This window comes from Ambystoma mexicanum, chromosome 1p, assembly GCF_040938575.1.
Source record: "Ambystoma mexicanum isolate Mex_15411 chromosome 1p, UKY_AmexF1_1, whole genome shotgun sequence".
Lineage (NCBI taxonomy): Eukaryota > Metazoa > Chordata > Amphibia > Caudata > Ambystomatidae > Ambystoma > Ambystoma mexicanum.
The window spans coordinates 1058220613-1058292701 of record NC_090921.1 but is presented as its reverse complement, the minus strand read 5'-3'; the positions used below and the strand labels follow the sequence as shown (position 1 = coordinate 1058292701).

Genomic DNA, 72089 nt, shown 5'->3' with positions numbered 1-72089 from the left:
GCCCGTGACCCCAATAGATGGGTTGTTCCCCCGAGCACACACTGCTGCTTGTGAAAGATTTCTACCGCTTGTCCTCGGATAAGCCTGCTACCCACGTTTTTTCTAATTTTCAGTCTCTGTATGCATCAAGCAATTCTGAGATTGCACATTGATAGTGACAATATATACCCATTTATATTTTTTAGCATTATGTATATACAGACAGATGCCTTAGCGCGCTGATTTTTGGACGCTCTACTACCATTTATAGGTAAGATCCATCTAGTTGATATGTGGACCCTCCCCTCTCCCTTTTTTTTCCCCCTGTTCTTTATGATTGAATCGCACAATACCTGATGTACTCACCTGGTGCTGTACAATTTTCCCACTAGGTTACCCACGTTAACTTCCCCTGTGGTTAGACTATTGTCCCCACAGGTAAACCATGTCTTTTCTATTTTCTAGTCAGACATGTAATGATTTATGTCACGCCCTAAACCGAATTTATTTCGAGCCTCCCCTTATCCAATTCTCTCCTTTCCCATTACAGCACTCCGAGAACACCTTGACTACACAATATTCCATCCGTCCTGATGAAGGCCCTAGGAAGAAATGGCTCACCTAGCTCCATTATAGGGCTGAAACACCTGGTGTAGACGCTTTTCACCAAAACACAACAATATCACTGTCATTTGTTTTGTGTTTTTCTGAGATTTGTACGATTCACTTGTTCTAATTCATTTGATCACTCTGTGTTTGACGCCTGTCGTTCTACGTGCTGTAGCGGCAGTAGTAACTGCAATAACCACTTTGGTAAATGACTTTATCCTGTTAATACAGGCCTCTGCTTTGTTCTGATCATGCAATTCTTGTTTGCACATGTCTTTTGTCCTTAATATGATGTTCAATATGTATAAATAGAAATTCAAAAACTATTCCAAATATAAAAACGTTTTTGGAAGCTTTTGAGTGTGACTTTATACTCTTAGATGTGCGGTTTTGGGAAAGAGAAACAGAAGGGAGGAGGATACATAGTAAGCTTGTTCTTTCCAACCCTTTCACTTTTGTTTTAGTTACTTTAGCCTTCCTGGGCAGAATAGGGTTGCTTTCACCAGGAGCACTTTGACATTACTTCTGTGTTCTGGCCACTGATTGATCGTTGATGGCAGGCTAGTTATGTAACCCTCCTCAGTAGTCTTCCAAAAGTCTAACAAGATGTTGCAATCACTCTTTAGGAAAGAGTAAGCTTAGTATACTCACTATATCTATACCCAACTCACTGAATCACATAACCAAGATCAAGTTTACTAGACTTACTTGCCCACAGCTCAATAGGTATCCCAAACGCAACGCGGTGACGGTGAAACGGCTGCAACCACAGCCTCCCGTCCCGCGGTGCGTCTTAAATGGAGTATCAGTGAATCACGTGATCGTAATACCGATCACGTGACCCAACGTACGTTTCTTCACAAACAAACGTAAATAGTGTGTTATCTTCATAAACACACACATACTTATAATTCAAAACATATTTTAAACGCAACGTGGGAACGGCGCATTGGCTGCAATCACAGCCTCCCGTCCCGCGATGCATTAAGTTAAATCTTTTCGTATGTCACATAATCAATCCGATCACGTGACCTTGTGTAAACACGGTGCCTGTCCCTTCGTGCCGCCCCACATGATAACCAATTCATCACATGATAACCTGTCCATGGTAAGGCGCAGATCCAAAAATTTAGAAGTGTACGTACTTTACTCACTTTAGATTGTAAAAATAAAAAAGCCAGTCCTGGAATATACCGAAACTAAAAGACAATTACGAGTTCTTATTGTAAGGAAATCACATGCGGACCACTAGTTTACATATTGCGTGCATGAGAAAAAAATCTTCCTAGTCAATATGTAAGGTCAGTACAAATAAGCCCTACACTAATCTATTTTAAATGTAATGCTCGCTGTACAGCATTCCGTTCTCCAGAGGGGCAACTTGGTATGCTAAATATAAACATAGACATCTCTGCTCTACACTTAAATAGACTGGGACATACTCCCTGGGTGTTCATCCTCTGTTAACCCAACAGGGAATTGTCAATAACTCAAATACAATATTGAAGTAACCAGATTTTTACAATCTACTAAATGCCTAAATTCATTCAGGTACCACGGGCGCACACAATGCAACTAGAGACAATTACAGACATTTCCCTTGTTCATTTGACATACTCATATTCCTTCATTCTCATCATTAACATATCCTCAAAAATAAATCAACACTATAGTCACAGTTACCACAATTCTATATACACTTTGAGCCCAAAATAGGGCATTTCCAGAGATAAACAAAGAAAACAGTTTTACTCGCACTAGTCAACAAAAAATCATATCAGATAAAACAAGTCAAATCAAACTCATTATTCATACCCTTTGGTTCAAGTGTATCTAACCACTCAATCCACTCAACCTCTTTTTGTCTCAGTAACTTGTGTATGTCACCCCCTCTTTTAGAGCATCTGACTTGCTCCAAAATCACCAATTTCATCTGAGCCACCGAGTGTTTGTATTCTTTAAAGTGTTGTGCCACCGGTGAGTGGACTGAGCCCAATCGGATGTTAGATTTGTGCTCAGACCACCTCAGTTTGACTTTTTGCAACATTATATAGGTATAGGGGCTTGGGGTTAACTTGGTTCTCCCCTTTTGTGGTGTTTCCTAATTGATGCATATGGTGAATTGTGAGTCATTGGTTGGTTGTCGGAAGCGGCTGATTCTTTGTGCTCCTGAGTTTCAGTGTGGCTTGATGGGCGGGTGTACGTGGTGCGTGTTATCGTGTGAGGTTCTTTCCTCTAATTGAGCTGAGTTGAGCTGTAGCATCCGTTGAATCGCGGTCCATAGAATTGCAGTCTGCTGGGGGAAAGCCGTCGGAAGCCGTTGGAAAAGACGCCTAAAAAGAAAGCCTGTCAGCAGCCCGGGCCGGGCTGAGCGAGACGTGACAGAGGCTTATCCCCACTGAAAAGGTGCCCGCCTGCACGGTACGGTACGGAACAGAAATGTTGGTTTCAGTAAATGGCTCTTGATCGCATGTAAGCAAATAAGAAACTTAATTTGAGTCATTAAGCTTAAAGCTATTAAACGACTGTGTGTGTCTAATTCTGCTCCCGGGCTTTGTAACCAGGCTGTTGGGGTGGAACTCAACGTGTGACCAGACTTCACCGGATACATTGTGTGGAAACGGTCTGAATTAAAAGGAGTTCCACAGGTGGGTGTACCAAATAGAGCCCTCCTGTGAGCTCTACGCAGAGGTGAATATTGCCCATATTACGTTGTCACACGAGAACACCCTGCAAATCGCAGAGGAAGCGTCTGAGATGGTTCCTCTGCTGGAGGTCCTAGCCCTTTGTCACAGGGAGCTGCTTCCTCTGGCAGTACCAGCCCCCATATGAGTATGCCCACCTTGGGAGAGGCAGATATTGGGGTGGTCATAGCAAGGGGAGTGGAGGGACACCCTCTTCCAGACAACAATTGTGAGCCCAATTTTTCACCAAGTCAGAGGGGTTTACCATCTGTAGCATTAAAGGAGTTGGAAGCTAACCAAGGGGAGGAGATTGGCTCAATGTGAGAAGGAAGCCAATACACCCCCAGTGGATCCCTTTGTCTTTGGTCTGGGTCAACGCAAATAAGAAAAGGTGCCTTCCAACTACAGAGTACAGCAGGGTTGGAAGCCCTATGCATGTAGTTGAAAATAACCTGCAAAATGTCTTTCAGGACATACAACGAAAAAATGTAAACAAATTATTTAAGGATACAGGGTTACCCCGTGTTCACAAGTTCTCAGATCCCTCTTCTTTCCAGCCTTTACCAAAAGGGGGAACTGAGATAAATGACTGGACATTAAATGGTGGTAAGGCGCCTTGCTCGAAGTCAAAAATCTGTCAATTCACGGGGCCCTCACCTAGGGTTTCTCAAGGGGCACACCCACAGCAGGCACCCTTTTCAAGCAAATGCCAACGAAGGACACAATCACCGTCTGATGAGGATCTTTTGATGGACCTGGCCGCCACACAGGTGGAAGAACAGTCCAAAACGGAGTACGCCATTGATCCAAAATTGATATCAGCGTTTGTAATCACCATGGCTCCTTTTATGAAATTAATCGAGTCACAGACTGATCAACTGTGTGACCACACGACCACTATTTCTATACTGTACTCCAAAGTGATTTATGTGGAAGGATTCATTACTGCTCTGCAAACCAATTTAGATAAAAACACAGACCAGATAACTCAAATTTTAAAGAGCATTCTGGACCCGATCATTAGGGAAAAAGAAAAAAGGAGATCAGATAGGCTAAGCTGCCACTCCCAAACAGCAGGAGTAGGGGGGCTAATGTTAGGGGTAGAGGGTTTAGCAACTCCAACTACCCCCAGGCAAGCCCAATCAGATGCTGGTTTGGCAGACCATGCTAAAAATGTAACCCTAAAGGACAAATCAACCTCGACAGAGCGATCCATCCAGGAAGAAAAGTGTATGGGGTCTGTGGAGTTGGCTGTAACAAACACAAAGGACATAAGTTCTCAGGTCACAGAGGCAAAAAAACTAACGTGTTCAGTGCCCGTTAAGGTGACCGGGGCTGGACCCACTAACAATACAATTAAACTCTATGCCATGTTTATGAAGCTACAGGGTGGACAAGTAAAGTCCCCTAGTGAGAACTTAGTGGTGAGCAAAGTTGGACCCGAACATATGCTAACACCAGCAGGGTAATAAAAAAACACAAAACCAGTATAGACAAGTCATCTCTGAAGGATTCTTCTCGAGTTGCGAAAGTAACTAGAGCAGCCCTACCGCAGAACCTATCACATCCAGATAAACCAGTAATTTTTGAGAGAAGTACCACGAAACAACGTGCTGTTTCAACGCAACTTAGATTGGAGTCCCTTGGAGTGAGTGAAGAGGACTTGGAAGATGAGACGTCCTATGAAAGCGCAGAAAATTTGTTGATTAACTTATCTGTCTATTTGGAAGGAAGCGCCTCACACAATGGCGAAGAAGAAAGTGTACTCTCTGAGTCGGATGTAAGTTTCCAAGATGATGTCCCCTTAAATAAGGTGAGGCCCACAAGGGATGACCCAAAGCCTTTCGAGCTCGGGGTAAAACCGCTTTTTAAGAAGGTCTTGGATGAGGAAGGCTCGGTTCTACCTTGTGATGGAAAGTCAAAGTGCTTCACTTGGAAATCAAGAGTACATTCGACCACTGAAAGGCGGGCCTCAAATCCAGAGACTGAAGAACGTACTTTCTCCTCCACTGGATTCCAGGACTTTACGACCTTGGAATGCAAGAGAAGACAGTTGGTGTCCAAGAGAACTGTCAAAGCTGAAAGCCCTGATACAATCTACAGAGAGGTCTCAGAAAGGGACATTAGAAGAACGGTCTCATGGGTGGACAAACCCTCTCTGGACCTTAAACCTGGGGGTAAAAGGTCTTACAATGAAAAACGGCCAACTAGAGCCATTACCAAGGGTAAATTCAGACTGCTACTAGAAAGAACCCTTGTGCCATGAAGACAATCTCATTATGATCCGGGCCAACGTTATGAGATTGTTTTACTCTGTTGAATCACTTTCTCATCTAAGTTCTAAGGATATTGATCTGATTGAATTTCACAGCGAGGTATGACACGACAGTGTTATACTGCATATGGGGTCGTGGAAAACTAAGTGTCTACTCACAAAAGAGGAATCTAAACTAAATCCACATGGATTCTCCTTAAAGGAGCTGGACGTGGACCAGAACACACCACAAGCCTCGTCTATGGGAGAAGAGGCCAATGACAGACGAGAACAACCATTGGATCCTGTGAGAGAACAAGGCCACCAAGAGATTTGTAATAAAAAGGAGAAGGAAGCAAATTGGTGTGCACAGAGGAAAGAGATCGGTTCTCTGGCAAAAAACTGAAGTAGGAGCGGCGGAAAGCTTTGAGGAATGGAGCTGGTTGGCGGGTTCATTGGCAGCAAAATCATAATGCCAGCTGGAGAATTCGAGAAACCCTCCAAAAAGGAAGCTTATTGTAAGCTGGAACACGAGGGGTTTCTCGCACCTGTTAGGGAAAACTGCCTTTGATATGTCTAAGTACGATCTGATATGCCTCCAGGGAACATGGTTACGAGAGATTCCACTCCTGGAAGGCTATGAAATACACATAAACCCAGCCCTAAAAGGAGCAAAAGGGAGATCCATGTCAGGCCTTTTAACAGGAATTAAACGATCTAGTGGCCTGGAGGTGCTTTCCTCTGTTAACAAAAGCCCATGGATACAACTTATAAGAGTGACAACATCAACAAAGGAGTTGGGGGATCCTTCAGATTGGAGGTTGTTGATTTGCAATGTTTATTGGAGATCGTGAATTAGGCCTGATTTAAACATCGAAGACGATCTACTAAGGGCCATTGACGACGCTAGGATACTCTGTGCGAACCTAGAAGTCCTTCTCTGTGGGGACTTCAACATGGAGTGCTTCGACAAAAATGGTAACAAAATGGAGGATTTACCATTGTACCCCACGGAGAACACTAAAAGAGGATTCAACCTCAAAAAAGAGCTGCTTGCAAGAGAAATTTTCATGGTAAACGGCAGTTTATGTGGTGACGAACCTCCAGCCAAAACTTGGAAGCGAGAAATGCAAGATAGTAGGCTGCACTATATTTTTGTTACCGAAGGTTTGATGGGGAAACTCAGGTCCCTGGTAGTGGTATCCACGTACCTAAGCGACCACAACCTTCTTGAATTGGAAAGTGAGGAATGGGACAGAAACGTTAAAGTGCCGGACCACCACCAACACAATCATCATTATGAACTGACACCAGGGGGAAACCGTCTACGAATAACGAGAAGAGACACGTCAACTTTAATAAATTCACTTATGTCGTTAGACACAGAAGTACTAGACAAAAGAGCTGACATTTTGAAATATTCGGATATACTTATAGGCTTTCATGATAAGGCCAAAAAAGGAAAGGATTCTGCCATTAAACATAGGCACGCCTTTGATGATCAAATTGCAGACAAAAAAAAAATTGTTACTAGGGCAAGCAGGCGTGTTAAAAAATCAAATACGCTGGGCCATTTAGCCCTACTTAAAAAGACAAAGAACGCTTTCAAGAAATGGCTAAAACAGCATAAATATCAAATCAGTCAACAGGACAGTGAAAAGATGCTAATCCTGGTTACTAGTAAAAACATATCAGGATTCTGGAAGCTCATAAACAATCTGAGTACACCTGTTGACTCGAGAATTGTAAATCCAGTGTAATCTCGAGCATGGGAGGACCACTATCGGAAATTGTATCTGGCTATTAACATTGGCCCAACAAAAATCCATCTTAAGTCAAACGAAGCATGGGATCTTAAGTTCGACAAACAGGACATACTAGACCTTATAAGGAACTCTAATGCCTCTAGGGCAGCTGGGCCATCTGGCTTCACTAATGATATTCTCAACAAAGACCCGGACAAATGGGCATTGTTCATGGTAAAATTGTTCAATGTTATTAAGAAGGTAATGAAGATCCTGGACTAAATCTATAGTCATCCCCATATTCAATTGGAGCGATAGGTCAGAACCTGATAACTACAGGCCTATCGCCCTCCTTGATGTGGTGGGAAAAATATTCGCAGCTTTAATCTTGAGACAACTGAAGGCTTGGAGTTGGGCCTCGAATCACCAGGATCCATGGCAGGTGGGTTTTGCAAAGGTATCGGCACGGCTCTAAATGTTCTAATTATCAATGTACTAAAATGCATGGTAAAACACAAAAACTACAAAGCCATACACATTGCATCAATTGATCTAGAACAGGCGTACAATTCAGTGGATCGCAGAATACTGTGGAACAAACTGAGAAAATGGGGGTGCCCAAATGATCCGAGAGAGCCCTTGGAGGCTCTACACAATGATACCACACTGAAAATGAGATTAGATAGGAATGGAACCCTGTCAAACAGTAGTACATCACAAAATGGGCTGAAACAGGGGTGCCGTCTGGCACCGGTGGTTTTCTGTTTATTTATATCAGATATGTTCAAAGCTTTTGAAACAAAAAGAAGCTTCCCGCCTAAGATCGCGGGGACTTCAGTGGGTCGCCTGTTATTTGCAGACGATGTGCTTCTTTTGGACCAAACTGAAATTGGCCTGCAGAGGCAGTTTACGAGCACTAGAGTCATATGTTCAGTATAATGCCCTCAGGATCAATTCAACAAAATCCAAAATTTTAACTTTGGGAGGAACCCACAAGTAAACAAGAGTAAGAAATTTAAGTGGTTCCTAAATGGGGACCTAGTTCCAGTAGTCCCATCTATGGTATACCTAGGGATTACACTAAATGACAGTATCAACGATGGACCAGGAGTGTCCAGACTAAGAAGCAAAGTCAAAAACTTAGCGTCACAAGCTCTGCTAATCAACCATCACTACTGTTCATTTTCTTGCCCACCACTAATGGACTTCTTTAAATTGAAAGTCTCTCCGATCTTGACTTATGCTGCAGAGGCAAACTTTTTCATCAACCCAAAAGTTTGGCCCACCTTCGAGGGACTTTTTTGGAAGAGGGTCCTGAGGCTTCCAAAGTCCTTATCAATTGAATGTATAAGGAAAGAATTGGGTTTAACATCACTATACATTGCTACGGTATGGAAGTGATTGGCTCTGTATAGAAAATGCATTGACCCGCCAGACAGAAGTGGATTCACCATTATTAAAAAAGCAATAACAAGTAAAATGGTCCCTGCCCTGACTGGGTGGCAGGAAATGTGCCTGTGTATTTTGAAAAATATTGCACAATCAGAAAAACTGTTAATGGAAAACCCAACCAGGGTAAAGACAAAGCTCCTGGATTGGGATTGGATCTCGACCCAGGATAAATTGAAGACCTACAACATTGCAGCCCATGGGAAGGATGAATTCTACAGTAGAGGCACAGTTACACCATATCTGGAGAGGTCCCCTTCAAAGGTGGAAAGGCAAAACTTCTTAAGATTCCGATTGAACCTTTAGCCTACAAGGGAAGTTATTGAAAGAATGAAAAAGGCCCGGGTTGATCGAACTCTATCCTGTCGAATTTGTGGTAATGGGGTGGAGACCCTGAACCACTTAGTAATGAGGTGTGAGTCACTGGTAGAGATGAGAGCCAAATGGTTGGGAAAATTCCTTGAGGAATTTAAAACTAGATCATTGGAAGAGTGGTGGACAATTCTAAGATGGGGGAAGGAAATTATCTCTGACCTTGGCTCTATTTAACTTTTTGAGGGAAATGTTTGTCATTTGAATTAAGTGGGTTATTAACTGGACTTGTTTTGGGGTCACTACCCAGGCCTCAGAATATTGAGTTTAGGGATTTAAGTTTCACTTCATAGACATGGGGAAGACTATTTGTTTCATTGTGCTGTTCTTCTTTCTTGTGCATTTAAGGTTTTAATGTAAACCAATTGATGCTAATAAAAAAAAAATGTGAGTCAGCACATACTCCCATTCTCTTTGGTGTGCCTCAGAAATTGATCCTGTCAGCCATTTTGTTTAATGCATACATGGAGTCCCTGGAGGATGTAGTTGTGAAAATGGGCATCCCTATACACTAAAGGTGAATCATACACTCTTGTACCTGCGTTCCCACTCTCTTCCAGATATACATCTCGAAGTCCTTTGACTCTGAATTTCATCTATTCTCTCATATACCTCACAATTCCTCAGCTATCACTTTTTAGTATAGCAACATATCTCTGCAGCTTTCTTCTTGTACTTTGTGTTCCACTGCTAAATCTTTGGGGTTCACTTTGAAGCATACTCTTCCTTGCCTGCCACCTAATAATTCCAAAGTTAAATCTCCCAAAAGCTTCATTTGTTCTCCCTTAAATCAATCAGTTCTTATATTCCTACCTCTGATTTTATGTGTTATTTCACTCTTTCGTTTTCTATAATATTAGTATTAGGAAGGAGAGCTCCAGGTAACTTTTGTGAGAGGAAGTCATGAAACTCCAGGCCGAAAGTTGTTCCATTTTTTTGGAAGTCAAAATAATTGCATGCTCAAAACGTGTGGAGTAAATGACTTTTGAGCAAAAATATAATGGAAGTTAATAGGTAAGAACACATGTTGAATTCTCCTGCCTCCTGGGTTTGCCAGCCTGCGAATTGAATGGAAGGAAGTTAAGTAGCAAATGGATGAAAATCCACATATTGCCTGGGAAGAGGAGAACAGGACTCCATTAGACATTCCAGGCAAATAAAAATACCAACAGCGCATTTAGCAATACTTCTAAGCTCCACAGATGGACAAACAGCAGTTTTTACACGTCGCTGACTACATGGCTCCTCATTTTTTGAAACCTTTTGGCTTTTTATGGACATATAAACCTCTAAAAATGGCTTAACTGAGACACTGCTGGGAGCAAAATGTTCATTTGTCTATGGAAATCCACCATAGTTCTTGTAAAGGATGTTCCTCATGCTGCCTCCACTGTGGGTTTAGGGGGCAAAACCTTTAAGACAACTACAGTAGCTCTTTCTAAATTTCAGAGTTCGGTCACTTTAAGCTCTGCTGTCTTGTCCACTAAGCACTTCCCTCCAAGATTGCTAGCGGTTTTGCTGCTAACCTTGCAGTCTCCGGTGGGACTTGCGGACAAAGGGGTGGAGGGGTCAATGACAGCTAAGGGTCACTTCGTACTCCAGACCTTGCACACTCAAGTGGGCCTTTTTAGGAAGTGTTGCATTCTTGTTAAACCAGGTCTGCACATTTTCTTTCTTGCTTTTTTGCTCAACTTTATGAAATTATTAAAAATGTACTTTCTGTCAGCTTATTTTGGTTGGGTTGAAGTTGTGAGGTCTGTTTTCTTTAGGCTTTTAAATCAGGAAAACAGACTAACGGTATATCACAAATAACAGTTCTTTGTGAAGACATTGATATTAGGGAAGTGGCTGGCGAAACAAGGGGTCATTCTCCTGGGGGATTTTAATAGCCGACTGGAGTTGCCCAAAGAACTAGATGGCCTCTGGGATGACCAGGATGATGCCTGGAGAATACTGCAAGTGATTGCTAGCCTGCCAATGAGAACTCATGCTAGAGCAATTGAGATTCTGAGGAAGTTATATAACTCTGTATTGAGGGCTTGCAACGGTTGGCTTTCAGCCGATCAACCAGCAATTAACACATACTATGGGCCGAATGGCAGCTCCAGGATGGATTTCACTCTGGTGCTGGGATGCGATTGGCACTCAGTGGAAGGTTTTGAAGTGCTGAAGCATATGGAAAGTGATCACAGGCCAGTATTGCTCGCTAGTAAGAGCACTGCACCTCTAATTGACATGGCTGATAGTCGCTCTGTGGACATTGTGGTCTGGGGGCATGCCTGTTGAACAGTAAAAGGGGCATGTGTGATTCAGGCGGACGTTGTCCTGATCTTATATGGCAACATTCTGAAGCACATAGAAATAATGTTTGATGAGAAAAAGCAGGCTGAGGATTTATTTGGGAGCTTTGAAAGAATGACAAAACTGATTGATCCCATGGTAACCGCCTCAATATCTGGAATTAAGAAGATGGCAAGAAAAGCGGGAACCTGGTTTGACAGGGATTGCAGGGAAGCCTAGCATAGCCTGCTCATGCATTTGAGGGGAGTGGGCCAAATTGATAGGGAGCAGTTACTCTCCTTGAGGAAGAACTACAAGAAGATAATAGCCAAAAAGAAAATGTAAGTACATGACTGAGAAGTGGGCCACCTGAATGCATTATGTAAATGATGGTGACCATGTTAGATTTTGGAAGTCGATCACAGATACGAACTTGAAGGGGGATAGGAGTGCATTGCTCCGACTAGATGGTGTGACCACTTTGAAGCCTTGCATAGGCCTCTAGCTAGGGGAGGGAGACTTGGCAGGGCAGTTGACCTAGGTGTTGGCATGGAAGCTGAGAATGGGAGGGCCCCCCATCTGTTACTAACTCTGGGACAAGTAGAGGGGGACATTCAAGCACAGAAAAGGGGAAAAGCAGCAGGCCCGGATAGGGTACCAGTGGATATTTCTAAGAGCGAGACTGTTATTTGGGCCCCCGTTTTAACATCAGTTTTTAAAGGCATTTTACAGTTAAACCGAGTGCCCACTAGCTGGACCTCTGCTGCGATTGTCCTGATTTTCCAAAACGGGAGTAGGTTGGATGCAGCGGGAACATTTTTTGCTAACACACTGTTGCATCATTGAATATATGTGTGGAGGACACCAATCAGCTAAGCCCATTGCAGGCTGGGTTCCGGGGAAGAATGAGTATGGTTGATCAAAGCTTCAGATTCCACCTGATAATTCAAAAATACTTCACGATTACTGATACCAAACTATATAGGGTATTTATAGACTTAAAACAGCATTTGATAGCGTCCAGAGAGACAGGTTATGGGCTGCGTTGCATGCTAAAAATATCCTTGAGGAGTTATTACAGCCAATACAACACCTCTATAATAACAATACTGCAGTGGTACGCTGGGGCTGAGGAGGTGAAGTTGCAGACTCCTCCCCAGTCTAAAGAGGGGTTCGCAGGGGATGCGTCCTGGCCCCTGTTCTATTTTGAATATATATAAACTCAATTATCAACTGTTAATGGAATGGCATCCCACGGATGGCGGATGATCGATTGCTTGCACTTTTTTTTGCGGACGATGCAGTCCTCTTATCTACGACCCCAATGGGACTGCTTCTTGCTCTGTCTATTTTTGCTGGTAAGTAGTGAACTAGCTTTGGAGATTTACACTTCCAAAAGCAAGGCAATGGTTTTTTCCACCAAAATATTAGGGAATAAGGCTCTGAACCTTGAGGTGGGAGGTTGCAAACTGGAACAGTTGACATGGTACGGTTACCTGGCAATCCACTTCTCAACGGGAAGCTGGGATAGCCAGTTCCTCAAGGCAAATACCACACTGCAGAAAAACAGTGGGGCTTTGAAGAGTTTTCGTGGAAGACATGGCAGGGGAGCTATAATACCTGTTCTTGGACTATATCAAGTCCAGGCTAAGGCAGCTGCAATGTTTGGAGCCGAAATCTGGGGCTACACAGAAACCACATCCTTGACCATAATGGAAAACACATTTTTGAAAAGCACTCTGCTACTGCCTTAAAGTACACCTAGCGTGACAGTCTGCATGGAGTGTGATTTGTCCTTGATAGGGGTAGACTTTGGGATCAGACCGGTGTATTATTGGCTTTGGGTATGCGGAAGACAGAAGCTGGGGCAATATCGAGAGGCCTTAGCATATGCAATGACACTGGGGGGGGGGGGGTTGGCAACAGATGCACTGGCTTACTCATGTAAGAGAGTGGCTCACTTTTCTGGACCTGTCTGCTTACTGGGATAACCCAACCATCATGGATGGAGATGCGAAGGCTAAGGTGGAGGCTGCTTTTGTGAGATATAAGTGCACCAGGGCAACAAGCCAGTGTCTTGCTCTGGCCAGTGGACTGGACTATCGACATCTCAAGAATATCTTGAGCTGTAATAGCTCCAGCATATGCCCGTGATTTGTACATGAGGCTTCGATTGGGATGTTTACCTGTGCAGGAATACACCAGCCACTGGGGTGAGAATTGGAGCACTGAATGTTTGCTGTATGGTGCTAATGTGGAAACTACCATCCATTTGATGCTAATATGTGAGGGCCTTTAAGAGCCTAGGGCCAGATATTTGAAGCCCCTGTTTCGGCTTTTTAGCATTTCATCCATCAGAGATGCGATGACGTTTCGCAGAACTTCTGGCGACTTAAATTTAACTCAGTTTGTCTCTAAGTATATTCGGCTCCATGTGGTAAAATCGCAGCGAAAGGCTGTGGTTTTGGCACCACAATCCATGTAAAGGATGGGGGGACACCCCCGCAACCCCCAGACCCATTATACCATTTGAGGGGAGCAGGGGACATCCCCGCAACCCCGCTCCCCTTAAATGGCATAATGGGGTACACCTTTACCAGGTCAAACCACAGCCTTTTTGCCACGATTTTTTGTAAAGGCGACATTTTTGCCGCAATTTTATTACTGCATACCGTATATTCACAGGGTGTGGCGGAAAAGGATCAAAGTAATTCCAAGGGAGGGATCATAGCTACTTTTGAGGGTCTTTCATGCACTGGTACTTTGCAATAGAGGGGTACGCCGAGAACTGGCAACACTAACACACTGAGCCTGGGCCACTGATTGATTTTATGCAACGATTGCTATGTCATTTATTATTCATGTATGGTTTTATACAACTGTAATATTTATTCGGTGTTTGTACATTGTATGGTGCACCTACAGGCTTATGCCGAATAAAGGTTAATGAACGAAACACCACAAATCACACATTACATCTCATGTTCAGTTCACTGCAATAAACCTTTGTGGGTTTATATTGAATTCCTAAGTGCAAATTCCTCCCCAACCTGCAAAGAATTTTTAGATATTTTCACCTTTAAAGGCATGTTTCAGCAAGTTCATATTGTGGCTAGTTTTATGGTGCACTTCACAAACTAAGTCAACTTTGGTGCTTGAATAACAGATGTAATTACTGCCCAATTTACTGGCACCCATCGTATTAACCATTGACCCCAAAAGGATGAAAGTTCTATCACGCCATGCAGTAACCAGCACATGTGCCATGAACATCTCTACATGGGTGCATCACCCGCTTCTGCTGTTACATATACATGAAAAGGATTTGCTTCATAATGTAGCTATTATTTTACAAGGAACAATCAAAATGGTCACTTGAAAAAAATTAATTACTACTAACTGTAAACTTTAGTATGCACTGTTCAAGCACTCTGAAAATGTAAATATTGGGATTGCGTTGCAGTCCTTTGTCTCTCTATGCAAATTATCGTAGTTGTGGCCTTCCTCCATGTGCGAGCCCTCCTTCTAGGATTAAGCGTTTGATTGAGTGGTGAGCTGAGCTACGTTAAACTCACTCTGCGGACGCTGTCATGTGGGAGGTCTCCTGAGGCTGAGACCATTCCAGCTTGGCCGTAGACTTCCTATGTAGATCTCTCCCCATTGTCCTCAGACAAGTTCCGCTGCCCTCCTTCTGGGTTATCCTGCCTCCTGCATCCCGGGCTACAACCAGCGCAACATCGAGCAGTAAGGATGGCGATGCAGCGAGCCAGGTATTCATGCCGGGTGAAAGCAGCAACGAACCTCTTGGCAGTTTTGTCACCAGCCCACAGCATGCCATTTCTTGCGTTTGCAATTGGTACTTTCACCAGGGGCATCCTATATGCACAGAAAGGAGAAATTCCTAGAAATAGCCCAACAGCTAATGCATCTGCCAGGATTTTCCTCAGAATCCGCTTCTTGTGGATTCGTAGGAACAATTCCTGGCACGCATGCCCTGATGCTCAGGAAGGAGCCATGGAAAGGGCGCATTCCTGAGGTGCACTGCATCCGTATAGTGAATGTTTGCTTCTTCTCCACCAATGCAATGCCCGCAGCATGCAGAAAGAAACAAGGGCAGGTTTACTGGTGTCCCTAGCTCACCCGCTCTCACCCACAGTGGCACTACTTCTCGCTGGATCGCTTACTATAACCATTTATGAGGTCCATAATGGCCTCAGTGATGGTTATTTTATGGAGCATCGCCATATATGTGATGGCAATAACAATCCCGAGTCCACTTTCTGCAGAATCATCAGGTATCTGCGGGATGATGATCCACATGCCGAGTTCATGCATGTTCACTGCATGTCTTATGCCGTGGGAATGTCAGGATGTGTGTGAGAGAAACACAAAAAGCCATTCTCCATGATTTTTCTGTCCCTTGCGCATCCTCAATAAGGATGATGGTGGGAGAGCTTGCTTAATAATGAGAAAGCGAGGAGAGCTATATATTAAGTCGCGGGCCTCACCAAAATGTTTGCTGTTGGCAAAAATCGGACGACATTATGATACGGAATGTACTAACAGGAGCAGTCATTTTGAAACAATAAACATTGAGGTTTTTAAACGTATAAAATCGGTTCCTCATATTGACAGTGAAAAAAATGATTGTGTGCTCAAGAAATTTTTAAATGAAAACTTGATCTTTGAGACTGGAATAATAATTGTTTGCATTTAGCTGAACTACAGAATTATAAATATGTCTCTACTGTGGTGTATAAATACAAGAGGACAAAATTCAATGCCCAAACCCGGCAGTCCGTAAGCTAATTCTCTCATAACGTACCATCAGCTTCCTCGCCTTGCGGCTCTCAGTGAAAGCTCCCTCCTGAATCGCGGCACTGCCGGGTATATCACTAGCCCACAAGATGGAAACAGCTAAGCACCTTTTCACGGAATCCATACAGCTTGGGCCGGTATATATGTGCAATTTAGACCAGTTTGTGAATGAGTATAATACGATCAAGTCTATGGACTTTTGGTCTTACTGTCTTAACTCTAATTCTGCCTCTCTGCACATTGCACTTTTGCATGTCTGGCTGCAGGTTAAAAGACTGTTGAATCGATGGATTTAAATGATGCACTGAGGCTCGTAATGCATTTAAATGAGGAGTGTGATTTTTCTATTCTTACGCCCAATATGGAGGAAACTAATGTGTGTTATTAGTAGGCTCACTATTGTAATTATTTGTACTAATGTTTTAACGTAGGATGATTGAATTGATGTGCTTTGAGGAAATTGATTTTTAATGTTTTAAATGAATTATTTATTGTCTGTAGTAATGCATTTATATCATCAATGTTAATCTAAATTGTGAAAAGTTCTAGATGAACTAAACACAATAAATAAATAAATAAATACATATTAATAATGAGACTATTCACTCTCCATTTGCATTCAATAACAGAAGAATCTTCTCCTTTGCTAAACACACAATATCACCCAACTTGAAGACACTATCCCCGAGAATATAGAAACAAGATTGAAAGGCAAATAATCGCAAAGTCAAACTCAACATCTCATAACATATGGTCTTTAATAAAGCAGCAAGATCTGGCAGATCAGTTGCAATCATTGAAACCACCAGGAATTGTCAAGGGCAGCCAGTTATGGGCAGCTGCACATGAGAGCACACTCCTTAGGGAGGCTTCAGTTGGCCATAATAATCATGTCGATCCACGGGCGAAGTGCGGTTACACGTGAATAGACAGCTGGTGAGGAGGAAGTACAAGTGCTGCTACCCCAGGAAGCCACGCCAATCAGGTACCAGACACCATACCTCTCACAGGCCAGAGGGCCACCTGTGTCACCCTGCAAGCAAGGACAGAAAAAAAGGTTATTGAATAGTAGATAGGTGACATAAGAGAGTCAGAATATTATACGTATGTTTGTGCGTCCTCACTAAAGTCTTCCTTCTTTTTTTATATTGAGTTCTTCAAGATACAACAAACACATCTAACATCAAAACAGGTAAAAGTATCCGCTCCAGACAACAAAATGATCTTATGTCGCCTTCTGTCCTTATGTCCTTATGAAGGATTGGCTGTGGACACAGGTGTTGATGCAGAGCATTACACAACAAGGGACATACGCAGAACATCACTTACACACTATAATATCCTTTTTAAACATTCTGTATAATTTTCCTTCATACCATAGCCCAATGTTTTCTTAAATATGGTTGAAGCCTTGGCATGGCGTAGCAGCTCACAGATCTTAGGTCTTTAGCCAATTAAACCTTTAAAATATTTTACCTAAATTCCCAGTATATGGGTAAAGATTTGTTTACATATCAAGTAGGCATAAAATGCATTTTTGCTCCATGTGTAAATTTTGAATACAGGGTAAGAGCCACAAGCCATCTCTGTGTTGGAACAGGACCCCCATAGGTACAAATCTGTTCTTTCACATCCAATTTAAAAGCCTTCAACCAAAATGTGGCCTCTTTCTTTGGGATTTAACATGCTGTGTTTGTAATGTAAGGTGCACCTTGTGAGAATGAGATGCCCAGCATGTTATACTGGGACCCCTTAATGGACCTTAATGGACCGCAAGACGTCCTTTAAGCTGACATTCTATTCCTTTGAGGAATAAGACCTACCACTCATCACCAGCACTTTGAGATTGGTTAAGAGCCAGGTTCTCCTGACCGCTGGATCACTGCTGATGTGATAACTAAACTTAGTTTCAATAGTCAACACAAAAAATGCAAAGTCTTGTAATTTAATTTAAGGTAAAAATGCTCTCTCCCTTGATCTTGCACGCCGGCTGTCGTATTTTATGTATCATATCTGTATTGTACCCACTGTTCTACTCGTGTTTACGTTTGTTTATTTATTTATTTATTTATTTTTGAATGACCGATATGGTCAGTTGTTGAACTATTTGTCTTTCTGTGCTGGGTTCACACACGGCCTATGATTCTAAGTATGCTGACTACAAGAATGCACGGATCGGTATTTTATGATGCAAAGGGAAATACAGTTTATAGGTAACAAATTCGCTACGTGAATACTAATGCAGCTATTGGAGAAATTGATTTTAAAAGGATTCCGGTGACACGGATGTAGTATGCTTGTAGTTTGGGTGCATTGTTTTACCTGTGGGGGGGATCTCCATGCTTTTCTTTGTGCTCAGATTGGTGCCAACTGCAATCTTATAGATATGTTTTTTTTCCCCCCATGTTTTTCCTCAATCCGCGCTGTGCCATGCATACACACAAGGGGTAAGCGTATTTTCAGGCACTATATCGCGGACCGATGTGTAGGTGGAGTGTATGATAAGGAAAGTGAATGCATGAAGTATAACAGTCTCCTGTGTTGACGCCCCTTCGCATTAACAAGGGCAGTGGATTAGTCGCCGGTTGTGGGAATCGTTTTGAGTGCTCAGACGTGCTTATTTCTGCAGTTTTTCTCTTTGTTCTAGATGGATTACCATATTCCTGGTTTCTTGTGGACAGGGGGGTTTTGGTATTGTTTGTTAATACGATGGATGCATGTGTCGTGAGATTGGAAATGGGATCATTCATGTTTTGTTTTTGGTCAATGTGGTTCCTTTCACTGTGCGGATGGTTTTTTTTTTTGGATTGTTATGGGGTTTTATGCTGTGATGTTCGCTGGTGGGGGTGGATTGGCTCCTAAGGGGGGGTTGTGTTTGTGTTAGTTACCATTCAGAATTTGCCATAGACAGCATTAAGACATCTAGTATCCCTTATTACAATGTACGTGACTGCTCTCGTATGCGTGTTTATGATGCAGCATATATGGGCAACTGGGCAGTTACACCCAACATATTGAGAGTAGTTGCTGGGCGAACATTCCAGCTCTACTCTCCTGGAATTTAGGTTGTGGATCTAAGGGGTTATTCTGGTGGTATTACTGTCCAAGGTGATTGTTCCAGCTTTTTGGTTGTGAATGTGAATAGTTGGCCTTGTTATTTTTGGGTTTTGTATAGTTACGTTTTAGGGTGTGTTTTGGAAGTAAATTTAGGGTGGTTTGAGTTTGAGTTTGGTGTCTTCTTGGAAGTTTAGTGTTTGTAGAGAAGTTCTACCTGCTTGTTGCCTTGCCGCTGCATCATCTCTGCAGTGAGCCATCTACTTGTAACTGTTACTGATATATTTCTTGTAGTTTAATGCCCTATTGGGGTGTGTGCTCTATCTTCTATCCTTTCTCTCTTCTGTTCTTTCTACCTGTCCTATTTTTCGACTGTGATTACATATGTTGTATATTGAACCAAAGTAAGAACTGTACCACAGGCACGAATATGAACCATCTGAATGTCATCTGATTGAATGTTAATGGACTTAATAATGTAGTGAAAAGGATCAAAATATTGTCCCATCTACGTTCAAGCCCATGCAATGTTGCCTTCCTCCAAGAGACGCATTTGGAAGATCCTGAGGCTGAAAAATTAAAGAGGGGATGGGTAGGGGATACTTTCTTTTCTACTCACTCATCCAGCAGAAGAGGTGTTTCAATACTTATTAAAAAGAATCTGCCTTTATCAGTCATTGCAAGCAAAGGAGACAAAGAAGGAAGGGTCATTCATTTGTGTGTTGGTCAAGATTCAAGTTGTGGACATTCTCCTCTGTAATATATATGCACCAAATTTCCATGATCCTTTATTCTTTCATGAGGTGGCTCAGTTGATTCAGAGTTTCAAAATTGATTCAATTATATTTGGAGGAGATTTCAATCAGTTGATGGACTCAGCATTGGACCGATCAAATGGGGATTGTACTAGAACTCCAGCTAAATTTAAACGGTCTTTGGAGAGTTTAATAAAGGAATTTAACCTGGCTGACATATGGAGACTGGAGCACCCGCCAGACAGGGATTATAGCTTCCATTCTCAGTGTCATGATACATATTCTCGGATTGATTTCTTCTTGACATCTGGACGGGTGACTTCGAGCTGCTATGATACAGCTATTGGACTCATTGCCCTGTCAGACCACACGCCTGGTTCATTGCGGTTGTCCTTGCAGCCTTCTTTGGTTAAATCATCAAGATGGAGAATGAATTCTTATATACTGAAAAATGACCAAGTCAGGCAGGAAGTGGCAAGGAAATTGATAGCTTCATCCAAATTAATAAAACTGCCGATGTTTGAATGTCAAGTCTGGGAAGCACTGAAATGCTTTGCTTGGGGGTATTGATCTCAAAAACTGGCAAAGTGAGAAAATTGAGAATAAAGGAAATTCAGAAACTCTCTTCTGAGGCAAAGCGCCTAGATGTTTTATTTGCAGCAAGCAAAGATGAAAACACAAAAAATGAACTGCAAAAACCTAAGTATGTACTGAACAAACTCATCTCTAGCCAAGTTGACTATGCACTGTTCAGGCAAAAGGTTAATTATTTTGAGAATGGTGAGAAAGCAGGGAAGTTACTGGCGCATAGGCTGAAGGTGGCTGAAAGTGATCATTACCGCAATCAGAGGCCTTGATAATACATTGGAGTTGCAGCAAAGAGGTATTAACAATTTATTCTGTGGCTTCTATGAAAACTCTATAACTCTGAGCTATCCTGTTTAAATGTGGAAATTGAAAACTTCCTTGACTCGCACGTTCTCTCTCGTCTGACAGCGGATGAGGCGACAAGCCTGGAAGGGAAGGTGGAAGTGGATGATATTCAACATGCAATCTCAAAGCTGACTGTAGGTAAATCGCCTGGCATTGATGGACTACCTAATGAATTTTATAAAGCCCTCCCTGATTCTGCAATACAGCTTTTGTGTGACGTTTTTAATGAGGCCTTTGAGTCTGGTTCGCTACCTGATACAATGAGACATGCATTGATTACGGTGTTGAGAAAGAAGGACAGATCTGCGACCAGGTGCGAAAGTTATCGGCTGATCAGTCTGATAAATTGTGACTGCAAAATATTGGCCAAAATCCTGGCTATTCGACTCAGTAAGGTCATTCAAACTTTAATACATGAAAACCAAGTAGGTTTTGTCTCTGGCAGAGCGGTGGCGGACAACATGAGACACCTGCTGTTGACCATTGAGAAGAGGCATAATCAACCTATTGCCAGTGCGGTCATTTCCCTAGATGTTGAAAAGGCATTTGATCGTGTTGAATGGGACTTTTTGTTTGCATTCCTGGGAAAAATGAATTTTGGGCAACAATTCCAACGTTGGGTTAAGCTGTTGTACAACAACCCTTCTGCTAGTGTGCTGAAGAATGGTCTTATTTCTGATCCTTTTGAACTTCATTGTGGAACGAGGCAGGGCTGTCCGCTTTCACCTCTCCTGTTCATTTTGTCTATGGAACCACTTGCAGTAAGTTTACGGGCGGATGTACACCTTCAGCCTGTAATTGGAAATGGTCAGAATAACTTGATTTGGTTGTATGCAGACGATTTATTGATTGCCCTTCAAGACCCTCCTGTTGGTATCTCTTATTTGATGCAAGATATTCATTCCTTTTCCTTGATATCAGGATATAAGATTAATTGGAAATATCAATTCAGGTGGTGTGCTGAAAAGTTGAAGTACCTTGGCATATGGATTGGAGCGGACATAGTGAAGTTGCCAGCCATTAATTTTGCATGGATCCTTCCGAATCTCAAATCGGATTTGGTTAGGTGGAGTCTTTTGAAGTTGTCAACCTGGGGCAGAATCAACTGTTTGAAAATGAACCTGGCTCCTCGGATAAATTACTTCTTAAGCATGCTCCCTATTAAGATACCAGGAAGCATCTTTAAAGAGGTCATAGGATTATGTAAAACCTTATTTGGAATGTGAAACCTCCGAGGCTCGCAATTTAGAAACTTCAGCTCCCATGGAAATTAGGGGGAATGAACCTGCCTAATTTCTTAGACTACCATTTATTGTTTTCAAATGGCACTTATGCAGAATTGTTGACTCTGGCGATGTACAGTCTGAATATTCTGACCTCTTCTCTTGGGAATGCAGTGCGGTTTCCCAGTTGGACCCGAAGGTGTTGCTAACTACGCAGAGGAGTAAATCAAAAAAGATCAGCGTTCTCATTTTGTTCTTACAAGACTGCTGGTGCGAGCTTTCGAACCGCATGAGTGCTAATCCCGATCTACATCCAGACGCCTCCATATGGAATAATCCTGCCTTGAAGTATCAGGATAAGGCCCTGTTTTGGTCGGAATGGTTTGTTGCTGGCATCAAATACATTGGAGATTTGTTTGAGGGAGACAGTTGGTTAACATACACTCAGCTTGGCCAGATGTATGACATGGCAGAATGCTCCTTTGCTGAATATAGGAAATTGAAGATTATTATTTCAGCTTGTGTTGAGGTGCCGCAATTGATTGTTCAGAGTCCCGCCTGGGCAGCTCTAATGGTATGCTTGAGTGCATCACACCCTGCTTCTACCATGTATGGATTCTTAAAAGCTACTCGGAAAGGTGATCCGGGGTTACCGGCGACTTGGGCAGAGGAATTGGGAGAGGATGTGAACTTCAGATGTTGGCAGAGGTGCTGTGAGAACACTTGTCTGGTGAGTTTGGATTAGGGCCTCAGAGCCTCTCAAACAAAGTTGTTTTTTAGGGTTTATTGGACGCCGGAGAAGCTGTTCAGGAAGCAACTTTTGGACAACAATCTTTGTTGGAAGTGTAAGTGCTCGAGAGGATCTCTTAGTCACATGATTTGGTCCTGTCCCAAAACCAAGCAATTCTGGGAAAAGGTTTGTGAGAGGTTAGGTTTGGTCTTAAGCATCGCGATCCCCATGAATGCTTCATTACTGATATAAGGCGATGTCTCTTTGCTGGATGAAAAGTTTGGTTGCTGCGCGCATGCATGGTTGCTAAATAATTCATATTGAGGTCCTGGAAATCAAGCAATTCCTTTAATATTGATGATTGGGTTGAGGAGCTTCTTACTGTTTCAACATATGAAAAAGCCATTTTCAAAAATACAGATGAGATTGACAAATTCTGGGACATTTGGAGCTGTTTTCTTGATGTCTATGGATGAATTTGAACTTTAATTTAGGGGCGATGTATCCCTAGCTTTGAATATTACTGTTATGATTACTTGCTTATAATTTTATGCAATGGTTTTGTAATAATCTCATATCTGTTGCATTGTTTATTGCATATGTGATTTTTGGTATTTGGTTTCAATGTTTTCTTTCTTTTTCCTTTCTTCCTTTTCTTCTTCTTTTCTTCCTTTCATGCACCTCTAGTTTTTCTCGTATATGTGATATTTAGAACTGGTTTATGATGACCTGTTTAATATGTTTTGACGTTGGTTAGCTATATACATGATTAATAGATTAATGCCATATTGTGTTGTTATTTGTTATTATGAAAATAAAAAAATGTGAATCTAAAGAAAAATAATGATTTATCAGCACACTTGTATCCGACACGTGTTTCGACCCAACAGGACTGCCGTGACATCTCATCTTTCTGCAGGGGCCCCCCCTGGCCACTCAGGTTAAACAACCATAGACCTTATTCAAGAACTCCACTCAACAACAAGCTACCTCATTCATTCAAACACGCCTTGAAAAGTCCCCTGTTGGGTCGAAACATGTGTGAGCTCCAAGTGTGCTAATAAATAATTTCTTCACTTATGAAAAAACAAATGACAACACTTTTCATTCATCGTGTTGACTATTGAAACTAGATTTAGAGTTACCACACCCCCAGTGATCCAACGCCCAAGTGAACCTGGCTCTTAACCAATCCCACTGTAAATTCACAGAGACCTATGAGCACCGCCTCCTAGAAGCCTCTCGCCAGTTGCAGGATAATTCACAGACAACCATGATCAGTGCAGTGATCTACACATTCTAGTGCTCTATCACCTTTTTTCGTCTTCACCTGGCACTGTTCTGCTTACTTTCCAGACAAGAACCAGCACAAAAGTAAATGCTGTCAGATAGACGTTTCTGCCTGTTTTCTCTTATGACTATCAGACCATAACCCACTTTTATTCTGCAATATGGTTGAAGCTTTACTGTGGTGTTGCTGCCAACAGATCTTAAGTCTATTTCAATTCAATCTTTGAAATCCTCACTACAACCCAATTTAAGAACATTATTAAACTGGCTTAAAAGAAATGGGGTACAATCACAAACTTGAATTTATTTAAAATCTTTATTTGCATACTGTGAGAGCCTGAGAGAATCGTGGGGGCTGGGCCTCAAAAATATTTCATGGACCTTCAATCTGGGCCCAATAGGAGATTCAAGCAATTTCGATAAGGCCTGACTGAAGGGTCTCTTTAGAGAGTGGGCTGGTGCACTTCCTCCTCTGGTAAAGGGGATATGACTGCTGTTACGGACATACCAGATGAAGAGCTACTTGCATGTGGGCATGCAGCTGACATTTCATCTGCCCCACTAACTCCAACTTCAATGTTTAATCCATCCAACTTCCTGACGCTTTATTGAATGACGCCACTGTAAAATGTTTCACCATTCCAGCGGCTGCACCTCAGGCAGAATCTGTTTCTCCTTTGTAGCTTCTTCCTGATTCCTTGGAGCTCTCCCCGGTACTGGTGACTGGTACTGGTAAAGCTCAAAATCTTCAGGACTGTCTTCGTCGTCATCATTGATTTCCCCTCATCCACTGGACCCTAGTAAGCCGGGCTTCCCATTAGGGGCTACTATCATTTCTACATTAAACTTTGTTTTAACCTCTTTGGTCAGACTTTTACGAAAATATCAATGCTAATTCTAAAGCAGAAGCAGTACTACTAAATACATTGAATACAAAAATGTCCTTCATAGAGGGCTCTGTTAAAGCTTCGAAACCTCAGCTTTTATATTCTCAGAATAATCATCTCTCAGGAAATAGTTGTCTGTCAACTCCAAAGCGGAGGTCTCTGTTGGGCACACCGATTCTACACCAAGATAACACTGGAATTTGCCCGGGGGACGAGATAACATCAACTGTGTTTCTTTCGCAGCAACTCACTCAAGAGGACCACTCTCTATTAGTGTTGGATGAATTGACTTGAACTCGGGAGCAAGATGGCCTAGTTGAAAAACCTGAGCAAACAGCAAATTGCATCAGATCCCTTCAACTATTCGATATTATATCAGAGGTGCAAAAAACAGCAAGGTGGGTAAAAAGGGAAAACATTTTTAAAAAAAGCAAAAATATAAAATCTTCATGTGGTCCGAGAACAGTTCTTTGCTCCTTCACGTTGCCGCCTAGAAGTGTAGACAAGACTCGAGCCCTTTCTGGGAATATGAGGCAGTCAGTGAGGTTGTTAGCCAAAGCTAAATGCAAAGGTGCCATAAAGTTGTCTATTTTAGATCATAAGGCAGTCACAAGCTTACCACTTGAGGTTTGTGCTGACTTGATGGACATTTCTACCTATTCAACTGACAGTGCCCCGAGTCCCGGGGCAGCGTAGGAATCCTTTTGCATTTTTGCTGGAACGAGACTGAGTTGGTGCAAGCAGTTTCCCTTCAATCACAACCTGCATCTGGCTCCCTTAGGGAATCTGAAGCTAAGGAATATAATTCCCCTATGTCCCCACGTACTTGCCAGTCTTCAATTCTTACTTTATAACAAAAAAGGAATATTGTGAGACCTAAACCTATACTCATAAAATAGTTTTGAAGATCTCAAATTAATCCTGGAAAAAAGCTGCAGCAACGCTGTACGTTTTGACTGCTAGAACGTATTCCTATCTGTGCTGAGGTTTAGGTTATCAATCGTAGCAACGTTGTAGCCTTTTTTTGTTTGTTTATTTATTTATTGTGCAATTGGTTTTTACTAAACGTTAAACAAAACATTCTTTCACATCATCAGTTCCCATTTCGATAAACCACATAAAATCCACACATTTTAAATCTCATTTGATAATACAATCTACATCTTCTAAAACCAACTTAAAAATATACTTACTAAAAGCATATAATGCACTCATCAATATGTGCATGAATCCTTACCAATTTACAACTCATCGGATTTATCATCTAATTTACTAATTTTATAGAGTCAAGAATTGAAATAAGGCTTTACATAATGTAAATGACTTTGAGTCAAACAGTTGTTTCCATAGAAATTCCCATGGTTTATGTCTCAAATCCTTTATATACCACGCAAAGCAATTTAAACAGGGGCCTTCCAGAACTTCGCATTGTAAGACCAAATGTTTGATTTTCTCTTCTTCACTGCCACAGTAGCAGCATTTATCAGTGTCACAATTTCCTTTCTGCCATCTGAAGCAGTTTTCCTGTGTCATTAGCAAGTCCAATCTAAATCTCAAGATGGAATTCCCAAAGTGCCAGGTTGGGAAACGAATTGACTATGGTGCACACACCCCAAGCTTCTTATGTGTTTTTCTTAACTAGGGGAAACGTTTAAATCCTACTAGCCCATTCCGCGTATGGCACCAATCAAGAAACCAAAGACGAGTCTTAAAAGCTGCCAGATTTTCCAATATTCGGCTGCTGCTAAGGCCCCACAATTCCAATTTGGCTATACATTTCCCCAAATATGGGTTTACCATGTTCTGCTTTCTTGCCCCAAACAACTCAAACAATTAATTCTTTGATGGGTTCACAAATGTATGACACAACAGGATTCTTTTATCACTGCACGTGCATATTTAGAGACACAAACTCTAATTCAAACTGAATTAGGCCCATGGGAGTTGACTTGGGGAGCGACAAGGTGTTCTTCCAGAAGAGACACTCAAGATGGATAAAGTCTTCTTCCAGGAGCAAATGGTGGATTTCTAATCCATATGTAATGGACAGAACTAACTTAGCATTGTAGAATTTTCAAATAGGCAAAACAGAACATTTCCCATATCGATGGTGTTAGTGTTTCATTTGCCCAGTCAGGGGTTTGGCCCTATCATATAGATGATTTAATAAGGCAGTCATGCTGGAAGTCACAAGGATTTGGAACCCTATGTACTTCATGTCTTTATTAACTCAAACTACTTTCCCGCCAATCACCAAGTACCTCTGCTCCTCCTATATCCTGTCAAAAACATTAATATCTTTGTTTTCTTTACATTGATTAATAAATCATTAAGATGGCAGTACTCATTAAAAGTGTTTGATAGGCGCTGAAGACAGATTTGGGTACAATTTAGCAGGATAATGTTGGCAGCATAAAACATCCAGAAAAAGTTACCTCCTCTGACTGTTGTGGGAACAAAGGACGAGATGTACCCAGGTCTGGAAAATGTATATTTTTTAAAAGTGGTGCTAGGATGCACCCCTGGCGGCGACCTCTAAAAGTAGTTATTTCGCAGGTTAAATCACCTTCAATATTTAACTGCACCTTTAGTGTGCAGTCCGTATGTGAATGGATCAACACGGTCAGCAGCCCACGGGGAAGACCACAGCCTTCTAGTTTTGCCCAGAGATTTTCATGATTAACTTGGTCAAAGGCCAGGGATACATCTATATTTGCCACATAGACCTGTGACACTAGCTTACCCCGGGATAACTGTTGGACTGAGTCCATAACCCAGCCGGCAAGTGTGGTCCCCACCACTGCTCTAAAACCCATCTGGTTTGCCTTTAAAATGTCATTTTGACTAACCCCTAAATGCATGCAAAACTTTGGAGTCGACATCTAGGAGGGCAATAGATCTATAATTAGATGGATCCGACCTATCGCCCTTCTTGAAGATAGGAACTATGTGGGCAAGTTTCCAGGTATCAGGTGTTTGTCTCTTAGGAATAACAGACTCAAAATGTTCGCACACTCCTGAGGCTCACATTTCAGGGTTACTTTTCATTACTCGATTACTTAACCCGTTGGTGCCGGGGCCCTGGAATTACTACTTTCTAAATAAGAACAACAATGTCTCCAAAATTATACGTAAGGAACCAATAACCTTCATTTAGATTGGATTGTTTCTCATTTGTGTTAATAGGAGCCTTGTATAACTTTTGGAAATGTTATACCCAATCCTGCTCAGCAATAGGATTTGTCTAAGATTGTAATTGGAAGTTGTCTCTCTAGCTGACCACTTTCCAATAGTTAAGATCTGCTTTCTTTCTAATGTAGGTTAACATTATTTCCCACTCCTTTTGGTACATCAGTGAGTGGTGGGATTTAACCTTATTATTTTGTTTTTTCTTGGACTTCCTTATTTGCTCTTTCTAAACTCTGGAAGATTGCGTTGAGTCAGTCTGACACTATTTCATAACCATTGTTTTGATTCTTGGATTACCATGTTATTGTACCAGGGATGAGATAAATTCACATAAAATACAGGTTTTTCCAAAATAGTGAGTTTCTAGCCTTGTTTGATTCTGTACCATCTTTACACCCAATTGAATCAAGGGGAATCACCCAAGTTGAATTTATAAGTGATATGAAGTTAGATTGGTTATTACATATTGACTCCAGTATTATGATGAAGGTATTGCTTCATGCAGCTCCATTATTATTGCCTTTGGGATATGACTTAATTGAAGTGGATAGATTTAAAATGTTATATAAGCAGGAATTAATCCTTAATAACAAGAACTCTGGATTCAAATGTTTGTTATACCTCCCTTCTCTTCAAATTACTTGCTCCAGGTCGGAAGTGAACTCCAGAAAGGACTGTGAGGGTAATCTGCTTGGACTGGATGAAGTTCACTGGGGGAAATTGGGCCTGGCTAGCTAATGCTTTAGATTTCAATAAACAATAGCTGTCTTCAAACAATTGTCCATTGGGCATCCGGGTGGGATCATGGAATATCTGCGGTTTTACACATCTATTTCAACCGGGTGGTTTTAACTTGTTGCAATTTGATTTTTTTGCTTTAGAAGAAACCTGGTTCAAAGCACCGCCCCATATAGATTGTTATTTGGTGCTTCAAAATCCGCAGTCAACACCCATAAAGGTAGGCCGCCGACTGGCCATTTGGTAGGTGTGAGGAATGATCTGGGCCTTGTGATTTCCAATTGGAAATCACAATACCCTTTCAGACAATCATGTAAATTAGTCTGGGATCCTTTACGCTTTCCTAGTTTGGGCACCTTTTTATTAATTAATGTGTATTTGAACCCAGCCAGTGTATTCCAACAGGTGATTTTAGACACTTTTGAAGGTGTATTAGGTGAGTGGCTAATTGACTCTAAGTTGAATGCTTTTCTGCTTTGTGGAGATTTCCTCTCTTCCTAAATATCTTCCTTCTCGAGCTCTTCGCTCATCCGCCTCCAACTCCCTCAGGGTCAGCCGCTTCTCCAAACAACGAGTTGGGGGCAGATCTCTCTCCGCTGCAGGGGCCTCCCTCTGGAACAGCCTTCCTGCCTCCCTGAAACTTGAGGAGAACCATCTTCGGTTCCGGAAGCACCTCAAAACCTTCCTCTTTGCCTCCACTTTCTCTCCCCCTCTACCCTGCTAATACTACTGAAACTGCACTGAATCTGCAACTGGGCCACTCACCGTTCTCGGTCCTTGGCCCAGCCACTCTCCCCTGCACTGCCTCCATGGCAACCCCTGCACTACGGGACTGTGTCTGTATCCCTACAGCCCCCCTTCCCAGCACTTGATTGCACTTACTTCGCACTTGCCACCGGCTGGCCCTTGTTATTTATCCTGTTTGCTGTATGCTATTAACCCTGTACTGCACTTTCCCCTCTCCCTTTCCCCTTTGCACTTTTCCCTTTCCCTCTACCCTTTGCACTTGCGCGATCTGAATGACACCTGGCCTAGTAGGATCGTTGTCTGTCTCCCCTTGTTCCCCCACTGCCTCATCGCCTTGAAACACTTGTGTATAGGCGCGTTACAAATGCCATATCATATCATTGCCACTTGCCTTGACGGTAACAAAAAACCTTAAACCAATGGTATTCGTTTTTTAGCCTGCATGGTTATCCTTTATGGAAACCTGAGGTTTGCATTTGCTAAATGAAAGTGTAGTTGGCGATATCCCTGCACAGAACCAAAGCATAAAATGGGAATGGAGAAACCAATGTGCCCCTTTAGACTACATGTTCATCTCAGAAAATAATTTCTTGAAATCCAAATCCTTTGAAATTATACCATCGAGACAGAATGATCACTCAATTCTTCAAATGACTTGGAATTTTCAGGATGTGGGATCTTCCAATGGGAAATACGTTTAGGACCTAGAACTAAACCCAGGGAGATGTAGACTCCACTGGAAGGCTAAAAATGTAGGAATATTTGACACATTATTGAATTCTGCTTTATGTAGCCCCTTTGCATCCAATGTGGCCTCTCCATTGAATTTCACAGCCATTTTGGCAGATTTGTATGAATGTTCCTCCTGTGTAGCGAAGCCCCATTTTAAACAAAGACATAGCTTTGACCAGGAAATCAGACAAAGGAATAGATTACTCAGAGCAAGTATTAGAGCAATTGGTAAACCCACTGATGTTGGAAAGCTAACTATAGTAAAAAGTTGAAGTTAAGATAAAAAATGGTATGAAATGTTACAAGGCTTCCTTTGCTCTAAAAGACAGAGAAAAATGTTAGACGTCTTATCCTCTAAAAGACCGGCTGAACTTTGGAACCTTATTAAGAACCTTGGTAATCCCTAGTTAGCATTATTCCAGTTAAATCCGATTTCTGAAACTACTTGGGTTATTTATTTTCAGCTGACCTTCTCAGAGGGATCTCACAAGATTGAGACGATTCTTTTTAACGGTGCATTTGGGTGGAACTTCCCCTTCGATAAGGAGGACATTTTCCAACCTATTCAAAAAAAGTAAAAGATCATGTGCCCGGGACCCAGACAGACTATCTAATTCAATTCTTAAAAACTGTCCGGAGCTCTGGGCCACTCTTTGTTTACCATCTTTAAACAAATCAAATTGTGAGAGTTATGCATATCCCCCTATATAGAAAACCTATATAGTAGTACAGATTTTCAAAAAAGGAGACTACCTTAACCCTAATAATTACCGCCCCATCACGTTGCACAGTGCGCCTGGGAAAATGATCACCTCGTTAGTCCTAGCCCAACTGAATGAGTGGGCTAAGGCAAAGAACAAGTTTGCTATTCACCAGGCAAGCCTCGTTAAGGGAGCAGGTAAAGCCTTAAATGGTTTTATTTTAAATGTTCTTAAAAAAAGAGTCCTCTCAGAATGATCTGCTATATACAGTGTGTTCAAAGACTTTGCTGTGGCACTCGACAGTATGAATTGAACATTGATTTGGAATAAACATGTACGGTGGGACAACCCAGTTTATTTGGTTGAGATTCTCCATTGGAATTCTTCATTACATGGAAGACTGTACCAAGAGTGTCATTTGTCTAAACAGATCTGGACATTTAGAGGTCTAAAGCAGGGCTGCATATTAGCGTAAGTCCTGTTTATCCTTTTTTTGTCTGATTTGGGTGAAACCTTGGAAGCAGCTAGATCCTTCCCCTGTGCATAGATGGACAGGCTGATAGCTGCATACGCTGGACAAATGTGCAGTTGAAAATGATCTTTCTGTAAACGTGGTGAAATCAAAAGTGATGGTGCTGAGGTCGGCCAAGAAAAAAGAAAAAAAAGTTACAAATGGCATCTCAACTGCATCCATTTGGAAACAGTAACATCCTTCATGTAGTTGGGGTTTTATTTGATGGGCAGCTCCAATCCTATCCCTGGAATCTCCATGCTTAAACACAAGGTGGTGTTGTTGGCTGGCCAGGGAAACGTCCTTAATAATACATTTAGCTGTTTCTCAATGATCCTGTTGCTGCAATTCTATAAAATCAGGGCTATGCCCACGTTAATGTACAGAGTGGACATCTCCTTTACTATCATTGCTGCGTTGTGGAAGAAGTTAGAGGGTTTGTTCTGGAGGAATGTCTTGCACTTACCTAAGGGAATCCCTATACAGATGATTCGTTATGAATTGTGCTTATTAGGTGTGAATGCCATTGTACACTGGAACTGATTATCTTTATATAGGAAACACTTGATCCCGGAAAGGAAAACTTTATTAATATCTATTGTATAAAGCCTTGAAGAACAGAAAAAGAGAGGCTTCTGTCTTGTTGGGAGAAAGGGTGTTTAAAGATCTTTAATGACCTGGATAGTAGTAAGGACATGCTGATGGATTATCCTTTGGCTGTAAAACATACACTTTGGTTAAATGATTGGAATGTTAAGAGATTACAATATAAACATTGTACATTCTTTTTTCATTTTAACAACGAGACAAAACCCCCTAAATTTAATTCCCAATTATTTAAAAGAATTCCCCAACGCTTTGTGGAGAGGCCAGTTTCTAAGATCTAAGGACGATCGAAGGCTAAATCTGTATCCTACTAAGGACATTTTAGGTGCTCGTTTTAAGCTTGACAAAAGTGCTGCTAACTGCAGATTCTTTAAAGATGCTACGGTGACTGAGACTTTACAACATTTAGTGATATTCTGGCCTTGTTTAAATGAAATGAGAAACTTGCATTTGAATGCTTTTTGGCGCAATACAGAATGCTCACGGCAGAAGAATGGTGGCCCATTGTGTGTAGTGGGTCACAAACAAATTTAGTATTAGCTACTATTAGGTTTTTAAAAGAGCTTCCTTTATAAGACTGTTTCAGTGCTGGCCAACTGTACCCTAATATTAATGCTTGCTTGCTGAGGTCGCCTAGGAAGTTTGTGTTTTCATGAATTTTTCTTAGTTTCTTTTATGCAAGTCTCGGCTTTTTTATAATGATGATTATGTAAGCGAATGCCTTTTATCGATTTTTATCTATGTCTTTTTGCAGGTTTATCTTAATCAATGGGGTTTCATTATGAAACAAGTTGTAAAAGGTTTATTTCAACCCAATAACATTTAAAATAAATTAGATAGACATTTGCCATGCACTGCTGTCATTTGCACACATAATCACACCATTTTCCAGCAATAGCCATCTTACAACCAGGAAGTACCCTCAAGGCAGTGCCTGGCAAATGCATCTTCCATTCCTACGCAGAAGCCAAAACTGTTGGCTTTGCTTGTACTTGTTTAAGTAAGATAGTCAAGCCCTTCCTCCCTCTGGACAGCTTTAGATCCACTGTTCAAGCACTGGTCCTATCCCACATGAATGGGGGTAATGCACTCCTTAAAGGCCTCCCGTCATGCTCCGTTGTGCGTCCGCACACCTCATCAAGGGTCTACACAGAGACAACAACATCACTCTGGCCCTCATCGACCTTCAGTGGCTCCCGTTGCATGCATGAATCACCTTCAAGTCTTGCTGCATCATCCTTAAGTCTGTCAAGTCACCCAGCTACCTCGCAGAGAACCTCAGAATCTCTGGTGGAACCAGAAGCCAGGACACGTGCAGACTTGAAATCTGCTACTGCAAAAAGGAAAGAACCAGAAAACAAGCCTTTTCTGCCTACATCCCAGGACTATGGAACCTCCTCCCTCTCAGCATAAGACTCGCCACCACGCTCCCACAAAATCAGAAATGAAGCCAATCTAGACTGAGACTCACCATACATTGGAGCCAATGTAGACTGAGACACTCGCCAAACAGTGGAGCAAATGTTTAGACTGAGGTACTGCCCATACATTGTAGCAAACATGACTGAGACTCTATCCATACCTTGGAGCCGACGTAGACTGAGGTACTCACCGTGCATGCAGATGCGCCGGCACCACCAGCGCATACCATAGCGTCAGAGAGGGCGCTGCCAAAGAACGCCTCGCAATCAACGTTCAACAGGAGGGGCACTACTGCTTGCTGCAGTTTATTCGGAGAGAAAAAAGCTGCGGAAAGAGGAACAAAAGATCAATCGAAATCCAATGGCATCTTTGCTTTGCAATGGGGTTCATAGTTCAATTCAAAACCAGGAACTTTAAGCATGTTTTGTGTGGGTTTCAAATAATTTCAGCAATTTGGTTGTGTGCCAAGAATTGCTTACAATCATGCAGTGAATAGTCTGGGGTAGGGGAGATATAGTCTGTATTTTCCATGGTGAACCCCACCAAAAAGTATTAAGAGAGAACATACTCCGATGTTGGTTGTCCCACTATAATTGCGATCACTCCCCTCTTTGTCCCTTTCTGGAAACACTGTCCTCTGTCTCTCTCTCTCTCTCTCTCTCTCTCTTTCTTCCCACGTGTTCACCTGATATCCTTTTCTAATTGTCATGCTTCTGATCGCGCCTTTCCCCCTTGCTCTCTTTCTGCCTCTGTCTCTAGCATGCCATTATCACCACTCACCTCTCTTGCTACTTCTCTCTCTCTAGCCCTGCCTGGAATCACCACCCTCTTTCTTCCTCACTATCTCATCTCCCTACGCACTGCAATCTCTCTCTCTCTCTCTCTCTCTCTCTCTTTCTCTCTCTCTCTCTCTCTCTCTCTCTCTCTCTATCTCTGCACTCTCTTTCTTCTCATATGTATACCTGATATCCCTTTTAAGTCTTGATGCCCCTGACCCCTCTGCATGCTCCTTATCTGCCTATGTCTTAGCACCCCATTATCACTCATTGCCCCTTTTGCCCCTTTTCTCTCTCTGACCTTATCCTCTTTGCATTGCCTCTTCCCCAAACTCATAATTCTGATTGTAATCTGCCTTTTCTTTTCACACACTACATCATGCTGTCTGAGTGAATGAAACCAACAGAAACGCCTGCCTCTGCTAAACTTGCATTTCCCTTTTACACAACATAAAATGTGAAGTAGCCACGTGGGTAATGAAGATGCTGACGCCCGGGTAAGTTTATTGTACGCTCCAAGCTAGCAGGTAAGTTATGACAGGTAAGTTGGTTCCTGACAATGCACTGGCACATCCACCCACACCATCATCCAGTTCTAACTAATGTAGAACACTCTCGACACTCAAACCCCAACACTCCAACATGACCTCACAACATTCCACTCACCATGACCTACACTCCAGAACAAGCCTACAGCACACACAAGCTTAGAAACACTTGTGTACGGGCGCGTTATAAATGCCACATCATATCATATCACAACTCCTCCCGTTACCCAACAACACCACAGAGAAAAGGGCCAATGGAAAACCATACGACCCACCTCAACCAGAAGACCATACATTCCACTGCCAATCACACCAGTGGCCAGCATGCAAACTTAATAGAGGAACCCAACTCCAAGCTAAACAAAATTACGAGCCCATGACTTATGGGTAACACTGCACCACAACCAGTTAGCAAGCCGACTTCAAACAGATGCACCACTACATGACTGAAGATCACCCAACTCCCCAACCTCAAAGAGAAACTCCATACCATGAAGGAAACGCACTTCTCCTCACTGCAAACAGAAATGTCAATGACAAAATGTAGCAACATCAATGTCGACAGCATTCATGATGAACCATACCACAAATGAGAGCTGGAAACAAAACATGATGCCACAAAATGGAAACGCAGCATGACACACCAAACACCCTTCCCACATGCTGTGCTACGCTTCACTCCATTCCTCACCGCCAAAAACTGAAACCAAAACACATGTTCCAACTGAAGCACTCATTCTCCTCTCCCAAACAAACCAGAGGAAAAAGAGCACTCACACAACTTCAACAACGAAAAAGTAGACGACACAAAAAAAAACTGGCAAATGCAGGCATACACACTGGGAGCCATACAAGTCCAAGCCCAACGCCTGACTTCAAAAAGTTGATAATCGCCCACATGGAAGAAATTTAGAATGTGCCAAATCCTGGCTTCACAACAGCCCCAAAAATCCAGACAGAAGTCCAACCTGGCCGTAACTGACAGCCTCACAACCCAGACAACAGTCCAAACCTGGCTGAAACAGACAATAGCCCAGAACCTGGCTGAATAACAGCCCCAAACACCAAAAAAAAAAATCTTGCTACAAAGCACCAGCCCCAGGCACTACAGACTCACAACCCCACCACACCACAAGCGGTGCTACTCCAAAATTCCCCAAACACAAGACAAATTGCACGACACAAAGGAAATGCAAACATACACCCAGAAAAACCACCACAGCACCCGGCCCACCATACTTCAAAAACATCCCACAACAACCAGGGAGAAAAACATCCTCCTATGGACAAGACCAACAAACAACACCAAAGCAAAACAATTACACAGGAACACCCCTAAATAATAAGATGCAAATGACTGGGCCCACATGTCCACCAAACCCAGAGGGCACCCCGTCCCCGCACCTGCAAACAAAAACATTAAACCAAAACATCAGAACAAATGTAAACATGGGTGTCCAAAATGCATAGCCCACACCCACATGACCCAATTGTCCCAAAACATGTGTCCAAAATCCATAGTCTGCATCTACATGCTTCACATCTCCCAAGCCATGTGTCCAAAATGCATATGGGGACCCACATGACCCCATGAGGATATAAGGTGCTGTGCACCCCTGCACCCACAAAAACAAATGCTAAATATCCTGTGCACCCCCCTAAACCTAAACAGGAAAGGCAGCAACATGAACACAACAGCAACGACATAGGAACAGGCCTTGATCGCTAACATTGCCCCCTAGCCAACCTATGCAAATTACCTATACCCCGAACAGCGGCAGGAAGCAGACCTTCCAAACCACCGTGTTCATGAGGTGATGGGCTCCTCTCATCATGACCTAGACGCTCTAACTGAACCCTGACACCGCTCCCCTGTCACCCAGCCATGGATTTGCACACCGCAACTCCTGACACGGCTCACACCGTTTCAGCAGTGCCTGCTACGTCTCCTGCCTGCTTCCAGCTGACCGTTGCCATACTGTGCCCTCGATAAAGGCCACCAGCCCCCAGGGATCAGCTGTCCCCACCGCCAGCTGGCTCCTGCACCACCCGGCGCTGTCGGCTCTCAGTCAGGCCCAGGGACCAGACATATAATGTCCCTGCCACCGGCGGGATGATGCTCCTGGGCCTCAACACGGCCCCGGCGGACACCACCCAGCCCGTCAGCCTGCAGGAACCTCAGCTGCTGCGTGATGCCTCTTGCACCTTCTGCCGGCTTCCTTGCCAGCCTGCTCGGACGCTGGCACCCTCATTGTGGATTCAAACTTGGAGAGCATTGCCTGTCCCAAAGCTGCTCCCTCTGACGCAGCACCAGTCTCTGGTACCCTTGCAGAACCAGCTTGTCACCAAAATAAAATAGCCACATGGGCAATGAAGATGCTGACGTCCAATGCTTCGTCAGGTAAGTTTATTGCACGCTCCAATGTACCAGGTAAGTTGGCACAGGTCAATTGGTTCCTGGCTTTTCACTGGCACATCCACACACACCAGCAACCAGTTCTATCATAGAACACGCACAACACTCAAACCCCAAGCCAGGCCCTACAGAATATCCTAGTAAATGAGCAATCTGATTGACTATTTCTACCCTGGTGCAGATGTACTTCATGCATGTATTGACAATAAAGAAAAGCCTCAGGTGGCCAAATTCTTCGAACAGACTCACTCCTCCTATTTCACAGACTCATTGTTTACAAAGAGTGGTAAATTCTGGCTGTCCCTTGTGCCTGAACATCTGAGAACACAAGTTGATGTGCTGCATTGAGGTGGCTTTATTTCCAGATATTTGAAACAGCTGGAGCATCTGGAGGCTGCCAGAGCAATGCAGAGAGCAAGGACAGACCCTGGTATGAAATAAAATCCTACCCTTAGAGAGAGCGAATCCAGGATGGACTTGTCCATGGACAGCATGATTAAAGGGCCACCAGGGAGCAGTGCAGAGGTGGGACAACGGCTTGCATGACTAAAAGGCTACCAGAATTCAGCCCAGAGGTAGGACAATGGCTTGCATGACTAAAAGGCTACCAAAAGGAAGGGCAGAGGTGGGACAATGGCATGCATGACTAAAGGGCTACTATGAGGAAGCCCACAGGTGGGCCTGCAGCCAGCGTGAACAAAACATCACCAGGAGGAAGTGTGAATTCAGGACTTTCACTGACATGGACAAACTGCTACCAGGATGAAGTGTGGAGATGGACACTTCACCAGCATTAACAAAGTGCTGCGAGGAGAAGGTACAGTCGTGGGCCGCATCACTGGTATGGCCAAAAAGGTATAATTAGGGAGTGCAGAATTGGCCAACTACCACAATATTCAACATGATGTCAAGAAGGAAGCAAAGAGGAGCGGCCACCGCTGACATGAGCACAGTTTTATTCAAAGCATTTCCAAGTGAGGTATAATCAGACTGAGACCTATCACCAGTTTGTTTTCACAATGAAAATTGTTTGGTAGCAAGAATTTTACGAATTGACTCTTGTACCCGTTGCTTCATAGTAAATGCATGTTTTCAAATAGTTCCTTTTGTAAAAATGTGCATCTACCATTCTAAAACAACACAATTCTTGCAAAAGCTGGCAAAAATAACTGAAATTGCCACAATACTTCATTTTACTATTTAAGTAGAATGACAACTAAAAATGTAAGTTTGGCATTCTATTATGAGGGAAATAAAAACAGATTGAAAAAGAAAATGCTTATTATGTGCTTACGCCCTTGGCCAACAGGTGTTTCACTATACCTAGAGGTTCTTCAGAGCCTAAGTGGGCTATCTATACAAGATATATAATTGGTAATTCAGAATTCAAACAATTAGTCAATTGTTCATTTGTAAGCATAGAGTTTAGAAATGTTAATACAATTCTCAGTGAAATAAAATGTAAACATTAGTGTTAGTTTTCATGCAAAGAAGTACTCGCCTATAGAGTAGTTATCGAATGCTGCAGTGTCCTTAAGCGTTCATGCATGTTGAACTGGCCCAAACGAAAGTGGCATGTTATATGTGCTTCTAAATTGTTGCATACTGAAAAATGTATTTTTATATTGCAAGTTTATCCTTGATTTGATCATATTGAAGCAGTGTGCTGGTTTGTAGGCAGTGTTAAAGTTGGCAATCAGAAGATCCTCATTCAGCGGTAGCTCTGGATGCGGAAAAGGCATTTGACAGAGTATAATGGGACTATATGTTCGAAGACCTTAGGTGGCACGGTATAGGTATCCCATTTCTCTCTATGATCACAGTTTTTTATTCCAACCCCAAGACAGCTAGCTTTGTTAATGGACAAATGTCCCCTTACTTCCCCTTATTTAGAGGTACACATGCCAGGGCTGCCCTCTTTCCCCAATTCTTTTCATTTTAGCTACCTTTCTTAGAAGCAATAAGACAGAATTCCAATATTTTAGGAATTCAATGTGGGTATATACATGTCAAAACTGTGGCATATGCAGATGATCTATTACTGCTCCTAATAAATCCTGATATTAGTGTTCAACACCTATAAGATAATATCTCAAAATTCTCACTAGTTTCTGGCTATAAGTTAAACCATGACAAATCAGAAATCCTACCCCTCAAGATACATTGCACTAAAGATCACACTCAAACTTTAGGTATAAAATGGTGTCCCAAAGGCTTTACATATTTGGCCATTCGTGTATCTGCATCCAGTAAAGATATCTTCAAACAAAATACTGAAGCCCTACTTACAAGAATCACAGAATGAACAACCTCTTGGCCCCTCTGTATCTTTCCTGGTGGGGCCATTTGGAATCAGTTAAAATGATGATTTCCCCCATCGTTCTATATCTTCCTGAAATCTTGCCGACTCCTCTTTGCCCTTCCTTTTTCAAATCCATAGATTCCTGCTTAGCAAAATTCTTATGGGGAAAAAAGAGACTTAGAGCCCGATTACAACTCTGGTGGAAGCCGTGCCAGTAAAACCGGCATGGGGGCCGCCGGAGTTGCATTTTTTCCAGCGCCCTGTAATAGGCAATTACCGGGGTATTACAACCCCGGCAGATCTGGTAATTGGCCATTCTAGGGCACCGGAAAATATTCTGGATGATGGAATGGTTCTGGTGCATCCGACATGCTCTGCTCGCGGGTGCCGGTACGGCCGCCAGGTACTGGCAAGCTTACCAGGACCATAGATCCCGGACCGGCAAACTTGTAATGAGGCCCATATAATCTCTCTCAGTAAATTAAAGAAATCTTGTGCACATGGTGGAGTAGGATTTCAAGATTTTGAAAAATACCATATGGCTTTTGCCCTCAGGCAGATGCAGTTATGGTTTACCCATGAGGAATCAATCAACGTACCGAATTGGGTACTCAGAGAGAGCTATGGTTTCCGCTATAACCCTTGCTGATTTTTACCTCATCAAGGGGAAAAACAGATTCACAAAATACACGTTTGTATTCGCCAATCTGCCTATTTTCGTAGATTACATATGTTCCCTTGTAACTCAAAATCCTCCATGTTCAACTCTCCATATATTTGGTTTAATCCTTTAGTAAAAGTTACTGGAACATCTATGTGTTGGAAACCATGGCATTACGTTTATCAATCCGTTTTTTTACAAGGTGCTCCAATCACTTTTAATGAATTTGCCACTATTTTTCATATTTCTGTCTCTTTTATACAGCAATATTTGAATATTACCTATGCAATTGTAGAAAACAATGAGGTTTTAATGTGCAATTCCAACATTCCTAATGCGCAGAGATTGCTACACATGCTAATCTCTGACATTACTGCCTCCATGTTTTACAAAGACCTGTCTGAAAGAACCGCTTCTCAAATTGCAGAAGATCTCCATATTGATTGGCATCAGGAGTGTGAGCTACTAGATATGATATGATATGATAGGTTATTTATAACGCGCTTAATACCTAGAGGTTTCTAAGCGCAGACCCGGGGATCGAACCTGTGTTACTTCCAAGGCGAGCACGTTGCCCCTGAGCTATCCTCCCGAGATAATCAATTACATTGGCCCCTACAGTGGGGGAATATCTTCAAGGGTACCACTTCAGCCAGCTTGTTCCAAACCTTCTTCTTTTTAATCACAGAACTTGTATTACTCCCCTATCACTCTTCAAATGTAAAGTAGCGCTCAATGACAGATGCTGGAGCTGCCTACATGCTCAGGGCTCTTTCAAACATATGCTTGTGGAATGCGAACATGTTAAACCGTTTTGGAATTGCATGTGGAATACTGTCAAAGGTATTTTTAACCTACAACAAGATTTTTGTTTTAAATTTCTCATTTTTGGCAGCTCATCATTACAAAATACTATTGAATAAGAATACTTGTTATCTATTTGACCTTTTCATTGTGGTTGCAATCCAAACTGTCATTGCCAACTGGAAACATTGTATTCATTATTAACTGTGGTGGGACTCCATTTGTAATATCCGTTGGTTGGAAAGATGTATCAATTCCTCTCTTTTTCTACTACTTAAGCATCAGTTGAAATGGCCGTCTTTTCTATGTTCTCTATCTAACATGAACCTCCAGTCTTTTCTATGTTCTCTATCTAACATGAACCTCCAGTCTTTTCTATGTTCTCTATCTAACATGAACCTCCAGTCTTTTCTATGTTCTCTATCTAACATGAACCTCCAGTCTTTTCTATGTTTTCTATCTAACATGAACCTCCAGTCTTTTCTATGTTCTCTATCTAACATGAACCTCCAGTCTTTTCTATGTTCTCTATCTAACATGAACCTCCAGTCTTTTCTATGTTTTCTATCTAACATGAACCTCCAGTCTTTTCTATGTTCTCTATCTAACATGAACCTCCAGTCTTTTCTATGTTCTCTATCTAACATGAACCTCCAGTCTTTTCTATGTTTTCTATCTAACATGAACCTCCAATAATATTTTCTTGTATATGCTCTGTATCCTCTTATCATGTTTTATTTTGTATGTCTTTTTGATCTGTTATACTTATCCAAAATGTTGGAATTCCTTGATACAATAACGTCATATATATATTTGGCTCACATTTACCTTATTTATACTCTCTAATACACACATTGTTCACAATTTCTGTACTTTAAAGCCTTTGCTGTATTTATTACATGTCGTGTATACTAGTTGTTACGAATAAAACTATTTCCCTAAATAGTTGGCAATTACAAGAGATGTTACTGCCGTTTTTTTTTGCGCCTAGACACGCGGCCTCCATAAAAGGACCAACAACTTCTGGAAATATAACCGGACAAACTGGAAAGCTGAGTGATAGTGATTCACAACATTAACAAGGCCTACGAGCCAATGCTCTGTAGCAATAAGGTCAAATCGAGGAATATTCATTTATTTATGTACTCTGCCTGCTTATTCAGAGGTTATGGGTTGAGCAGTTTAGTCATGTTTGCCAGCCTTTTTCATATAACTTACATACCGCTTGCATGACTTCCATTTGTCAATTTGCTGGAATGTCTTTACACTACATTTTTCAATAGACATCTTCACACTCTTGTTTTTTCTTTCCTTTATGGCCTTGTGAATTGTTGTCATCACTTCTTGCACTTTGTACCTTTTCAATATTTGATCTTAAAGCGCTTTGGGGTAAGGCGCCACAGAAGCCCCTCTTAATAAAAATAAACGTGTTGACCATTCCTTGTTTTATGTATGTTGGTTGGAAGGTTACAGCAGTCAGATGTTTGTTATCAGTTGGGAGGGCTATTTGGCTGCTTTGTGGGAGTGGGTTCGTTGGTATGGGTGTGCTTGCACATAGTGGTTGAGAATAGTAGTGCAGGCAGAAGTTAGAGGATATCCTGATGGGTGATTTGGTGCACCGGTGTGTTCATGGTGCCGTCTTGGTTTGGGGGCGTCTTGGGTGATGTCTTGGTAGTGGTGTCTTTCTGTTGAGGTAATTTTAAGAGGACATTTTAAGGCCTCTTAGTGTGGGCTGATATCAACTGACAGTGTGCAGTGACTGATCCCGGATTAGAGTGGGAAGCCCAGGTGAAAAAGGAAGTATAAGGAACAGGCAGCTGTAGGCACTAAGTAAACAGTGAGTCAAAATACTTCTGAGGAGTGCTCCCAGTAGACACACCCAGGGGCAAGTCACGGTCCTAGTGGGGTCCCTAGGAGAAACTAAATCTCCCCATGGTCAAAGTCATTTTTGTCCCTAATTTGACGAAATGTAAGTATGTTCTGGTTCCTTTGAAGAACCTGAAGACCATGCGAAGGTACCCCATGGTCTTGCAGTGTAGTGTCGTGTGTGTTAGGCACAGTGTCTTAAATTGACTTATTTTCTTGCTACAGATCCAGTGAACATTTTCAGGCAGGTGTAATGTCAGGACATCGCACGGAACCCTGTGTGAGCTGTGCAATGAGATTTTGAGAGTGGCCATGAGGGTTGGCTTCTGGAGTCTGTCAGAATTGGGTACCCATAGCAAAATCAGTGTCATGGGTGTCAGGGGTGACCACCAACCACAGACAGGTCATCATACAGAGATGTGCATTGAATACAAATGCACGTTTATAGGGTTTTAGGGACATTTCATGGGCCGCACCTATATCAACTTGGACCTGCTGAATATAGTGTAGTGCCCTGTAAGAGTCGGGGGTGGGGGAATGATGCAGCACATTTTTCAGGCAGAGGAAGAGCAAGAGGGGAGAGCCACAGAGTAAACAGTTCCGCAGAATCTACCCCAAAGAATTGGGTCGTGAAGCCACCAGAAAATGTATGGAAAGGGTGAGTTGGGCCGCAGAGTAGCCAAAGAGGAGCCTGAAATAAAGAGGCTCTATGACTTGCGTGAACCTGCCTAGTGTGGTCTCTCTCACTCTTTGTTTGATGCAGGCAGGGACGGCGTCAGGACCTTTTAACTTTTTCAAATGAAAGGGGCCTCACGCCTCAGGGGCACCCCAAGCAACTGCCCCGAAGTTTCCAGTTAGCAGTCTTGTAACACAGCAATATATTAATTTCTCTATTTTCATTCTGGGGATAACATTGTACACTTTGCAGCGCTCGCCTTAAAGGCTGTGTTTTCTCGTCCCGCAGGATATACAGAAGTGTTATCACCGGATTGTCTTCTCACACTGATTCCTCCACATCAGGCACTTGCTGACAAAGAAGGGTTTAGAGCTCTTCAGTGGGCATTTAGTGTTTAAGCTGCCTTCTGGCTGGCCGTCTCCTGATAATCAGCGGCAACTAACCATATCTTTGTTTCCATTGTAATGTATGTAGCCATCGGGTGCCTCAGACTGTTTCCACTCTAAGCAGCGGGCGCCCAACCATCATGTTGAAATGAACCCCCACACATCTTCAGGCATTCCTGGATGCAGGGAACTGTATTGCACTGTCTCTGCCATGTGGTATTGCCTGCAGCTCATTTTATGGTGTGACGTACTGCGGATATGTAAGCCACTTGCTGCCTTGGGAGAGTGTGAAAACAGAGCGGAGCCTACCCTTGTGTGTCACGAAATACATTTTGCTATGTTGTCGCTGGCATTGTTTACAGTGATAATCTCTCAGCACTGCTTCCACCTGCTCTTTAAAACTACACCAAAGTGCCTCAGACCCCTCTGACCCTGTGCTCCATGTAAATACTTTTCTTTATGAGGTCAATAAACATCTCAACCTAAACCCTACAAGAAACCCCATCATTCTTGAAATATACCCCTTACCCTTCAGAGTGAGGTATGGCTGTTAAAGTGGAAAGATGACACTTGTTCTCACCTGTGCTATGGATACAGTTTTAACGACTTCTGTGTTATTTCCCCTGTCATGTTCTCCAAGCACCACTAGATGGGCTGTTCTGTAAGAAAAGAGAGGTGCAATTAGTTTCATTCTGATTTCCAGCAAACACACACACAGCTACATTTCTCTGACATAATAACCATGAGAGTTTGAGATGGCGTGTGCTTCCTGGAGTGATATGGAAAGCGTCTTTGGGTATGGAAATAACTGCTGCCCAAAGAAGCTGAGAGAGGGAGGGGGACAGAGAGAGGGAAGCAACGAGGGAGAGAAGCAGAGAGGGAGGGGGACAGAGAGAAGGAAGCAGAGAGGGAGGGAAGCAGAGATGGAGGGAAGCAGAGAGGGAAGGAGGGAGGAAGGGAAGCATAGAGGGAGGGAAGCATAGAGGGAAGGAAGGAAGGAAGGAAGGAAGGAAGGAAGGAAGGAAGGAAGGAAGGAAGGAAGGAAGGAAGGAAGGAAGGAAGGAAGGAAGGAAGGAAGGAAGGAAGGAAGGAAGGAAGGAAGGAAGGAAGGAAGGAAGGAAGGAAGGAAGGAAGGAAGGAAGGAAGGAAGGAAGGAAGGAAGGAAGGAAGGAAGGAAGGAAGGAAGGAAGGAAGGAAGGGAGGGAGGGAGGGAGGGAGGGAGGGAGGGAGGGAGGGAGGGAGGGAGGGAGGGAGGGAGGGAGGGAGGGAGGGAGGGAGGGAGGGAGGGAGATTGGGAGGGAGGGACCAACCATGATATCAGAAAAGTGTTTTACTGAAAGGGAGTGTTCCACGGGAGGCCTCCAGGTTGCCTTGTTTGATGAGCAGGACATAAAAGTAGAGATTCGTAGTGTCCTCGGGCAGACCTCTTCAGAGTTCATGGTGCCCACTTTGATGCACAAGTCGTGGATCACTTGGCTATTGGGCATTCACAATGATTTTGTGGTGTAGGATGAGAAAGCCACCAACCGCATAGCCAGAACCGCACATTTGTTGCTGTTATTAATCGTGTTGTAATACCTAATTAATAACTTTACACACTCCAAACATGGATCAGTTTAGACAATACATGCATCCCAATTCCAAAATGGCAATCCACGGGGTTACCTAAAAACATTCCATGAATCTCAATGATATATAAATATTATTGAAACAGTTTAAATTACTACTATACTAAAAACAAGGCATGTTTCCCAATAACCCTAATCATTTGTTAACAGTCGCATTAATCACACTCCAAAAGTGCCTAAGATCAATAGAGCGAGGCAGGCCCACCAGAGACAGTAAACACCCCACGTGTATCTGTAGTAAACCAATGAAAGGTGTCTCCACAGTTACCCAACTCTCTACAAAGTATTGCATAAAAGGGGGTGCAATCCGTCAATGCGTGTCTAGTACTTGGGGGTGTGGACATATTCTACAAGTCCCGTGTTCCCAGCTCGCTCCTTTCTAGACTCCAGTTACCAGCAAGGAAAGGAGCAAATTAAGCCTGAGCATCGTGAGAAATCAGTGTAATTTAGGTAAAGGGAAAAGCCTTCGCTAGTTCTGCCGAGACAGAAAAGGGAACGTCTGGGAAGCAAATCCCACATTCACATTTTAGTAATAAACTCGTATTTCATACCTTCATAATTCTTAGACAAATCTGGTTGCCAATTAATCTTCATGAATGTTTTCTGGCAAATCTCGGAAACATCTCTTCTGGTGGAGCAACTGCGATTGGGCCACACATGATCTAGCAAACCAAATCGAGAGTCCTCATGAGACATATGGGTGCGCAAACATAGCGGGCCTCTCTGCATCTCCATTGATGTACCCAGGGATGTAAATCCAAGATCTAATCTGAGACTTTGAATATAAGTGCACTGGGAAACACCCAAACTTGGTCTCCAATATTTTCCTTCTCATGTATCTCGGCAGTAATAAGGGTCTTCTAGAAAACTAGTTTCTATCCTGTACATTGCAATAGGGGCATATATATATATAACTTGATAAGCCCATCCATATAATAAACGAGATGCCTGATTCATACACTGGTTATTGCTAACCTGGAGTGTCATTTGTTGAGACACCTGGTGGGTTATTGCTGTCAGCAGGACTTTGAAACCTGTGTCTGTTCTGCTTCTGATGGCCCAGGTAGTTTACGTGTCTGTTACAGGGTCTCAGCAAAGCCAGAGACCTGATAAGCCTTGAGGAGCAGTACAGTCTCCGGCATCCAGCAGACGCAGCCTGTCAACCCCAGCCTGTCAACCCCAAAGTACCTGGATGCCCCGTGTTACCGATGCTGACATCTTGTAACCAGTCTCTCTGATGGAGGATGAAAAAGGAGTCATCAGCTTCACCAGCGGGGTTGCCGGGAGAGACCATCAGCATTGACCCCCTGCCACCAAGAGCCGCGATGTCAAGGCACCATGTTGAGATACAGTGGGAACAAGGACAGGAACACCATGATGTTGGTCCTCGGAAAGGATAGCAACCTGGCTCCATCATCAGGTGGAGGAGGCTGAAGAATCCCCTGCAAATAGCACCACCTTCCTTCTTGCGAAAGATGAGACGGAGAGGAAATTGGGGAAAAGCATTTCCCCGTTTTCTTCAGCATCTGCATATTGTCTTCGATTGAAGGGGTCTGCATGACCCAGGAAACTCTGCCGAATTACACAGCGGTAGCACATAGAACTGCATGTGGGAATTCTCTGAACATTTTTTAGACAGTCATGAAAGTGCCGCATGCACAGAGAAAATGGGTGACACCACCTGCCAGGCACAGCTTCCTAGAACAACCATTTGTAAGGCGTTATTAGATTGAATGGGGTTCATTCAATATACATCACCACATGCCTGAGGAGGTTTTCCATGGCAGATTCTCAGGGAGTGGATATTAGGCACAGTCCCTGGAGAGTACCCAACCGGGGTTTGTGGTGGCGGCCAGGTTCATCGAGATCCTCAGTGTCTGTGAAGTCTATGCTCTGAAACCCCATGCTGGAGACCCTAAATGGCTGTGCTGCTGTAAAGCTGGAGCACTAGTGGGGGCCTAGACAGGCTGTGGCCCAGAGCAAGGCCCACCCTCTGTTCCTAGGGGCCCAACTCATGACATAACGTGCAGGGGAGGGGTTGAGCATGGCTTGGGAAGCCGTTGCTGTCCATGAGTTTACAGCAATCATGCCGACAGTGGGTTGATAAATAAACACGGCTAAAAGGGGCAGAAGGGAAACAGACCACCAGAGCCCCACCATCACTTGGGCTCTGTCTGCAGCTCAGTTCACTTCATTAGATATACATGTTTTATTGATTTCAGTGCCTTCGATGCATGGGGCCTCATTACAAGGTTGGAGGTAGCCATGGAGCTATTAGCTCCATGGCTGCCTCCAAAACCCTTCCGACTCCGCCCTGGTGAATAGAGCAATTACCGGTCCATTCCGAGGTCGGAGGGACCGGTGATGGGGCCTCATTACAAGGTTGGAGGTAGCCATGGAGCTATTAGCTCCATGGCTGCCTCCAAAACCCTTCCGACTCCGCCCTGGTGAATAGAGCAATTACCGGTCCATTCCGAGGTCGGAGGGACCGGTGATGGGGCCTCATTACAAGGTTGGAGGTAGCCATGGAGCTATTAGCTCCATGGCTGCCTCCAAAACCCTTCCGACTCCGCCCTGGTGAATAGAGCAATTACCGGTCCATTCCGAGGTCGGAGGGACCGGTGATGGGGCCTCATTACAAGGTTGGAGGCAGCCATGGAGCTATTAGCTCCATGGCTGCCTCCAAAACCCTTCCGACTCCGCCCTGGTGAATAGAGCAATTACCGGTCCATTCCGAGGTCAGAGGGACCGGTGATGGGGCCTCATTACAAGGTTGGAGGTAGCCATGGAGCTATTAGCTCCATGGCTGCCTCCAAAACCCTTCCGACTCCGCCCTGGTGAATAGAGCAATTACCGGTCCATTCCGAGGTCGGAGGGACCGGTAATTCCCCATTCACCAGGGCCATTCCCCATTCCCATTTGAGCCCCAATAGGGCTCAATGGGAATGGGGGAGGCACTAATAACAGTACCGCAAATTATGGTACCGTTATTAGCTCTAGAGTCCCTTTGCGGGTCCCGTCCTTAACTCCTGCAAAAATCACGCCTTAAGGAAGTACCAGCAAAGGGAACTCGTAGTAGGGAGGTAAGGGATTACCGGCACCGGTGCCCTTACTGGTGCCGGTAATCCCTTACCTCCCACCTCGTAATGAGTCCCATGCAATTGGAGTAAACACATATCTTGTTGGGGGGTATTTCCATTCTCTGGCTGCAAGATGGTGGATGTTCACTCTACAAGGTGCACGTGTGCACGGGAGCTGCACCTCGACATTGGGAGCCCTTTCCAACCTGGAGCCCTCTGCTTAACTGGGAGCCTCCCCAGAATGACCGACAAGTTAAAGCAAGCACTATTAGATCCCAGTACCAACTGCGGTATTCCCAAAAGGAGGCTTTGGGCCTCAATACACGGAAGGCGGTGAGCCATGGCGCTATTAGCGCCATGGCTCATGCCGGTATAATACCGGCACCGCCTTGGCGGAAAGGGGATTTACCGCCCCATTCCAAGGTTGATGGGGCGGTAAATCCCCCTTCCGCCATTGCCCTTCCCCATTCCCATTTCTGCCCCATAGGGCTCTATGGGAATGGGGAAGGCGCTAATTACGGCACCGCAATTTTGCGGTGCCGTAATTAGCTCTGAGGTCCCTCAGCGGGTTGGTTTTTAACGCCTGCAAAAAGCAGGCGTTAAAGCACCAACCCGCTAAGGGACCTCGTAGTAAGGCGGTAATGGTTAACGGTCACCGTTACCATTAACGGTGGCCGTTAACCATTACCGCCTTCCGTGTAATGAGGCCCTTTGACTGTGCATCGCATCTGTTCTAAGCAGGTTAGCACCTTTATTTGTGGATTGACGCATCTTATGCAAATTAGGGACACTATCAAGATGATTTTATCACAGAGGCTCTTCTAGGTTCGATGTAAATCTGAAATAAGTACAGCCATGGATAGGGTAGTTTGAAAAGATCTTGAGTTGTGCCACCTCAGGTGTGAAGTAATAAACCCGCCCTGCCTTGTAGGTGTGCAACATATTGCATTCTGGTACATGGAGCCCTGCATTCACATGATGTACAGTAATACAAAACGGCATGCGATACAAACGCCCGGACAGACAGAGCATGAGTTGCGAGATCTGTTTTAGGATATTTCTAGGGAACAGAACTGAGAATGAAGTTGCAATGTTAAGCAGGAAAAGTGCCCATGTAAATAGCTCGAGGGCCATGTGCTGGTTTTGAAAACAAAGCAGGGACAAGCGGATTGGGTTTGATACCTAGCCCCGTGCTTAAAGGCTGGGTTCCGGCATAAAGCGTGATGTAAACCATTTTTTTTAAAGTGGATTGTGTTTTTTTCTGCATTACTGCATTTAGCAAGCTTTACTCAGCAATTAATTTGCATGCATTTTACTGTTGTGGTACTGAAGTTAGACAAATATCCATACTCTCGAAAGCAGGGCTGGCTCTTTCATCTTTTTACACAGATAATAAAATGATTTCATTTTAATTTGGATTATTCCCATGTATTATTTAAAATGTTGTTAAGGTACTGGTACCTATTGTGATGCAATGATGTGCACTGCTTTGCTTGGGATACGTCTTTCTAGTAAGTGTGAATGTCTGCGTTATTCACTCTTCAATGGTCTCTAAGCTCCCACACACCCCAGTTAGCAATCGAATCCCCCAAGGCAACATATTGAATCACAAAGTGCCATCCTTTTATTGTTTAAGCTGCCCTTTTTATTTCTATACTGTCTTGTTTCTTTGGTTGTGTGTGTCTTTAAAGTAGAATGTTGCAACTCAAAGACTTTGTTTGGACTCGCATCACTTGATGTTCTGGTGTAATTCAAGTGGACGTTTGGTTCTACAGTGTCTGTCTTTTTACTAGTTCAAATTATATAATAGCCTTGAATAGTTTAAACGTTGGCATGGTCTGTGGGAGCATGCTAATGAAATCACTCTGATAAAGGTTGAATCACTCAGGATTCTGTATGTCTACATAATAGCGCCCATCAGGCCATAACTACTGTACTCTGTATCTGTACGTGACTATGCCTGCTCCACTATACTGTGTCTAGTATGTTGGTACCTGCAACTCCGCCACAATGCCTATCGGTTGTATGTGTGCTTTACAATTGAAAAAAATAAAATAAAATCAGTATGTCTACTTTAGTTGTGGCAGCTCAACCTTGGGCACGCTTGCATAATGTGCAGGCCCTCCCTGGCATGGCATTCTGACTACACCACAGGGCACCAGTAGTCCCTCACACCACCCCACCCCTTGAGAGACCATGCTGTGTGATTGTGATGGATCCTGTTGTAGCTTCGGCCTCCATGGACAAGGGTCGACGATGCAGCAATCTAAAGACCCGAGAGGGATTCCTATATCTGCGCCTGAAAGCCCAAGGAGCTCAGTTGAATCAGGACAACCAACGATGCAAGAATCCAAAGGCCTTAGAGGAACACCTCTATCTGTGTGACGTGCCACAAGAGTGGTGAGTTGGGCGATCAGACCGAGTTACATCTGTACCCACTGCCACTCCAGGGGGGGTGCCCATTGAATGGTTTTAGACAGATGTAGACCAGTGCATCTTCTCAATAAAATGCCTCAGCGAGTTAAGAACTCTCCTCAAATACTGGCAGGACCAATTCCACCCTCCAGCTCGGATTGTGATGAAGTAAGTACTATTGAATTGGTCGATAATAGTCCCAATTATTACTCGTTATTTATGGTATTTTACAGTTCCTTTACATGAAAGTGCTGATATCATATTCCTCATAGATTCAGCATTGACTTAAAGTCTCAGTATTTAGATTTTCAAAAAACAACACTTCCTTATATACGTCAATAAATCCAAGCAATTGATTAGAAATATCTCATGATCACAAGGCAGCATCACTTTCAACATGTCATTGCCCAACAAGTATTGTCATTTCTCAAAGAAATGCTGTATTGGAAATTATGTTAATAACTCGACCATATCCCCGGATCGGAGACAATCCACTCCCCACTGCACCGGAGTCATCAACACACAGCAAGTCATTCAATGTTAAATATTGAAGTTGATGGACACTTACGACACTGAACAGGTGATGGAGGTGATGACCCAACGGGAACTGATGAGTGACCCACCACAGACATGCCAGCCGTCCTTCTCCTGCACAAAAACAGCACATCGGACAGATTGAATGCAGCCAACCTGTAGCCATAGACGTTTGGACTAGAGCGCCATACAAGGTGCCTGGCTTGCATCATTTCATCGGCCTAAGTTCTTATTTGGTCATTCATTTTAAATATGTAGAATCTCCCCCTCCAATATCTCCAACTTCCAATCAATGGTAGTTGAGACAATGTGCAACGGTCAGGGCCACACCAGGGTTATGCAGTCCGCGTGCGTGCCGCGCAGATTCAAGGTGTCCACATTGTATGAAATGCTGCTGCGCCCTGGGCGTGCAACTGAGACTTAAGTTTATTTTGGTTTGAAAGACCATCAAAAATCCATAATGTAAAAAGTTTTCCACGTGCACAAAAACACATTTCAGATTAGAGCATTTTTCTAAACTTCTTTAAAAAAAAAAAAAAAACATGAACTAATTCACAGACTAAGTTGAATGGGTTTTTCACTCATTAAATTTCAAAAGGCACCCCTTTCCTCATTTACTTTATGCTGATCCGGAAGACAGATAATAATAGTAATATGAATAATAATAATAATAATAATAATAATAACAATAACCTGTGTATGAATGAAGGTATCTGTAATTCTAGAATGATGGCCCTCCAGTTTAGTGCTTTGCGCTTTCAACCTTTTTAACAATGGCACTAAGCATCAGAAAAGGTTGTTTATCAGATTGGGATAAAACATCAGGAATTATTAGTCCTCATGAACTTCTTAATAGCTGGTTAGTTTGCGTCTGTGCTATTTTATTTAACACATATTTGAATCTGTGTGCTTGGAATTGTTTCATTATTGCAACTGTTATAATATTTATTATTTAAGTGTATATATGCAGTGGGATCTAATGCAGAATTATGACTGAATAAATCAAGTTTATCCAGAACATAACATTTCCATACAACAAATGACAATGTAAAATCATATATTGCACCTGCAAGTCGATATATATCTAAAAGATGTTCCCAGTTACAGAAAATTAATTTAGTGGCTTTTAAATAGTTTCCGCTTCCTCCAGACATGATCAGCATATAGTAAAAGAGCCCATGCAGTTAACTGCGTATCCGCCTTAAGTAAATAATGCAAAGCAGGACGATATTGTGTAAACCGTTCCCTCTTAAAACACATAGGAAAGTTCTAGATCTAACCTGGGAGTATGCCTGGACAAAACCAAAGGACATGAGCTAAATCTTCATCGCCCCTTTGGCTGCTTGGGACAGCCCCCAGCTATAGACACTGAAAGAGGACTCTCGTGATCGTGCTTCTTTCAGTTATTTTATCACTTCAGAGTAGATATTCTTGTGGTATTCCTTGAGTAATGATCATGTGCCTTGCGTTGCAAGGTTTAGATCATTTCAGGAATGTTCTATTATGAAAGGCAGAGTGCTTGGAACGCTGAGTTCAGGGACATCAGGTCAGTGCAGTACACACCAGCGTTCATATTGTGAAATAGAACTTTGACAGGACGAGTATGCTCGCCCTTCTTGCATAGGCTTGCATAATACCCTGGCACTTAAGGGGTTTTAAACCATGGTATTTCACCAGCCCCGCTCTTAGGAATAATGTGACGTATTAAAAATGGTGCTAAAACTGCCATGGGATTTGCCCAGTTGTGTAACCAATGGAACCCTTGTCCCTTCCTTATTTCATCTTGCAGATACATCACTCCCAGTTCTATGTGTACTGAAAAATGAGGTGCTGATTTAGGTGAGCTCAATAGTCTCTTAAAAAAGAGATGTTCCACTGTTTGTAACTCTTGTGCGTTCGAGTACCCCCCTTAGACAAGCACTGTAGCTTACAGCTCCTTTACATTTTACCACATAAAGCTGGGATGTGATTTTGATAAAGTTGTATTTTGCTTTTCTTTTGTAAACTGGAAGATTACTCCTCTCGTCTGTCTCAGCTTTATCACTTGCTTGTCCCAATGGGCTGCCCGGGATAAAGAGCTTGAAAAACGTACACCCAAATGGTCGAAGTGATATATCCTTGCTCTCGGACTGCCATTACTGGACATAATTGGAGCTGATTTCTTTATTTGTGCTCTTTTATGGGATTATACTCCGAAGTAAACATTGATGATGAGATGATGATGACTTGCCCTGGAGTTTCAGACTAGTTCTGGCATAAGATGGCAGAACCATGCCACATGCAGCTTTACTGACATTTAAAGGCAGTCCCTCTGGCCTGTGTAGGACCAGCTGGGTGCACACAAGGCACATCTCGGGCCTCATTACGACCCAGGCGGTAAGTTACCGCCTGGGTCATACCCTTACCACCATGGTGTAAACTATGTTTACACCATGGTAGATGGCAGATTTACTGCCCCATTCCAAGGTGAGTGGGGCGGTAAATCCCCATTTCCCATTTTACCCTTCCCCATTCCCATTTTTGCCCCATAGGGCATAATGGGAGTGGGGAAGGCGCTAATTACGCCACCGTAAATTACGGTGGCGTAATTAGCACCATGGTCCCTTAGCGCCATGGATTTTAACGCCTGCAAAAAGCAGGCGTTAAACTCACCATGGCGCAAAGGGACTTCGGAATCAGGTGTTAAGGGTCGGCGCCGTTTACGGCGCCGTTAACTCCTTAACGCCTGATTCGTAATGAGGCCCCTTGACTGCTAACGGCACATCTTGACTGCTAACCAAGGCAGATAGAATACCCTAGATAAAATATGTTGGTAGCTAAAATAATATTTGGTTTGATTTAGTAGGTATTTCATTTCATCGGGATTAAACTTTGCATACTTTACATCTGCAATGTCACTTCTTGTAAGGCCATCAGTGTCAAAGATCGTGTAACCTCACTCCCTGTGATGTCACTTCCGCTACTCTTGCCATTTTTGCGAATTGACGCTGCTGGGCCTGCTGATGTGTAATCATTGTTAACCTTAGATACATCTCAACATTTTCTGCTTCCTTAGTCTACAAATAGTGTTTTTATGAATGTGTTTGTTATCTGCATTGTACAGCCAAACGAAATTTAGCACTCGGATACAGATAACCAGGCTTACTGCTTTTGGCTGCAGACCTTCGTTAGTGCTTGTGTTTACCACACAGATACTCCACACATACCTGCAGCCTTCAGTGTCGAGGTGTGTGTGTGTGGTACATACATAGCAGAATTCTGTGCACTCTAAGTGTTATACACTGTATACCAGGGTGCATATTGGCAGGTGGCTGAAAGGTCATAGGGCGTCGGGGCACTGGGGACTGTGGGGAATCGAAGGAACAAATGGGAGGAGAATCCACTGGGGATTTTGATGTGGGTGGGAGGGTAGTGTGGTTCAAAGCTAATGAGGAACCCTCTAACCTCAAATGTGCCAGTCTCCACCTAGCACAGGTTTATATTAGGATTTTCTATTTCCTTAAAGCCATCTCCATCTACTTGGTTTGCCCCACTTTGTAGCCGCCCAAATATCTAAACTACACATGCAAGTGTCACTGCTGGAGGGACCTGTGACCGCTTGCATGGAGAGGCGGCGTAGAAGGAGCACGGGGGGCTTATAGTAGAGTAGACGAGAGCTTATCTGAGAAAGATTAACACATTCAAATACATGTGGTCCCATAGCCACCACTTTAGTCATTGCATCTGGCACTGGACCTGCCTGCTTGCCCGTGCTCCATGCTGTCTTAGAATCTAGTCCAATTCTCCCCCTACATTTGGGAGATACGGACAGAAGGTAACTAGAGACATAGCTCATACACTTTTAACTAACAGAGGTGCGCTGCGCGCAACTGATAGGCAGGCAAGGCCATTATTAATTACAAGGGCCCATCTTGCAAAGTGATAACTGTGGATTACTCCCCCAGGTTGTGGACAGCAGTTCCAACATTGGTCTGTTCATATGATGCATTGCCTGCAGGAAGCCCCCATTTCATGGAAAATATTGTTACCATCCACAAGCAGGGCCCCAGAGATAATGACGATAGTCTGTTTTTATATGGCACTGTCATTAACACACGCCCATTTAATAATGATCCCCGTTGTCGAGATCCTACATGGATGAATAAAGGCTGAGACAACCTTGCTGGGATTGCAACGCAGATGATAGCATTTGAGTCCACATGATTGTGGTGCTGCACACTAAGACTGTGTTTGGCTTGAAGTCCACCGAGAGCTTAACTCAATGAGCTATCTGACTGTCCATAAGTACTGCTATCTTCTGATAACACTCTTGAACATATACTTTCAACTATTGAAATCATCTCATTGGGGCTGCATGAATGACACATGTTCAGGCCAGTTGCAGAGCTTGGCAATGGACAATAGACCACTCTATTATTTTGAAAAACCTCTATGATACAGGGAAGCTTTTTAAATGCGCGGCTGCGCTTCTGTCCGTTGCTTATATATGACCGCTCATTGGCATTTGATGCCATCATTTACAAGATCGTCATTTCGATTTTGGAGGACAGGGTGGATTTTGGTTTGATGGTTAGACATGTTCCCCTGACTAATATATCATGACTGGCCAGACTTGGGAATAATGAGTGCCTGACTGCCCACACCCGTGACATGTATGGTGATACAAGGCTGTTACCCATAAGTTTTAATTTGAATATGTAGGTAATAGAGATCTAGAGGGTGGAGGTAATAGAGATCTAGAGGGGCCAGCTGGGCATCTCGGTGCACCCGTAACCCGGATGACATATTGCTCAATCTTTGGGTATCTACCATAGAGTGCATCATGTAATCCCGCCTGCGCTAGAAATAGAAAGTGGTCACGAGAATATCTAATTGTGTGCTCTGATAGTGGCAGCTTTATCAGGTGTTCTGGAAGCGCCTACACGTTTAAACAGAAATTACTTCTTTTATCTGCACTCTTTGATCTTCGGTGAAAGGCTTCCCAAAGGAAACTTTGATGAGCATATTCTTTTCCAGAGGTCAAGGTGAGTGGTACTATCAGGAGCGGAGTACCACTACTTTTATTTTTTACTGTTAACAGTTTCACTACTTTTTACAACCATTTTCACCATTCCGGAAATGTTTATTTTAAAGTTAAAGCATGCCTCTTCAATGTACCATACCATGGCAGGTTCAGCTAATCAGAAATCTGTTCCACTGTACATTCACGAGGCCTGAATGACATCTCAGCCTGGATGAACTCCATCTGGCTTCTTATTAACTATGAGAATCTGGAGGAGGTTCTGCTAACACTAACACCTGATCTCCCCCTGATTTCCGGAAAGCTTGACAAGCTGTCTCAGGTTAAATGCTTAGATGTTACAGATGATAAAGGTAAAGGCCATTTCCACAGGATTGTATTTTGACATATTGGGCCTCATTCCGAGTGCGGCAGTAAGGGGTTAACGGTGCCGGTAAGGATGCCGGTGCCGTTAACCCCTTACCGCTGCATTCCCAGGTCCCTTAGCGGGTCCCGCTAAGGCCGGCTGGTAAAACCAGCCGTCCTTAGCGGGAGCCGCTAAGGGGCCAGGGTGCTAAAAACAGGCCCGTAACGTACGTGCCCGTTATTAGCTCCCTCCCCATTCCCATTGAGCCCTATGGGGGCTCGAATGCGGAAGGGTTTTTTGAATGGGGACTTACCGGGTCCTCCAAGGTTGGAATGACCCGGTAAATCCCCATTCAAATAACCCGGACACGACTTTGGAGGTAGCCATGGTGCTAATAGCACCATGGCTACCTCCAAACTCGTAATGACCCCCATTAGGTGGCTACATGGGATTTGCAACTCCATGCTACTGAGCAAGTGTGCAGTTATAGTAGGAGCCTTAGTTCTAGTCACTTGGACTACTGTAATGCACTCCAGTGGGACACTTGAAGACCACACACTATTCATCTCTCAGACTCAGATCAGAGGAGATAAAAGAAGTACAGTCTTGAGATCCAGGCTTTGTAGTAAATTACCAAATTCTATTAATGACAGCACACACCTTTCTAGTGACAGGCCTCGGTGGAAGCAGCTGCTGTGTAGGTAGGTGTTATGTATGGGTGCCAGCAAAGTTAAGATTAGTCAGTGGAGGTAGTTGATTTCACAAAGGTCATATTCAAATGTTCCAACTGACTGATCAACCGAGAGACATTAATGAAAACCAATATGGAGGACCTTCCTACCTCCTGCTTATCTCGTCTCCCGCCAGAGTCACAGTTCCACTACTTTTCACCCTTCACCCACTGCTCTATTCATATGTTTTACTGTTCATCTGGCTCGTTATTCTACAAGGAATGGAGAGCTTGAAAGATGGCAGGAAGACGTTACCTGCACAGAGACTTGCCACGGCCATGATCCGGGGACCGCCTCCTCACCATTGGCGACCCTTGCAAAGCCGCTCAGAACGGGATAGATATCTTGTTCACCGCAGCCTATGAACAAAATGAAGCAATATATAATTTTATGGAACAGTGCAGAAGAGAAATTGATGGCCTAAGCTAGCTCACTTCACAGTCTTCTGATATATTCTGAAGCAGCACAAATCAGGCTTTTGGTGTCATTCACTGATCAGGCGTGGAAGAGCAGGAAATACAGGGAGGCAGTGAGGAACAGGTCAACATCCTGCTATTTTGGTAAGGGAAGAAAAGAGGAAGGGGGGAGTGAGGAGCAGGTGAACATCCTGATATATTGGTAAGGGGAGAAAGGAGTAGGGGCGAAGTGAGGAGCCGGTCAACATCCTGCTATGGTGGTAAGGGGAGAGAAGAGGATGGCTATTCACTCAGTGAAAGAAAATTGGGATAGTCCCTCTCCAGTGAGGCTAAGTGTACATGAAATGAGAACTGTACAAAACTGAAAGTACTGCTCTGTTTTCGAGAGTAATATTCCAGGCATGCCTCCACCCTATACCTTGTAAAGCTCTGTGTGTGGTGAGAGAGGAGAGAGTGTCTTGAGTGTCTTGAAACGCTTTGCACTGCTGTGGTACTATTGCTGTGGTACCGCTTTAAGAAAACTCAAAAGCAGGCTTGTGGTGCAAAGCGCAGGCGCAGTGTTCTGCAACTAGTTCAGTCACTCGTAGCTCTACAAGAGTGAGGACGTCTCCTGGCTCCTTGTGCGTTGTGATAGAGGAGCAAGCATCCTGAATCCCTTCTCACTGATGTGGTACTATTGCTGCGGTACCGCTTTAAGAAAATTTGAAAGCGGACTTGTGTCGCAAAGTGCCGGCGCAGAATTCGGTGATGAGGTAAGTCGCTCGTCAGAAGGAGACCCTTCGCTCACGCCAGCAACAACAACTACAACCCAAACCTCTAGAGGAGCGGTGCCACATGCTGTGGGTAAGCGAAACAGGAAGGTTGCCACAATTAATATCTCCTTGATCTCCTCCCCCACCGTCACCCCATGATCTTCAAACCCCAAAAACATGGAATCCCCCGTCTTCCACCTCATTTATGACTGCAGCTGCGAGAATTTCTCTTTACTTAAATGAGGGACAGATCGATCCAGAGTCTCATTTTCGCTCTGTTACCATGCAATATTCATGTTTGACAAAGAAACTGACCAGGAAGAGGGCTTTGCCTGGTCGGTTGCTGAAACAGGGAGGCTTGAAATAGGGGGGCTTGAAACAATGGCTTACACCATAGCTCTCAATCATTTGTGTTGCAAAGGCGGGTGAAACCACCCGATTTTGTTTTTGGCGGGTGAGACGCCCATTGGAATGCATGGGCGTGCAGGAGGCTTGGCGGGTGAGTCAGCCCTTTACAAGGCGGGTGACACCCGCCAAAAGCATGTGAGTTGAGAGCTATGCTTACACCATGGGCCCTATGAACTTAATGGGCCACACTGAAGCAACCATACTCATGGTGAGCCCAAGGACTCACAGTTGGGAAGGGATCAGGGGGCAGGAGCTGGGTCGATGTGGAAGTGGAACTGTCAACCCCGGACTCTGGTCCGGACATGTCATACCCAGATGGCACACAAACACCTTTGACTACCTCACACACGACTACACCTCTTTCATCCTCAAGTGTTTTGACTTCAAAGACCCATGCCCAGGTTCTTGTCCACGTTCAGGTGCATAACTCACAGGTAGTGCAAGATGCAGTGTTATCGAGGTTAAAAAATCATCCATCCTTGTTGGATATCGGCAGAGTGGTAAGCGAGGTGCCTTTGGCCGACCCACCTCGAGTAGGCACTGGGGACGGACCTCCAGAAGTCGACTCCTCCAAGGATCCAGCCATCCACAAAGGGGTCTGAGTAGAGAGCGCAAGGACCACAGAAAAAAAAAAACAACACCAGTCCTGGAAACAGACTAAGGACAAGCAGAGCTGATGTAGATGACGGAAACATCTAGGACCTCTGCATTGACCCAGACTCTGTTTCCCAAACCCATTAAGAGTTTACCGCAAGGTCCTTGCAAAAGGAACTCAACCAGGCGCTAACATTATGTTTTTTTTTAACCAAAACCGAAAATAACGAGAAAAATCCCTTTTGATCCCCAGGTGAGCTCTTGGACACCGAAATGCTAGAGGGAGCAGGGGATGGTGCTCCCGCAGACCCAGCTGATCCATCTGAGTCCAGGGACAAGGACTCAGTCCCCCAGATTAGCAGCGCTCCATCCATGCCGACAGGTCAGCAACAAAAAGGTGCTCAGTCTCAAGAAACCCAAATACAACGAGGCTCTCCCCATATACTAAGTCTGTCAAACGTGCCCATGCATGGAGAGGAGGATGAGTTCAGAAACAAAGGGCCTGGTGAAGTCTCTCCTAAGGGAACAATTTGTCAAAAACCCATACTCCTGAGAAACTGCAGCAAGACCGAGCCATGGGCTCTGAGGGCACAGAAAAAGAACTGAGCCCCCCATAAAACAACCAAATGGAAAGTCCAGGGCTACATCATTAGGAGGGAAGAACAAGGTGGTCCGGGAGGAACCATGGGTCTCTGACACCCAGAGGTTGTCTAGGCTAATCGAGTCAGTACCCGTATCTGTGACCACGACTTACAACCCCACAAAACCTGGACACACCAGGATCTATTTGCAAAATTCTTTATTTGAGTCAGACTCCTCACTGGAATACTACACTACATGTTTACAGGAAAACAACAAACAACCTGTGCCAATGCGATGACAAATGGGGCAAAAAAAGCCACACCTAACAAATATGTCATCGTTAACCATCGCCTTGGCCCTGTTCACCAAGCAATAGGAGTCTGTAAACGATACTTTAAAGGATCAGTAGACTTTGATGTTGATGGTGCATCCCAAACTTCTGTTTGTGGAAGGTTACATCACAGCCATTGAGTCAAGGAACCCCAATACAGGAAAATCGCAACATCAGTCAGAAAGCCTTGCATATAAGAAAGACAATGGGCCTATTTCAACACGTCCACAATCCACACAGACCCAACCATGTGCATATATGCAGGTTGACTCAACAGGTGTAGAAACAGCAAATATAAAAATGAATCCTTTGGAGACGATGGAAAAGGCTGTAAGTACTGGTCTGGCAGCAGCACCACGGGGCAAGTCTATTTCAGTAGAGAATGAAGTTGTCACAATCTTGAAAGATGATTTGAGATCAGTCGGCGCCACAAGTCAAGATTCCTCAATTGTTTCCCAGAAGAAGAAAGATAAGGCACTGTCACTGACACCTGGCTCAGCAGTTTCGCCAGTCACCCGTACTACTTCTGATGTCGTAGAGAAACAACCCCAACTTGCTGTGATCCCAAACCCCCTCATCCCCCAAAAAAGGGACAAAGAAAAAAGTCCTGCAAGCCCCTAAATCACTACTATTGACCCTGCGGACCGAAGACGAATAGGAAACTTTAATACTACGGTAGCTGATGAATCTATCATTATACTCAGTTGAAGACTCAGAGTCTGAACTGGTTTTGGGGTACCTCAGGTTACAGCGCACAAAGCACCCGACTGGAAATGAAAACAACATCCCTAATTAAAATCCTGTCTCAGTGAGGTCCGAATCCCCCGTTTTTCTGACATTACTTGAAAAAGAAAGAGAGTGCTGGGGAAAATACACCATTCAAATTCTCAGGGGATGAAGGCCCAACAGCCTGGCAAAATCGCGAGACCGGAAGGCCCTGGACATGCCCAGCCAGAAAGCAGGTGGAAAAGGGACCCAGGATCCCCCCTCCAGGTCTAGGATCTTGGGAAGAGAACCCAACAGAAGGAAGAAAACACAAACACTACCATTGGCCCATCAAAATCAATTTGTGTGAGAAATAGCGAGAAGAAGGAGACAGTAGACCAGAGGCAGGCTGGGAAGGGGCCTGCCAGCTTGCAAATACCTAAGCCTCAAGTTGTGAACTCAAAGGGTAGAACCCTACGTTCACTAAAACTAGAGAGAATTCTGGATAAGGAGACAACTTAATATTGAATAGAAAAACCGTCATGGAATTGCTCCACTGTATCCCGAACCGACGGGAAGTGATGTAGAGAGATTTGAAGATCATTGAATTTGTGGAAGAGCTACGCATGGACAGTGTATACCTCCACATAACCTCACCAGTGGTCAAGGGGATGCTGTTGGATGCTGCTGAAAGTCTTCTATTGCTAGGCTTTGATTTTACCTCCACGGCTGGCAACCCGGGGAGGTAAAGGGAGAGAGGCAGGTAATAGCAAACACGATACCCCAGGTACCCTGGGTCCAAACAGGCTTTGCAAAATATAAACTTTCCAAGAGCTCCTTGGGACGGGACATACCCCAGAAGGTCCGAGATCCAATCTTAACATTACAATCAGATTGGACCATACTTTGAAACAAGGTAGAGAGGTTAGAATGGCCCCTAAGGGGCCTAAACAGGGTGCAGAACTTTTCAGCTGGACGTGGCTCCTGGGCGCATTAGCACATCATGAAAACGTGCAGCCATTCAAGATGCCTCTTCTCACACCCCCACAGCCGGATAAACGAAACATCAAAGCAACCTTACCTAAATGCCTAAAGGTGGCCTTGTCCTATTATTATTATTTATTTATTGTGATTTAGTTTACATTGAAACTTTACACATTAATTAAAGTTTTACATAAAACAAATCATAAGAAGAATAAAAGATTATCATAGAAGAAAAACGCATGTCAGTTAAATACAAAAAAGGAAAAAAGAGAGAAAAAAAAAGATGGCCTTGTGGAACACAAACATTTAACAGCAAAAAGTGATGTCAATTTGGGGCACTACGATTTGCTATGCTTCCAGGAGACCTACCTGAGAAATAAACCTACCCGGAACAGATGTGACATTATCCTTAGTCCGGCAACATAAGGACAAAGGGGAAGACCTACCTCTGACTTACTAACCACGATAAAGTCTGGGAGTGACCTCAATTTAATACAAACAATCTTTTCCAGTTGATTTGTCCAAGGACTCATAGTGGGGTGGCAGCACCCAGTGAAAATGCAAGGACAAGACAAGGCATCCACTATGGCAATAATACATCTATACTGGAACCCACAAGCCATCTCAAATGAGACCTTTCTGGACCTGACGGCTCTCTTGATAGACAACGCATATACTAACCAGCAGACCTGAAACATCACTCTGTGGGGAAATCTCAATGCTAAATGTCTGAAGAAGGAATCAGCAGCAAGTGTGAGCCAGGGAGGAACCCCCTCAGTGGCCAGAGGAATCTTGTGGATGTCACTCATGGCATGAAGAGATATGCACATGTTAAATGGCCAAATTAAAGGTGATGTGCCTGTGCAGGCAACCTGGGGGAGAGAAAGTCAAGTAGCGGTAATTGACTACATCTTTGTATCTAGAAGCCTTTTGCCTTTGGTCACATCCCTCAAGGTGGTGAAGACGGCAAATAGTGATCACAACCTCCTGTCTATGGGCTGGTTGGTAAGACGTCATTATATCGACAGACATTTTCTTGCTGCGTTTTTTGCCGAACATTTTCGCCTGAAAAACTGATTGAAAAAATAAAGGAGGTGTGTGGGTAAGGGTATATAATGGGTAGGGGGTGGGGTATAGGGACTACAAAATAGGGAAGTTGGGCTTTGGGGGGACCCCCCAAATATATAAAAACATTCTATGAGTATTTTTCTGCCGAAAATGTTCGGCAAAATAATCAGTGAAAAAAAGCCTTTCGATCTAAGAACAGAGAACCGGGCTGGTCTGCTGTGGCAGAATGCAATAGGTAAAGAATGGTGTCCTCAGTGATGTCATGCAATGGAAGTACCAGACTGAGAATGCCCAAGTCATTAATCGAAAATCTGACAACAAAATATGCTAACACCATAACAACTGCAGGGCACCCAGAATGAAAGCTCCACGGTGGATTATACGCCTCTGTTGGAATGTTTTCGTACAAAACACGGACTGCAAGGCGAGTCACTAACTAGACCTCATGCATATGACACCCTCCTTGTAGCACAAAGAAGAGTTGTGAGAAAAACCAAACGCATAGCGACAAAAACAAATCATCCAGACGATCGAGAAAAGGCAACCATGTCAGACAAGCATTATAAAAACTGGCTTTATGCATACAGATTACATATGTACCAGCACGACTCTGTAATGATGTTGAAAGTGATTTGTGGAAGGGAAGTCAAAGACTTCTGCGCCCTGGTCAAGTCTGCTGTAGGTAATTCAATCGATCTGCAGCTGAACAGTGTCCGAGAACACGACTGAGTATCCCACTTCTCTAATCTCTACACCGAGAAGAAATACCCTAACATTCTTGTACCATCAAGTATGATTGAACTATGGTATATACTGCATGATGTAGTGGATATAATGTAGAAAATAGAGAATAAATGGCTCGTGGGCCCCTGGTCCCAATGGACTAACAAATACAATGTTAAAAGAACACCCGGGGCATAGGCAATTTTCATTGATAACTTGTTTGAGCAAATCACTCGAACCCATTTGATTCCAAACTCCTGGAGGAGGGCGATAGTGGTGCCAATTTTGAAGAAGGGCGAGAGAGAAAATCCAAAGAATTATCACCCTATCGCCCTGTAATTGGAAAGGTTTTTGGCTCTCTGCATCTTCAGCGGTGGCAGGCGTGGACCTCGGCCGTGGGTTGTAAATATCCATTCCAGACTGGCTTTGTGAAGGGTATTGGAACGGCTGTCAACATACTTCTTCTAAATATCTTGAAGGGGAAGGTGTGGGAGGGCAAACCAAGGATTTTCATGGACCTCGTGCAGGCATTTGACCAAGAAGGGCGTAAACAGATGTGGAGAAAATTATCAGTTCATAACTGTGTAAAATCCATCTTGGAACCTCTGATCGTACTACACTCACAAACCAGCATGAGAGTGCGATTGAATCCGCCTGGCATCCTGTCAACAGAGGTCCTCATGGCCAGCGGCCTAAAACAAGGTTGTCCAATTTCTCCGGCCCTGTTCAACATCTTCTGGGCTGACAACAAGCGGTTCCAGTGCTCGGTCAGATCTTTTCCTCCCTCCATAGGAGTCCACCTAAATCGACTACTGTCTGCTGACGACTTGGTCATAATAGAGCAAACTTCAGTCAGCCTCCAGCGCCAGTTGGACAGTCTCCAAAATTACATAGATAAGAATTAACTGGAGATAAACATAGGGAAGACAAACTTATTGTGCTTTGAAAAATCAAAAAAGCTCAAGGACAAACCCAAATGGTTCTTGGGCCATACACAAATTGAACAAGTCCAGTCTTTCAAGTACCTAGGGTTCTGAATTAATACCAGTGCCATTGAAACCCCAATGGTGGACCAAATCCAAGAGAGAGCCAAGACCCTTGCCAGCCAAGCAGCAGCAGTAAATACGAAATACGGGCAATTCTCAATACTTCCTGTGGTGAACTACTACAAATCAAAAGTGGTCCCTTCTTTGACCTATGGTGCTGAGACTACATTAAAGATTCCAGACGAGGTCTGGCCCCAGCTACAAGGCCTTTCTTTAAAAGGGTTCTGCGAGTTCCAATGTCAACTCCTATTCAGGTCATACGTAGAGAACTCAGTCTCCTCTCTTTAAAAGTCGCGGTGAAATGTAACAGACTGGCTCTGTTCAGAAAGTACCTCTTGCATTCTCTACCTTTAATTGTTGACATTCTGAACAAAGAACTCATGGAAGGGTTCAACGTCACCCTAAATATCAGAACAAAAAATAATAGAGACAAACTGAGAGCAATTGAATGTAAAGAAGAAGACCTCAAATTAAATCCAATGAGAGTAAAACCAAAGCTAGGGGAGAATGATTGTATAACTACCCTCGCAGATTCTTCCTACTATTAATCAACTGCTGATTTGCCTTTGGATACAAGAAAATTGAATGTGCTTCCAGGCTATTTGGCGAAGTTTTCTGAACAGATTTCACTGTGGCCAATTTCTTCGGATACGTCTGAACCTGTTACTGACAAACGATATCATTGCAATTAGAGCGTAACCTAAATCAGTGACATCAAATGTTTGCTGTTTTTGTACAGGGGAGGACTATGTTGGATCCTTAAAACACCTTCTGTTATACTGTCCAGGTTTAACCAGGGAGAGAACAACATTATTTGCTCAACTACTGACGCAGTTTCCATTATTAGATGCGGAGGACTGTAATCATGAGGACCAAAATTGTGTTAGCTAAATAGTCTTTTATGTCTAGAATAATGCCAAAAAACAGGGGGAATTGATGACCGGCTTGATGGAAGCATCCGCCAAGGTTCCCTGTATTTGTATTTGAGTATTCGGGAAACAACGGAATGTAAATGGAAGTGTTTTCTTATTTCTTTCTTGCAAAAATTGTAAGCAATTCATGCAAATAAATAAAAAGGAAAAAAAAGACTCCACCCCCTCCAAAACTCATGCATTGCTTTTGGATGCCCACAATCTCAAGCATCTGTGAAATTCCATGATCTTTAGGGGAGCAGTGGTCAATAGCCAAGTTGTGCTGTCGTCACTTACCAAGAGCAGTACTGGCAAAGGCCAGACAAGAGAGAAGCCAAAGCAGTGCCATGATGCAGTGAGCTTTAGTTGTGCGAATTGGTCTGGAGGCACTGTCACTTATATAAGGGGAAAGAACTCATTTTAGCATTTTGACTAATAGGTTTGCAGGAATGATGACTTTGGATTGGACTCAAGGTCTCCTCGTGCAAACTTCCCTCTTGGCATTAGGGGACTGTAGGGGCAGCAGGTGTGCTCTCCTGTTCAAACAGTTGTGTAGCGTGATATTGAGTCTTAGCTCATGCCATTTGCCCTGTGCTTCCGATGCTGGCTTAGCCTCATTATGAGTTTGGTGGTATCTCGCTGGTAAATCAACTGAGATACCACCAAACAGAGTTACTGTTACCGCTGGATTACAAGTGGTGGTATGACGGTGTTAGTGCCCATTTATGGAGTCCATAGGACTTCATGGGGATTTGGGCAGAATTCATGCTAGGGTAATTCAGCCGAAATTGCCAGTTTTCGGCATTTAAGTAGTGGCATTACCTACATAATCTTGCTGTAGGTTTTTCCTCCACCCTACCGCCAAAAACATAGTTGGGAGGTTACCGCACTGCATTACCCCCGTTTTGAGCCGCACCACCCACTCATAATGAGATATCTTTCCTTAAAAAGCAACATCCTGTAATGGTTGTTGTAAAAGGGCATTGAAAGAGATAGGCAGGGAAATGCATACGATGGGCATTTTAAGAAGTTAGTAGGAACGGAGGACTGCATACTGTTTAATTCACACAAGCAAGAATAAGCTCCGGGTACTGCTGATCCGAGCTCCTTCAACAATAGAGAGGGATTTCTGGCAACTCTATGAAGCCAAAATCCGCTGGGAGCTTTCTTCTGAAGCATACACTTGGACTTTTAATATAAATCAATTTCATTTAAAAACTGGTCTTGGTTGTGTCCATATTCAGGTTTGGCTTAAGTAGTCAACCTTTAGAGGGCTTTACATCCAGTATTCTCTCCCAACTACCTGTGTGCACATAAGCAGCCAGGGCAAAGCAGGACAGGGAGCCTTAGTATTGAAGGCCGGTGCCCCACAATCCATGGATCATTGTATTCATCGGCCTTGCATACGAGGTTGGGGCCATCAGGAAGGATGCTGGAAAGGTTATGACCTCTTACACGCAACACCGTGCACCTCTTTTGACCCATGCTTTAGCCTATAGAATTTTTATTGCGCAGCCCTTCCTCTGAGATGACTGTGCTCTCCAGTCTATGTATGTCTTCTTCAGAAGGAACGGAAGATATGGAAGATAATGGTGTCATAAAAAATAAAGAATTGAGATAATGTACTGTCCCCATTCTTTGCACTCAAGTATTCGTTTTTATTTTGTTTATTGCTTGGAAACTGTTAATAAAATTAGGTTCTTGCCTTCCCTAATTATTATGATATGATCCAGCCTGCAGAGACAGAGATTCGGGGGAGGAGCTGGCGCGCCGTGCGCATGTCAGCATGGCACAAACACGCTGCAGTGATTAGAGAAAAGTCCCCACTGCATACTCTGCGGAATGACGTTGAGAAAGCCATAGGCACCATTTTTGATCCCGGATCCCATCTTGCAAGGGAACCGTCAAACGAGTAATTTTCTCCATGGAGGGAGCAGACACAGGGGAGACTAGTCTTTGGTCCGGGAGACAGAGAGAACAGACCAGCCCACCCCTGATATACTTGAAAACTGGAAAGAGGCCTTTGAAGACTTTAGTGATTCGTCCTTAGCCCAGGCATGATATCCAGTTCTTGAAGCAAATATGTCAGCAATCTCCACACATCTTTAAATGCTACTGTTTATTGTGACTACAGCATGCCAAATGTTAATAAATGAGTCGGATGGCTTCCTGCCCACTAGTTGCCTATCAACTCCTGGTCTAGAAGAGTGTCTTGCAGCCCTGCTGAATGCAGCATGCGTGATGGGCTGGGACCATCCGCTCTGCCTCCCAGAGCACCTCGGATGTATACATCAAACTGCAAGAATTTAGACATATTCCATTTATTTTTGATTTAGGAAACAAAACATATTCATTCATATGGCCTGACTCATGTGGCCTCTTAAAGGTAGACAATATTCAACCTCCAATATAAAAACAATGTCCATATATAATGTGCAGTTCTAATGTGCAGAAACTCTGTGATTTAAAGTGTGTGTGCTCAGAGTTCAACGCAATCAAACCTCAATACAAATATACATATACAATTACTAAAAACAGACAATGTTAAACACATCAAACAAGATAAACATACACAATTCACAACAAAAGATTTTTCTCTGAGTTCATACATGGTTCAAAAGGAAGTAACAAAGTACTTACTGCATTCATTTCAAATTACTCAAACCTAATGATCAGGACCCGTCTCCTACTAGTTGTATTGCCTACATCCTCATTCAATGTAAGTGCAGAGATCTCAAATTGGGAATATATAATGGGGGTTAAGGTCCCCACCCTGATATACATATGTGTACATATATAAATGTGAATTCAAAAAAGGGGGGTGTGCACTAAAGCTGGAATCCCCGACTCTTCTATAGCCGAGGAGGTTCGGGACTCCTTGCTGGGATTTTTCGGTGGGGTATGTGTGGTCAGAACCACCTTCTTCAGGGCAGGACTTGATGAAGTCCCCCCTGCTGACAAACAAATGAACTTTTTAGCAAGTGTTACTATTCCCTACGAAAATAATTCAGCTGTGTGTGTGTTGCTAAGGCCAGTAAAACAATGGCTGACCTTATCTTACGCTCCAGACGCCATGGCCAGTGTTACCCTCAATTCCAGACAGAGGGAAGGCTAATACGAAATGTTCTGCTGGCTCATTGCCATTAACTTGTTGGTGCCGGGGACGCGTTTGCGTTGCTTTATCCTGCCCGTGCGCTCTTTTTTCATTTCTGCTTGTTATGCACACGGATAGCATGCCATTCATTTGGCCTCCAAGGCATTCAACTTTATATGCCATTTTCTACTGAAGCCCAGGGGATTTGCCCTACGATTTCCAATAATCACAGCTCTGCTGCATTACGCTCTATGGACATTACGAATTTTCTGCCTTTTGATGTGGAGAACTGCTTCCCTTTTGTGAATATCCAGAGGCCCGACTATGTATATACTTGCTTCTACATTTGGGAACAACACTTAATTCTGTGGACTCACCGTCATTACGTTCGGATTTTTTTTTTTAATTCAACTACGGTTGGAGACAATCACCCTTCTCGCTATTCCGTCGAGATCCTCTGACCATCTGCACACTCTCAGTAATGTGTAGAGGGTCCCCGCAAAGCAATTGTCTATGGGTCCTGAAGAAGGCTTCGGTCATAGAATTCTAGACACCAGCCGAAACGTCAATCCACCATACGGAGAAACTGCCTGATATTCATATTAGGCACTCACTACATGAGTTTATTACTGTGACACTGTATAAGGACTAGTAACACACTTTATGGTCAGCTATTTAAGTATTAGGATAATTGATATATTTGCAAGAGCTTTTCTTTATAACCTAATTAAAATACAGGTCCTTAGTCTTTCCTGTTTTTCTTTTGAAGGCGAGGATGGGGGAGCTTCCTACCTCAGCCCAAGTTCTAGTTTTGTTTTGAAGTAGGTTTTTCATTTGAAACTTGCCGATATATGTTGGGAACCCACCCTTGGGTTCACGTTTAATAAGAAATGTTCACCACACGGTTTTAAAACTCTAGGGTACGTTGCCACAAAAAGAGAGCGAAGAAACAAAAAAATGTATTATTAACTGCTTAATAGCCTAGGAAAATCAGAGTCAAGCTTTTGAGCTATTCAACGAGTAGTGAGTCCTCGTTTACCTATTATCAGGCTGGATTCACAGGGACTGTTTTTCCCCACTGCACTGTCACGAGCTCAGATTTGCCAGCAGTGTTTTTAGCCTGAACTTCTCCCAGAGAAAAAAACAACAGAATGCATTTATATACGTGGTTTATTGCACGTGAACATGCTCGCCCTAGTGGCAGCCCCCATTCTCAGCTACAGCTTCTTAAACAGTGGCTGCCCTCACGTTGTTCGAGGCTCGGTGCAAAACGATGCATCGATCACCAAATTGCTAGCATAGATTATTAAGAAAAATCACACACTGTTAAGCCCTGCCCATCACAATAGCAAAACGAAAGGTGATGGCTGGAAGGTTTTGAATAAATCATAACCACGGGCAAAGCTCTGGGCAACCCTCCAGACCATCGTTTTTCAGTCTGCCAAGCCATTACAGAAGGGGAAAAACCATATGCAAATCAGGCATGGTCCTACCCCAAAAGGGGCAGTCCAGCCCGAACTGCTAGGTCACATCCCTTCTGCACGAGACCACAAGCATCCCCAGACATGTTTCAGCCTTGTTGGGCGTCATCAGTGAGGAGTAGCTTGGGTCTCTAGGCCCGGCCCCATCACAATAGACAGAGTGTGGCAGCTCCACAGATATCAATCCTCTATTACCAAGAGAGAGACGGTCCTCTTCCGAATATTCCTGAATACACAGGAGTTGAGAAATAGTAGTAAAATCTCTATTTGTTGACTGTTGCCATGGGATACCGCTCAGCTTGTTCCATGTAGGTGCCACGTATTGGTAAGAGCTCGTATTTCTTAAAGGTGCAAACCATACTGGGCTGACTCCACCCATGTCATAATCTAATCACAGGCGCTGCTTGCCATTCAGACCATCACCCTAAAAGGGGATTTAATGGGGAAACACAACTATCAATGTCCTGGCCCGTTAAAGCCACTCCTGCCTGGGGGAGCCCAGACGTGACCCAGTCTGAACCGCTGCCTGCTGCTCCCGCCGCCCATTGGCTTGGGGCCTCATGCGGCCACACAGTGATCCCAGCAAAGGACACTCACCGCCAGCGACTCACACAGCAATTGAGGCCCCCGATGTACCCGGGTGAGGCTTCGCCCGTAAGCATAAGGGTGCGCCCTACATCGCTGTAACAATGGACTAATGAAACAAGTGAAATGTACTTATGTGCTGTATTACTCCAAAGTGCCCATGGGCAATGATCCATGCTTAAAACTGTCACCCTGCATATTTATTGATGCTTTAAGTGGACCTAGTAATAAGTTGTGTTGTCATTTGGCTTTACCCTTGGCATGGGATGTTGTGACTACAGCACATCACCACAAGGGTGTGTGCTGTGTCACGTGTAAATAATGACTCCCAAATCCTGCTGAGTACTGCGTGCACGATGGCCCGGGGTCAGCCGCTCTGTCTCCCAGAGAACCTCACTGCAGGTGGGCCGGCCTCCCCAGACCCATAACACTGTTTCTTAATTGCTCAGCAAACCTTTCCGATCTCAAGGAGCTACTAGCACAGGTGATGTGGGGGGTAGTGTCTACCAAGA

The 72089-nt window shown here is 43.6% G+C and overlaps 1 protein-coding gene across 1 annotated transcript; it reads right to left on the bottom strand.

Annotated features, from left to right (window-relative positions):
• Positions 1-17061: 17061 nt before the first annotated feature.
• On the bottom strand, positions 17062-66766 carry LOC138521133 (chymotrypsinogen 2-like). The gene is made up of 5 exons (XM_069633740.1): positions 66715-66766; positions 58153-58256; positions 51835-51914; positions 44724-44802; positions 17062-17223 (listed from the first exon to the last, which is right to left on the bottom strand). Exons 1-5 carry the CDS (start codon positions 66764-66766, stop codon positions 17062-17064), a joined length of 477 nt encoding a protein of 158 aa, XP_069489841.1.
• Positions 66767-72089: the final 5323 nt, after the last annotated feature.

What these genes read in the sequence shown, in the direction of transcription:
- LOC138521133 (XM_069633740.1), bottom strand. Translation starts at nt 66,766, where the DNA reads ATGGCACTGCTTTGGCTTCTCTCTTGTCTGGCCTTTGCCAGTACTGCT. An exon ending in CGTGGCAAGTCTCTGTGCAG is followed by an intron (nt 51,915 to 58,152) that starts GTAACGTCTTCC and finishes GTTTTTGTGCAG; the next exon opens with GAGAAGGACGGCTGGCATGT. An exon ending in TCCATCACCTGTTCAGTGTC is followed by an intron (nt 44,803 to 51,834) that starts GTAAGTGTCCAT and finishes CTTTTCTTACAG; the next exon opens with AACAGCCCATCTAGTGGTGC.